This window comes from Phoenix dactylifera, chromosome 14 (genome assembly GCF_051530095.1).
Source record: "Phoenix dactylifera cultivar Ajwa chromosome 14, Ajwa_hap1_PhDact_Kaust_v1.1, whole genome shotgun sequence".
In the NCBI taxonomy this organism is placed as follows: domain Eukaryota; kingdom Viridiplantae; phylum Streptophyta; class Magnoliopsida; order Arecales; family Arecaceae; genus Phoenix; species Phoenix dactylifera.
Window position 1 is genome coordinate 2,251,750 of NC_143203.1, and position 72,089 is coordinate 2,323,838.

General features: G+C 41.8%; 1 protein-coding gene and 1 non-coding gene across 3 annotated transcripts; both read left to right on the plus strand.

The window, feature by feature from the left end:
• The first annotated feature begins 3,862 nt into the window (after window positions 1-3,862).
• On the plus strand, window positions 3,863-3,968 carry LOC149751292 (small nucleolar RNA R71). The gene has a single exon (XR_016398389.1). It is a non-coding gene; the product is annotated as a small nucleolar RNA R71 (small nucleolar RNA).
• A 29,495-nt stretch (window positions 3,969-33,463) lies between these two features.
• Window positions 33,464-51,896, plus strand: LOC103696640 (Cysteine proteinases superfamily protein). 2 transcript variants are annotated; one of them, XM_089927143.1, is made up of 11 exons: window positions 33,464-33,728; window positions 34,686-34,919; window positions 35,811-35,864; window positions 36,019-36,099; window positions 36,226-36,386; window positions 36,598-36,672; window positions 36,779-36,904; window positions 37,057-37,275; window positions 51,103-51,216; window positions 51,295-51,330; window positions 51,425-51,896. In XM_089927143.1, exons 5-11 carry the CDS (start codon window positions 36,348-36,350, stop codon window positions 51,557-51,559), a joined length of 744 nt encoding a protein of 247 aa, XP_089783269.1. In that variant the 5' UTR covers window positions 33,464-33,728; window positions 34,686-34,919; window positions 35,811-35,864; window positions 36,019-36,099; window positions 36,226-36,347; the 3' UTR covers window positions 51,560-51,896. The 2 variants fall into 2 exon arrangements, with proteins under 2 accessions (XP_089783269.1, XP_089783268.1); XM_089927142.1 differs by having other exon boundaries at window positions 33,608-33,728; window positions 35,808-35,864.
• The last annotated feature ends 20,193 nt before the right edge of the window (window positions 51,897-72,089 follow it).

A 72,089-nucleotide genomic window follows, 5' to 3' on the forward strand; every position in this document is an offset into this window, starting at 1 on the left:
TTATTTATTTTTTCTCTAACATTGTTCACATGAACAGTGTTTTTACGGAACACTGTTCATATGAACAGTGTTCTCGGCATTTTAATTAAGTTTTTTTTTAACACTGTTCATATGAATAGTGTTTTAACGTGACACTGTTTATATGAACAGTGAATCGTGAATTTTTAGTTATTATTATTATTATAAATTTTATATGAAGACAGGTAACGAATTGGTTGGAAATTGGCTTTGGGTTTGCGGTGGGTCATGATCATTGAGTTGCTTGAACTTGTTCTCGAGCCCAATGTCTTCCAAATTTAATTATTGCTAAACTGCTTCAGATCGAACTCGACCAGTCAAGACTAGAAACAATACCATGACTTAATAAAAAGGGTTAATCAAACATTTTCCTTAGCAAATTATAACTTTTGATCGAGCCAGGACCAAAACCTATTTAATTATAACCTTAACTTCATCAGGTTACCAAACAGAATCAACACAATCTCCTCCTTATATTTTTTTTTGTAGTTTTCATAAAAAATCGTAACCAAAAACATATTTCGAATTTATTTCAATGATTATTCAATTTTCTGGTAAAATATGTATTTATTAGTTTAAGAATATTGATAAGTGCTATGGAAAGATAACTAATTTATGAATTATTAAGCACTTATCACACCCCCAAACCTATATTTTGCTAGTCCTCGAGCAAAATAAAATAAAAAAAAGCTCTAACTCACTTTCGCAGGCATTGCGATTGCATTTACCATATGCAACAAGGCTTTAAACCCCTAGGTTACCCTAGTGGACGAGCTATAATCTCGTGAGGGTTTCCAGTGAAGATACCCACAAACTTCAATATTAAAATAAATCATTTATGATTAATTTGTTGTTGTCGTTTGTTTTATTTTTTTTAATTTTTATTTTTTTATATTTTTTTTTTTAAATTCGATTGATCTATGAAGTGAAAATCGAATTCCAAATGCACACTAGCTAAGAATTTCAAAAAACTCTCTCTTTTTATTAAAATATAATTTAAGATACATAAATGATGAAAATTTCAAAGCACACACGGTTTTATTTACTAAGTCAGCCCAAATTCTAGGTTAGTATGCTATCTAAGTTAAAGTTATTAAGTTTCCATTTAGGGAGTTGTAAGACTCATTTATACTGGAGTGCTCGATGAAATTTGGACCATACACAAGCTAAGGGTTCGGATCTCCAAAATATTGCTAATACTAGTAGTTTCCAAGGATTGGTCGAAAGGACCTGCTCACTGATTCAAAATCATCTTATCTGCAGGATTTCAAGAGTTGTGGATGTTTACTTTAGTACCTCACGGGCTTTATCTGTAATATTCCAGTTTACTCGAATTTTTACAACGACGGCTTTCACACTATTGTCTTTTTCAAGGTCAATACAGAGTTTTTTTTTTCTAACATCATAAAAGATATATAAATTGTGCACTTTTACTCTTGTGGTGATTTCTCCGTGTAACGAGCAATCAGTCGACAACTCTCACACCAGTTGGCACAAGGTGTCAGGCATCAAGACTCCCCTACGGACTTATGCTCGGAGTTCTCATCACAAGCCCACTTGACCTTTGACAATAGGTAGCCCTTTTCAATGTTCCTGACTAAATCCATTATTATTGATGATATATATATATATATTTGAATTAGATAAGAATGATTCATTAGGGTCCAAGGTTGCTACTATACTATCAACATATTGTCGAGCCTAGACCTTAGAAGGGTCGACCAGTGTGTAGTGAAATTCCAAAGTATTAATTAGCTTATAACTTCCTAAGAGAGACTTAATAAAAAGAACTTAAATTTATATTACTTCCGACTAGTCATTGGGCTTTTTAGATTTTATATACCTTGTGTATTTATCATTCTCGCATTCATGTATAGAAATTAGATTTTTAAAAACAAAAATTTTTTTATTTAAAATTTTATTATTTTATGAACATAATTTTTTTTTTTTGAATGAAAATCAAGAAATGAAAATCAAGATGAATACCCCCAAACCTAAACCTAATATTGTCCTCAATGTTAAAAAAGAAATCTAAGAGAATTGGGTTGCCTTCCAACAAGCGCTAAGTTTATTGTCTTCAGCTAGACACAGTGAGGTAGTTTTTGCATCTCCTTCTATGAGTTCATCTATTTTGTCTATCATAAAACACTCAACTTTCTCCGTGGGTTGGTCGTCCGCATTGAACACATTTAATTTTACCTTCATGTTCCCAAATGATATGTTCATTACCCCCGTTCTACAATTGATGGATGCATTGGCTGTTGCTAAAAAGGGGCGCCCAAGGATCATTGGGATTTGTTTCTTAGGATTAGGCTCATGTTCCATATCAAGGACGATGAAATCTACTGGAAAATAGAATTTGTCAACCTTGACAAGAACATCTTCAATTATCCCACGTGGTGTTTTTACAGATCGATCAGCCAATTGAAGGGATACCGAGGTTGGTTTTAATTCTCCTAACCCAAGTTTCTCATAAACTGAATAAGATAAAAGGTTGACACTTGCCCCTAGATCTAAGAGTGCTCGATCAATGAAATTATTTCCTAAGACACAGGAGATGGTGGGAGCACCAGGATCTTTGAATTTTGGAGGGGTGTTGTGTTGGAGAATAGAACTCACTTGCTCAGTTAGGAAAACCTTTCTAGGCACATATGTCCTAGATTTTCGCTTTTGGGTGCACAGGTCTTTAAGAAATTTAGCATAGGAGGGAACTTGTCTAATAGCATCAAGAAGCGAAAGGTTGATCTTCACTTGTTTGAAAACCTCCATCATCTCCTCTAGTGAAGTTTCCTTTTTGCCAAAGGGAGAGGGTGAATTAAGAGCTTCAGGAAATGGAGCCTTTGGGATGTGAGTTTTGGCAGAAGGTGGACTAGCTGAAGAAGAAGAAGAAGGTTTTAGATTTTCATTTGACATATTTCTATCCTCTTCTTCATCTTCCTTATTGTTATCTTCCCCAATCTTATTGTCTACTACACGTCCACTCCTTAGGGTAGTCAAAGCATTGGCTTGTTCATGATGAATTGCATTTAGTTGATTTTCTTGAGCCATGTATTGTCCCCTAGGATTACTTAATGGTTGGCTTAGAAGCTTTCCTTCCTCTCGCTTGTTCAGTGCATTAGCTAGTTGCCCCATCTGGGATTCTAGCTTGGCGATTGATTGCGTGTGAGAGTGCACCAATTGTGTAATGGTTTCCAAACCTTGAAGGGCGTTCAACACTTTCTCCTCAAAGGCTGTGTTTCTTTGGGGTGGAGGAGGAGTGTGTTGAAATTGAGTCGATGGACGGTAGGGATGAATATTTTGTGGAGTTTGAAAATTTTGGAAATAGGGTTGGGCAGTATTCGAAGCTTGCTGCTTCCAAGAAAAGTTTGGATGATTCCGCCATCCCGGATTATATGTATTGGAAAATGGGTCACTACCCGGTCTGGGTTGTGTTTGAGCAGCATTGATGTGTTCTTGCACGAGTTCGGAGAATTGGGGCGCTGAGGGGCACTCATGAATAGGGTGGGATGGGCTAGAACAGATAGTACATACTTGTGCTTGGGAATGGCTAATGAAATGCCCTCCTGTCATCAGTTGGTCAATCTTATGGGATAATGTATCTACCTTACTAGACAGGTCCATAGAATGACTTATTTCACAAATGGTTCCTTTTCTTTGTGAACTCGGAGGTGCTTGTCGAGAACAGGAGGCATGGTGGAGGGAGTTTTCATTAAGATTTTCAAATAATTGCCATGCTTCATGCTCATTTTGAAGCATAAAAGTCCCCCCGCATGCAGCATCGATCATCTGACGGTTTCGTTCAGTCAATCCGTCATAAAAATATTGCACTAGTTGCCACTTAGGTATTTGATGATGAGGGCATTTACGGATTAGGTTCCTAAATCTCTCCCAAGTTTCATGAAATTCTTCTCCCTCAGTTTGGGAGAAGCTTGTAATGGCACGTCTAAACTGGTTCGTTCTTCCTATGGAAAAGTATTTTTTAAGAAATTCTTGTTGCATTTGATCCCAAGAACGAATCGAGTTAGCTTCTAAAGAATTCAGCCATTGTTTGGCTCTATCTTTAAGGGAGAAAGGGAATAATCTAAGTTTTAGAGCATCGTCAGTAAAGTTCTGAATCTTGACAGTGGTGCAAATCTCAAGGAATTCATCTAGGTGTTTATATGGTTCTTCGTTGGTGAGCCCATAAAAAGATGGGAGCATTTGGATCACACTAGACTTTATTTCATATTGTACAGCTGCTACCTCAGGTAATCGAATGCAAGATGGGGAAGTGTAAATAGTGGGAGTAAAGTACTCCCTCAGGAGTTTGGGTTGTTCTTCAGCCATCTTAAAAGGTGGGGATGATTCTAATGTTCTGATCTTAGCTCGAATGTTCCTAAGGGTTCGTTCTATTTCAGAGTCAAAAGGTAATAGGTCAAGTACTCTAGAACGACTCCCTTGCATACACTAGTACTCGATCAGTCAAGCATGCAATAAAAGAGAAAAGCATATCAATCCTAGTCTTTGTCCTAAAACCACTTGACAGCTCCTAACTGGTTTGAAGAGGGCACCTAAGCCTCCAATCCGGTCTAATGAACCGAGTTGACCAGGTAAGCTCCCAGGTAAGTGGAGGGGTCACGATGCGTTCGCAAAGGTCCCACTTAAAACCCACTTGCCTCGAACAGATGAACTGTCTCCCTTATAGGGACAAAGCTTGCCTAGACATCAACTAAGCCACAGAGCGAAATTGGTGCAACTTTCGGTGATCTTCGTCCTATTGAGCTCGAATGTCCCTAGGGGCCAATGTCTAATTGATTTTAATTAAAGTGACACTATGTGAGATTGAGTTCACCTAAATTGGGCAAGAGTCCGGTGATGAAATCTGGCTCTTATCTTGTTGGGGTGATTGCCCTTACTAAGTGCAGATTAGTTGGTGTATGTGTATCAGGCATACATTCACACTTCTGCTAAAGTTAAAAGCAAACAATCACCACAAAATTTCAAGCTAATAATTAATTTAAATAAGAAAGGTTTAGAGGTTACCAAAGGAGATTTTTCCAGCAATTTAAAATTTTTTTAAGCAAACCTCTAAAGCATTCCTTTTTGATAGCCCAGATCTCCTCTTCGATTCCTGATCAAATAAGACCAAAAAAAAATTAAAAAAAAAATTAGTAGAAGAGAAAAAGGAGATTAAAAAAGTAACAATAATAGAAAATATTTTTTTTATTTTATTTTAGATATATATATATATATTTGAAAGTTTTTTTTATTAATTAAATTTTTTTTTAATGATAGGAAAAATAACTATGCTAGCAATCCCCGGCAACGGCGCCAAAAATTGATCGGTTATTTCAATTTCAAAAATAAACCACGCAATAGCACGTATCCCATAGGATAGTGATTACGGGTGTCGGTCCACAGGGATTGGAGACAAGTTATTTTTTCCTAATTGAATAGTTACTTCAAAGGATATAAGCTAGAGTAAATGATAAAAACTAAGAATTAATATGGATGTAATAGTATGAATTATCTATGGAGGGAGGTGTTTAGGGCTAGAATCCACCGATAGATTTATATTCGTGACACTTTCAATGATTGAGTTGTATTTAAGACTTGATTGTTTCCGACTACAAGCCAAAGCAATCATAAAAGAAAATTATAACTAATTCCCAGCATGAATCATCTAAGTCTAGCACAAACCATCTACTCTAACGATAAGCATGACCTGTCTAACCTAGCATGATGCATCTGATCATTAAATCATTAAACATGAAATCGATGTCACATGAATATCTCCTCCAAACCACAGGTGTTGGATTCGATGAAATAGATCAATCTATATAAAATATTTTATGCAAAATAAATGATTCACATAAATTGGATAAATCATAAAGATCAATTGATAAATTCTTCATCATGCAACACTCTTACAATACAAACTCAAATCAATAAAAATGAAACGAATACTCCTCTATGGCTTCATCAAACCCCTAAACCGAGGTTTAGCTGCTCATGATGCTCGGCGACTTTGATCGGCTTGCTGAGATGCTCCACGCCATCCGTCTCAAGTGCTTCCTTCTTTTTCTCCTTTTTTTTCTTTCTCTAACTCATCCGCACACAGCATCCCCCTCTTTTTTTTATTCTTCTCGGCACCATAACAGAGCATGCTCTGTTCCTTGGTTCTTCTCACCCTCCTCCCTCTTCCCTGTTCGCTGAGTAATCTCCTCTTTTATAGCCGTCCGGCGCATGCGGAGAGAGGGAAGAAGGAATCACGGCGGCTGATTCCGGGGCATGGTGCCGGGATGCAGATCGCGGGAGAGGAGGAAGAGGGGCCGCGGGATCTGGTCGGTGATGGCGGAGAGAGGTGCCGACTGATGAAGTGGCGGAGGATCTGATCGCTCCGGATGCGCCACGGGCGGAAGACTGGGCGACGATGCTGGGATTTCGACGCGGCTGGTTCGCTGATCTTGGAGGAGAAGACGCCGCACGCGGTGATGGCGAAGGGGCCGGATCTCCGCTGCTGGGAAGAGTCGACCGCACGGGCATGGTGGGCACGCGGCTGATTGCGGCCGACTGGAATCACGGACGACTGGTCGCCGGCGGATTTGGTCGCGGGATCGTCGGGAGGACGCTGCGGACGGTGGGTGGTCGCGGGATCAACGGGGAGACGCCGGGATTTCGACGCGGCTTGATGGCGGAGTTGGATCTCGGCTGCGGGCTGCGTCACAGGCGAAAGACGAGGCGGAGATGCTGGTCACGGGATCGTCGCCGCGGACGGTGGGCGGCCGCGTGAGGTGCTCTTCGGGGGAAGAAGATGAACAGTAGCCAAGCCATTTATTTATTTTTTTTTATTGTTATTTATTTATTTATTTATTTATTTATTATGTATTATTTATTTTTTTCTCTAACACTGTTCACATGAACAGTGTTTTTACGGAACACTGTTCATATGAACAGTGTTCTCGGCATTTTAATTTATTTTTTTTTTAACACTGTTCATATGAATAGTGTTTTAACGGGACACTATTTATATGAACAGTGAATCGTGAATTTTTAGTTATTATTATTATTATAAATTTTATATGAAGACAGGTAACGAATTGGTTGGAAATTGGCTTTGGGTTTGCGGTGGGTCATGATCGTTGAGTTGCTTGAACTTGTTCTCGAGCCCAATGTCTTCCAAATTTAATTATTGCTAAACTGCTTCAGATCGAACTCGACCAGTCAAGACTAGAAACAATACCATGACTTAATAAAAAGGGTTAATCAAACATTTTCCTTAGCAAATTATAACTTTTGATCGAGCCAGGACCAAAACCTATTTAATTATAACCTTAACTTCATCAGGTTACCAAACAGAATCAACACAATCTCCTCCTTATATATTTTTTTCTGCAGTTTTCATAAAAAATCGTAACCAAAAACATATTTCAAATTTATTTCAATGATTATTCAATTTTCTAGTAAAATATGTATTTATTAGTTTAAGAACATTGATAAGTGCTATGGAAAGATAACTAATTTATGAATTATTAAGCACTTACCACCCGACGGTTCCGAGTCGACTCCAAGGAGTAACAGACAGAAAGACAGAGAAGTGTTTTCTAGATCATGTTACCGAGTCGACTCCAGAAGGATGCGAGTCGACTCCAACGTTTGGCGAGTCGACTCCTAATCATGCCAAGAGTCGACTCTCAGAGGAAAGTGGACTGAAAGGCAGAAAACCAAACTCAGTGACCTTGTGAACAAGTCGACTCCGAAAATTCGAGAGTCGACCCCAACAAAGTGTGAGTCGACTCCGAAGCAGCTCAAATCAACAGACAGAGGATCGGTTTTTCGGGCTCTAAGAGCCGAGTCGACTCCAAGAGGATCCTAGTCGACTCGAGAGAGAAATGCAGAAAAATAGATCTCTGAAATTCTGAGAATGAGCCATCTCCAAAATGTCGAGTCATCTTCAAATCTTGGCGAGTCGACTCGAAGATTGGACCGAGTCGACTCCAGGTTGGGACGACACTTTAATTCAAATCCTGAACAGTGGGCGAGTCGTCTCCAGTAAAGTATGAGTCGACTCCAGCAACAACCGAGTCGACTCCAGATCGAGCGAGTCGACTCCAACCCCAACGGATACATTGTCAGGAGGTGCAGACTGTGCAGAACGGCCACAAATCAGTGTCTAACGGCTATTTTTCAAAAGGGACTGTTTAAATAGCTAGAATAAACATTAGTAGACAACAAGAGAGTTACTCCATCTGTGCATTAAGTATTTTCCAACTACCAAGAGTCCATTGAGAGAAAAGACAAGCAAAAGAAGGAAGAAACACATTCAATACATTTCATGAAGTCTTTCCTTCGCATTCAAGGCTCTTCTTCTGACATCAGATCTTCAGTGCACTCAAAGAGGAGACTCAGAGTTCAAGAAGCCCTTTCTTCCTCTTCTGAAATCTGTTTGAGGGCTTCTAACTTTACTCTGTTCATATTGATTCATATTTGCTTGTTAAGAAGCTGTCCTTGTATCTTTTTCCAAACTGTTTTCTTACTTGATTCAATCAGGAGATTGAATCAAGGGTTGTAAGGTTTGTTGGTGAGCCGAAGTTACTATTAGAAAACCCCGATCATGCCGCTGAAATTTAAAAAAATTCAGATGCAGCGGAAGAGGCATGCGCGGGATCAACCGTTCATCGCATGAACGTTGTTCAAAAACTGTTCGTAGATAAATAAGGATTAAAAACTTTTTAAAACATTAGAAGATCAGATCTTCACCTTGTGCGGGTAGATGATCACCGCAAATTGAAGTTCGTGGTTTAGGATGAAGGTTCACTTGAAGCCGTTCAAGTGCCCGGCCTCTACGGGTATCCACACGAAGCAGAAACCGATCAAAGCTTCCTTGTCTCCCCGGGGTGCTAGCTCCCTTGCAGAGACAACTTTGAATGGCTGATTTCCTCCCTTTCAATCAACCCTTGAATGCTAGAGGGAGGAGGAAGAAGATGAAAGAGGAGAAGAAGAGGAACGAAGCCCCGCAGCCTTCTTTTTCTCCCTTGCGTTGGAACCAAGATGGAGAGGGAAGAAGGCCGCCACCACACTTCTTTTGATCCTTTCTTGCTTGCGGCTGAAAAGAGAGGAGAGGAGGGTGGAGTTCATGGCTGAAAAGGAGAAGCCTTCATTCCATCAGGGCGCCTCTTCTTTACCCCCTTTTAAAGCATCTAGGGCTCCTACAAATTAGGAGCCCTTGATGTTATGCCATGTGGGGCGCCTCCCTCTCTCCTTGCCGCACCAAAGGAATCAAGGAGGAGGGGTGTGATCCCCTCCTTCTTGTGATGCCCTAATCCTCATCTAATGAGGATTGGGTGGCCCTAATGTGGTTTAGCCCTAATCCAATTAGGCTTAGCCCAAGGATGAACCAATTTGGATCCAATCTAGGTAAGTCCTAATCCAATTAGAACTTAAATCAATTTTGACTCAATTGAACTCTTCAATCCTAATCCAATTAGGAGTCTTATTGATTCATTAGATTAATAATTAATTGTGACTTAAGAAACCCTAATCCAAATTAGGACATATTTAATTTTAGTCCTAATCCAATTAGGACTCTTATTTGAATTCGAAGTCCTAATCCAATTAGGTCTTCTAGAAATCCTATTCCAAGTAGGAATCCAATTTTAATTCAAAACTCCTAATCTAATTAGGATTGTAGGAATCCTATTTCAAGTAGGAATCCCAGTCCTACTCCAACTAGGATTCCCAGTCCTAATCCAATTAGGACTCTAGGAATCCTACTCGAAGTAGGACTCTTGTTTCAAGTCCAATTAATTAATTCCCTTTGTTCCTTCTTCAACTGAATATCAATCGAATTGATTACTTGTGATTCCTAATCACGATTCAACCATCGGATCGGTCAATACTTCTAATGTGTGTGACCCCATAGGTTCTACTCTGACTGATAGTGAGATATATTATGATCTCTATCACAATATCATTGAAAACTCCTTTCAATGGATTGGAACGATTCCAACTCTACTCATTAGGGTTTATTGATCATCGAGATAATCCCTGTGAGTCCCACCATCCACCAGTGACACCTAGCAGCATGTAGTGGCTACCCAGTAGAATAGAATGATGAACCTCTAGGTGCAGTTATCATATGATACAGTCCTACTATCGTGGATCCCTACAAGACGGAGGTCATGGATAACTCGTCAAACCCCTTCGTCTGTCATATGTCAAGATTTATTCGACTCGAGTTCGATAGTGGAAAACTCTTTCTCCACTTTATATTACTGCCCTGTGTTAGAAAGCCCGCACACGCCGCTGATATTTCAAAAATTTTTCAGATGGCAGCGGAATCGGCATGCACGGGTTCGACGTTCATCGCATGAACGTTGTTTCATGAACCGTTCGTAGTTAGATAAGAATTAAAACTTTTTAAACCTTTAGGAAGATCAGATCTTCACCTTGTGTGGGTAGATGATCACCGCAAACTGAAGTTCGTGGTCTAGGATGAAGGTTCGCTTGAAGCCGTTCAAGTGTCCGGCCTCTACGGGTATCCACACGAAGCAGTGATCCGATCAAAGCTCTCTTGTCTTCCCGGGGTGCTAGCTCCCTTGCAAAGACTTCTTTTGATGGCTGATTTCCTCTCTTTCAATCAACCCTTGATTGTGCTTGAGAGGAGGAAGAAGAAGGATGAAGAAGAGGAAGAAGAAGAATCCCCACGCAGCCTTCTTTTCTTCCTGCGTTGGAACCAAGGAGGAGGGAAGAAGATGGCCGCCAAGCTTCTTCTTTTCACCTTGCTTTCGGCTGATCCAAGAGGAGAGGAGAAGGAGGCCACGACTTGGAGGGGAGAAGGCTTCAATCTACTTAGGGCGCCGGCCCCCATACCCCTTTTTATAGCCATCTAGGGCTCCTACAATCTAGGAGCCCTAGACTTATTTCCTAAGAGGGGGCGCCGTCTCTTCTCCCTTCTCCACGTGGAAAGGGGAGGGGCTTATGCCCCTCCTCATGGTAAACCCTAATCCACATTAGGTAGGGATTGGAATGCCCAAATGTGGTCAAGCCCTAATCCAATTAGGCTTAGCCCAAGGGTGAACCAATTTGGATCCAATCTAGGTAAGTCCTAATCCAATTAGAACTTAAATCAATTTTGACTCAATTGAACTCTTCAATCCTAATCCAATTAGGAGTCTTATTGATTCATTAGATTAATAATTAATTGTGACTTAAGAAACCCTAATCCAAATTAGGACATATTTAATTTTAGTCCTAATCCAATTAGGACTCTATTTGAATCCGAAGTCCTAATCCGATTAGGACTCTAGGAATCCTACTCCAAGTAGGAATCCAATTTTGATTCAAAACTCCTAATCTCATTAGGATTGCAGGAATCCTATTCCAAGTAGGAATCCCAGTCCTACTCCAACTAGGATTTCCAGTCCTAATCCAATTAGGACTTTAGGAATCCTACTCGAAGTAGGACTCTTGTTTCAAGTCCAATTAATTAATTCCCTTTCCTTCTTCAACTTCTTATCAATCGAATTGATTACTCGTGATTCATAATCACTTTTCAGCCATCGGATCGGTCAATACTTCTAGTGTGTGTGACCCCATAGGTTCTATTCTGACTGGTAGTGAGATATATTATGATCTCTATCACTATATCATTGAAAACTCCTTTCAATGGGTTGGAACGATTCCAACTCAACTCATTAGGGTTTATCGATCATCGAGATAATCCCTGTGAGTCCCACCATCCACCAGTGACACCTAGCAGCATGTAGTGGCTACCCAGCAGAATGGAATGATGAACCTCTAGGTGCAGTTAACGTGTGATACAGTCCTACTATCGTGGATCCCTACAGGACGGAGGTCATGGACAACTCGTCAAACCCCATCGTCTGTCATATGTGAAGATTTATTCGACTTAAGTTCGAGAGTGGAAAACTCTTTCTCCACTTTATATTACTGCCCTGGCCAAGGTCTTAGAACTCAGTCTAACAAATCACATAGGATCACTCCTCTTCTATCAAGGTCGATAGATTCCTTGTAGGTGCATACCCTACTCCTACAGTGAACCTACTGCAGCCAATCTACACTGCATGGACCCATATGGCTAGAGACCATGTATGTGTGCAGTCAAACTACAATAACCTCACTGTGAGTAGCCGAAGCACCGCAGGTCAAAGGACCAGTCACACTACTGCAACATCAAGCAAGTCACTGACGAGTGGATAGACATCCAAGTGACTTCTTGTCTTGGTCACGCTCAGTACCCTTGTTCTCTAACAAGCACCTGCACTATCACTTCAGTGTCCCTACACTGTGGACTCAAGTCTCGTCCATCCAGAAGAAAAGTGATCTGTGCACTGATCGGATCGATCACCGTCCTCGTGATGATCCATTGATCAGGAGCATTTAGAAATTAATCACCAATGATACATGGCTCAAATTCTCAACTCTTGAGAATATGTATCATCATCTTATTAATTTCTTGGACGATTCATAGACACATAAATAATATGAATGAAAAGATGCCTTTTATTTATTCAATAATAAATAGTCAAGTACAAAATTATGTCCCTAGAATTAACAATGTGTCAGCCAGATTGGCTTCTAGGGCATACATCTAACACCCTGGCCAAGGTCTTAGAACTCAGTCTAACAAATCACATAGGATCACTCCTCTTCTATCAAGGTCGATAGATTCCATGTAAGTGCATACCCTACTCCTACAGTGAACTTACTGCAGCCAATCTACACTACAAGGACCCATATGACTAGAGACCATGTATACGTGTAGTCAAACTACAATAACCTCACTGTGAGTAGCTGAAGCACCACAGGTCAAAGGACCAGTCATACTACTGCAACATCAAGCAAGTCACTGACGAGTGGATAGACATCCAAGTGACTTCTTGTCTTGGTCACGCTCAGTACCCTTGTTCTCTAACAAGCACCTGCACTATCACTTCAGTGTCCCTACAATGTGGACTCAAGTCTCGTCCATCCAGAAGAAAAGTGATCTGTGCACTGATCGGATCGATCACCGTCCTCGTGATGATCCATTGATCAGGAGCATTTAGAAATTAATCACCAATGATACATGACTCAAATTCTCAACTCTTGAGAATATGTATCATCATCTTATTAATTTCTTGGACGATTCATAGACACATAAATAATATGAATGAAAAGATGCCTTTTATTTATTCAATAATAAATAGTCAAGTACAAAATTATGTTCCTAGAATTAACAATGTGTCAGCCATATTGGCTTCTAGGGCATACATCTAACAATCTCCCACTTGCACTAAAGCCAATTGGTCATATATCTTAGGCCCATCTTCTCAAGGTGGGCTTCAGTCTTCTGCTGACTCAGCTGCTTAGTGAACGGGTCTGCCACGTTATCCGTGGAGTCTACTCTCTGCACCTCTACATATTTCTTCTCAACATAGTCGCGTATGAGATGGAAGCACCGCTCTATGTGCTTGGACTTCTGATGAGACCTTGGTTCCTTAGCAAGAGCTATGGCGCCATTATTATCGCAGTAGAGTGTTATGGCATCTGATGTCATCACGTCCAACTCTGCAATGAATTTCTTGAACCAGAAGCCTTCCTTAGCAGCTTCAGAGGCGGCGATGTATTCAGCTTCCATAGTAGAATCAGCAATGATCGGTTGTTTAGAACTCTTCCAATTCACCGTACCACCATTGCACAAGAACACATATCCAGATGTTGACTTCCTATCATCGACATCAATCATGAAGTCTGAATCGGTGTACCCTTCTACCTTTAACTCTGATGATCCTCCAAAAACCAAGAATAAATCTTTAGTTCTTCTCAAGTACTTAAGAATATTCTTCACAGCTGTCCAGTATTCTTCACCTGGATTCGACTGATATCTGCTTGTGACACTCACAGCAAGGGCTATATCAGGTCGTGTACATAGCATGGCATACATGAGGCTCCCTATTGCCGATGCATAGGGTATCTTGCTCATGCGTTGAATCTCTTCAGATGTGTTGGGGCACATCTTCTTAGAGAGATGAATTCCATGCCTTAGGGGTAAGAGACCCCTCTTGGAGTTTTCCATGCTGAACCTCTTCAGCACCTCCTCTATGTACATCTTCTGTGAAAGGCCAAGCATCCTTTTAGATCTATCTCTATAGACCTTTATTCCCAAAATATAGGATGCTTCCCCAAGGTCTTTCGTGGAGAATTCTTTTGATAACCAGACCTTGACCGAGGTTAGCATGGGAATATCATTTCCTATCAGTAGGATGTCGTCCACGTACAGTACGACAAATACGACAGCGCTCCCACTAACCTTTTTGTAAACACACGGTTCCTCTTCATTTTTGATGAAATCAAACGTTTTGATTGTGTCATCGAAACGAGTGTTCCAACTCCGAGATGCTTGCTTTAGTCCATAGATGGACCTTTGCAGCTTGCAGACCTTGTGATCTCCATCACTGGAAGTGAAACCCAAAGGTTGTTCCATATAGATATCTTCATCAAGATATCCATTCAGGAAAGCAGTTTTCACATCCATCTGCCAGATTTCATAATCATGAAATGCTGCAATGGCAAGCAATGTTCGGATGGATTTTAGCATGGCTACAGGTGAAAAGGTCTCCTGATAGTCAATGCCTTCGCGCTGACTATACCCTTTCACCACAAGCCTTGCCTTATAGGTCTCTACCTCTCCATCCGAACCTATCTTCCTTTTGTAGATCCATTTGCATCCAATAGGTACAATACCTTCTGGTGGATCTACTAAGGTCCAGACTTGGTTGGAATGCATGGAGTCTAACTCTGACTTCATAGCTTCCAACCATTTCTCGGAATCGATATCAGATATCGCCTCGTCGTAGGTTTTGGGATCCTGCGTGTGATCCCTATCTCCCACTAGGAACATTTCCTCGGTATCCTCTTCTAGTATACCTAAGTATCTATCGGGAGGATGGGAGATCCTACTAGATCTGCGAGGTGGTTGAGGGACATCGTGTACTGGCTCTGTATGAATGGGTTCAATAGGATCCATGACTCGTTGCTTTTCAGAGACTTTCTCTTCAAGCTCAATTTTCCTCCCACTACCTCTATCAAGGATAAACTGGTTTTCCAAGAAGATGGCGTGACGGCTCACAAACACATTGTGATCCTCTGAAACGTAAAAATTGTATTCTAATGACTCTTTAGGATATCCTATAAAACGAGCACTTATGGTCCTAGCCTCTAACTTGTCTGCCTGTAGTCTCTTGACGTGGGCCGGACATCCCCAAATCTTGAGATGACCAAGACTTGGTTTCTTACCATGCCATATCTCATACGGTGTGGTAGGAACGGATTTAGAGGGAACTCTATTCAGTAGATATACTGCGGTAAGTAAGGCATCTCCCCAAAGAAACATAGGTAAATCAGTGAAGCTCATCATGGACCTGACCATATCCAATAGGGTCTGATTCCTCCTCTCTGACACCCCGTTGAGTTGAGGTGTACCCGGAGGTGTCCACTGTGAGACTATGCCGTTTTTCTTGAGATAGTCCCGGAATTTTCCACTAAGGTATTCTCCTCCTCGATCTGATTGAAGAGCCTTAAGAGGTTTTTCAGTTTGTTTTTCTACTTCATTCTTGAACTCTTTGAACTTTTCAAAAAATTCAGACTTGTGTCTTATAAGATACACATACCCATACCGTGAATAATCATCGGTAAAGGTAATGAAGTACGAATAACGTCCCCTGGCTAGCACATCGAATGGGCCACATACATCTGTATGTACTAGGGTAAGTATTTCAGTGGTCCTCTTCCCATGTCCTACAAAGGGCAATCTAGCCATTTTTTCTTGAAGACAGGACTCGCAAACTGGATATGACTCGGAAGTCAATGAGCCGAGAAGCCCATCTTTATCCATTTTGTTCATCCTATCCTCTCCAATATGGCCAAGTCTGAGGTGCCACAAATATTTTTGGTTTATCCCATCCCTGGATCTCTTGGATCCTTTGGCACTCACTTCTTGCTCGGTAACATTCACAGATACATCCATATGTAAATGATAGAGACTGTCAATCATAAAACCACGTGCAACTATTTTATTTCTGAAATAAATAGAACAGCAGTCTTTGTCAAAAGTAAAAACATGACCTTCCTGTGCTAGACATGAAACAGAAATCAAATTTCTGCTAGCAGCAGGTACATAATAGCAGTCTCTAAGCAATAAACTAAAACCAGACGGTAGTCGCAGATGGTAGGTGCCCACAGCCACAGCAGCAACTTTTGCCCCGTTGCCAACCCGAAGGGTTACCGCACCTTCCGCCAGCCTTCTACTTTCCTTTAGACCCTGCATGGTAGTGCACAAATGAGCACTAGAACCAGAATCTATAACCCAACTAGAAGTAGAAGAAACCGTTAGATTAGTTTCAATTATGAGCAAGTCTATACCTTCTGAAGGTGTGTCACCTTTCTTGTTCTTCAGGCTCTCGAGGTATGAAGGACAGTTTCTCTTCCAGTGGCCGTCGACATTGCAGTGGAAACATTTTCCTTTGTCGTTAGCCTTTTTCTTTTGAACTTCCTTCTTTGGCTTCTTGTCTTTCTTCTGCTTCTTAGCAGGCTTCTTTTTCTTCCAAGTAGACTTTCTCTTGGAACCAGAAGTCAACTCAGCAGCAAGGACATTGCCCCTTGAACCTTTCAAGGCTCCCTCAGCAGTTACCAACATGTTTATCAGTTCAGTCTTAGTGTATTCAATCTTATTCATGTGGTAGTTTACTATAAACTGACCAAATGAATCAGAAAGTGACCGTAGGATCAAATCCACTTGCAATTCCTTGTGCATGTTCATTCCGAGCTTCTCAAGCTCCTCTAGGTCCTTGATCATAGTCAGACCGTGATCATGGACAGACTGCCCTTCGCGCATCTTTGTCTTGAAGAGCCTCTTGGATACTTCAAAACGAGCTGTGCGACTCTGCTCACCATACAACTCTTGCAGGTGTGCCAGTATGTCCCTAGCAGTCTTCATATTTTCATGCTGGCATTGGAGTTCATTTGACATGGATGCCATCATATAGCATTTAACTCTAATGTCATCATCCATCCACTTTTGATGCATCTGTCGCTGAACATCAGTAGGACGTGTTGCTAGTGTGGGGCTATCTGAATCGAGTATGTAGCCTATTTTCTTACAGTCCAAAATAATTTTGAGGTTTCTAAGCCAGTCTTTGTAATTGGTTCCGGTTAGTCGGTTGGTCTCAAGAATATGGGTCAAAGGGTTTGAAGCTGACATTGTATCTGCAGAGAGTAAAGATTCTAGTTAGACTTTTGTACTTGATCATTAATCTGTTCTAAGGTCTTTTAGAACAAACGTACCTCCCACTATTTTCTCGAATCCCTTACACTCCCCTGGTAAGTAAACGAAAATCCTACGCGACTAGGGTTTCTAGTAGGTACTACGGTTTCACCAATTTACATGCCACCTCACCTAACAGTTATTGGTGACACATAGATTGATGAATGTACAACTCTTGTATAATGCTTCTCAAGCATGTTGCAGTGCAACTTGGTCTCTAAGCCATAAAAACCTCACCTAACAGTTATTGGTCCCATTTCTTAGTTAAGTCAGACCCACCGTATAACCGTAGGAATAAAGTCGTTATTGGGTCCTCACCTAACAGTTATTGGTGCCCAACCCCACCTTTACCCTACAACATCTCATGTCTATAGAGAGGTCCAGCCCCCCGATGCAACTTGACCATTGTATCCAGCCGAGACAAATCAACATCAGAAAGGCCTTAGCAGCTCTACTACAGTGGAAGACCTATTGACTTAATATTGGTTAATCAGGTCTTAGTGTTTGCAACTTGAGCTCTTCATAAGAGGTAATCGAACAATTGGCCAGGTAAGCAGGTGGGAGGCTCCCCTTACTCAGAGAGTAAGGTCCTAATTAAGTAACCACCTTTCATGCTTTCCTAGACACCAATTAGATCAATTAATCTAATATGACTTGCTCATGTTGGTTCACTCTCGACTTGATTGAGGAGGTTTTAATTAAGGTCTCAATTGGGTTTGCTACATCACATGTAATCCTATCTACCCGACTCTCATTCACATCACATGCAAACGGCACATTGCTGGCAGTTATAATCGCAGCAATAATTAAAGCTAAACTTTAAATAGGTGATGATCATGGATTCTAGTTAGGTCGTATTACAAGCACATGCACATCAATCGATCAACTGGTCTTCAACTCTTGAATTGGTTCCAAGCCTCCTTGATTCGATCCTTGATCAACTCTTGATCCAATCGCCATCAACCGCTTAGATCACCTGTTCATCTCATGCCTTGTCTTCAACTTGATCGTTGACGTACATCACATCACAGAAATACAACCAGATGTAAAATAAAAATAATAATAAATTACATCTCTTTTTAGGAGGCACGCAGGCCCCTCAAAACATCAAATAAGATGCATGCAAGCATCTAAAAAATTACATGACATCACAGATCACATCGCAGGTCATTACATTTGATACCAAAAGGGTTTGAATCCTATGATCATCACCACATGCAGCAATTATAATTTTCAGATCTGAAAACTAACTGATTATCTCATGACATAGGTTGCTGATCATGCTAATCATGATTCTAAACTTTGTAATCTCATTAACAATGCAATTAGAATCATCATCTTATCACATAAAAATCAGCATGCAAAAATCAGCACCCTAGAAAAAATCTGCATGCAGAAAATTTTCAGCATGCATAATCTTTCAATTTTCAGATCTAATAAGCCTACTAATAATTAATTCTTACCTTAATCTACGAAGCCTAGGCTCTGATACCACTGTTAGAAAACTCCGATCATGCCGCTGAAATTTAAAAAAATTCAGATGCAGCGGAAGAGGCATGCGCGGGATCAACCGTTCATCGCATGAACGTTGTTCAAAAACCGTTCGTAGATAGATAAGGATTAAAAACTTTTTAAAACATTAGAAGATCAGATCTTCACCTTGTGCGGGTAGATGATCACCGCAAACTGAAGTTCGTGGTTTAGGATGAAGGTTCGCTTGAAGCCGTTCAAGTGTCCGGCCTCTACGGGTATCCACACGAAGCAGAAACCGATCAAAGCTTCCTTGTCTCCCCGGAGTGCTAGCTCCCTTGCAGAGACAACTTTGGATGGCTGATTTCCTCCCTTTCAATCAACCCTTGAATGCTAGAGGGAGGAGGAAGAAGATGAAAGAGGAGAAGAAGAGGAACGAAGCCCCGCAGCCTTCTTTTTCTCCCTTGCGTTGGAACCAAGATGGAGAGGGAAGAAGGCCGCCACCACACTTCTTTTGATCCTTTCTTGCTTGCGGCTGAAAAGAGAGGAGAGGAGGGTGGAGTTCACGGCTGAAAAGGAGAAGCCTTCATTCCATCAGGGCGCCTCCTCTTTACCCCCTTTTAAAGCATCTAGGGCTCCTACAAATTAGGAGCCCTTGATGTTATGCCATGTGGGGGCCTCCCTCTCTCCTTGCCGCACCAAAGGAATCAAGGAGGAGGGGTGTGATCCCCTCCTTCTTGTGATGCCCTAATCCTCATCTAATGAGGATTGGGTGGCCCTAATGTGGTTTAGCCCTAATCCAATTAGGCTTAGCCCAAGGGTGAACCAATTTGGATCCAATCTAGGTAAGTCCTAATCCAATTAGAACTTAAATCAATTTTGACTCAATTGAACTCTTCAATCCTAATCCAATTAGGAGTCTTATTGATTCATTAGATTAATAATTAATTGTGACTTAAGAAACCCTAATCCAAATTAGGACATATTTAATTTTAGTCCTAATCCAATTAGGACTCTTATTTGAATTCGAAGTCCTAATCCAATTAGGTCTTCTAGGAATCCTATTCCAAGTAGGAATCCAATTTTAATTCAAAACTCCTAATCTAATTAGAATTGTAGGAATCCTATTTCAAGTAGGAATCCCAGTCCTACTCCAACTAGGATTTTCAGTCCTAATCCAATTAGGACTCTAGGAATCCTACTCGAAGTAGGACTCTTGTTTCAAGTCCAATTAATTAATTCCCTTTGTTCCTTCTTCAACTGAATATCAATCGAATTGATTACTTGTGATTCCTAATCACGATTCAACCATCGGATCGGTCAATACTTCTAATGTGTGTGACCCCATAGGTTCTACTCTGACTGGTAGTGAGATATATTATGATCTCTATCACAATATCATTGAAAACTCCTTTCAATGGATTGGAACGATTCCAACTCTACTCATTAGGGTTTATCGATCATCGAGATAATCCCTGTGAGTCCCACCATCCACCAGTGACACCTAGCAGCATGTAGTGGCTACCCAGTAGAATAGAATGATGAACCTCTAGGTGTAGTTATCATATGATACAGTCCTACTATCGTGGATCCCTACAAGACGGAGGTCATGGATAACTCGTCAAACCCCTTCGTCTGTCATATGTCAAGATTTATTCGACTCGAGTTCGATAGTGGAAAACTCTTTCTCCACTTTATATTACTGCCCTGGCCAAGGTCTTAGAACTCAGTCTAACAAATCACATAGGATCACTCCTCTTCTATCAAGGTCGATAGATTCCATGTAAGTGCATACCCTACTCCTACAGTGAACTTACTGCAGCCAATCTACACTACAAGGACCCATATGACTAGAGACCATGTATACGTGTAGTCAAACTACAATAACCTCACTGTGAGTAGCTGAAGCACCGCAGGTCAAAGGACCAGTCATACTACTGCAACATCAAGCAAGTCACTGACGAGTGGATAGACATCCAAGTGACTTCTTGTCTTGGTCACGCTCAGTACCCTTGTTCTCTAACAAGCACCTGCACTATCACTTCAGTGTCCCTACAATGTGGACTCAAGTCTCGTCCATCCAGAAGGAAAGTGATCTGTGCACTGATCGGATCGATCACCGTCCTCGTGATGATCCATTGATCAGGAGCATTTAGAAATTAATCACCAATGATACATGACTCAAATTCTCAACTCTTGAGAATATGTATCATCATCTTATTAATTTCTTGGACGATTCATAGACACATAAATAATATGAATGAAAAGATGCCTTTTATTTATTCAATAATAAATAGTCAAGTACAAAATTATGTCCCTAGAATTAACAATGTGTCAGCCATATTGGCTTCTAGGGCATACATCTAACAGTTAAAACCAACGGTGTAAGGGTTTGGTTGTGATCTCGGAAAAACAATCGGGTGGTTCTAGTCGGTGAGCCTGTGGAAACCGACCGAGTTCGTTATGATCTCGCGAAAACAACAAGTTGGGTTGTGAACTTATAAAACAACCGGCTGTAATCCAAGGAATTATAGTGAACTCCCAAGTGAAGCTTGGAAAGTGGACGTAGGAGCAAGGGTTGGTTTCGAACCACTATAAAATCTTCTTGTGTTTGCATTGGCTATTTGTCGCTTCCAATCTCCTCATCAAGAAGCTTAATTAACTTGCTTGCATTAGATTTAATTATTTACTAATCAAGTTTTTAATTGGTCGAGAATTAATCCAAACCCAATTCACCTCCCCTCTTGGGTTGTCTCTTTGGGCAACAACAAAAGCAACTAATAATGCAATAAAGTAGAAATGACGCAAACTCGAGTGGGCTCAATCTCGGGGGTCCAATTCAAACTGATGTTAATCTCTGGTGCGACGTGAGCTGGTAGCTCTGATGGCTCCATCATCTAAATGAAGGGCTCTGATGTCCCCATCAGGCTTCTACCAAATAGTTTAAGATGTATGAGACACGTTAAATAGGCTTCTTACACTGTAACTATGTATTAGAACCCACCATATCTTCTATAAGCCAACCTAGCTCCACCATCTGATGAATGCATTGTTTTCCTTCCAATAAAAAAAAAAACTAAGACATGGAATATACGAAAAAGGCTTGGAAAAGAGGAGGAACATGAAGTAGAATATGAAATGTATGGCAAATCTAAGCTGTCCAATGGCTGGCATACTTGAAGATCCGAGGGTGATGAAAGAATGGATGGTCTGGATCTGATAATAGGGTGTTTCAACAGCAACCAAAGCTTCAATTTTCAGTTCTTCATTCCTTTTCTCTCTAATTTCTAGCTAAAACCCTATATAGAAAAAAATATTCTTTTTTGAACTGAGAAATAAAACTTAGATCTTTATAACTAATTAAAAAAACACATTTCTCCATTTTAAACTATATTTTTTTCTTTTATTTTTTCTCTCTAAGTTATCAGAAAAAGTAAAAATTTTTCAACAATTTCTTACCTAAAAGGTTTGAGAAAAGCTCTAGTAGGGTTCGATCACCTTAAGAAAGGAACACTTTCTCTATCTACGATTGAGTCTTCTATCTTATAATGCAATGAAGCAGAAGCTATCTTGTAATACCCCAGGAAAAAAAAAAGAGGGGTGGACGGGCCGGCCCGAAAAGACCGGGCCCATCCACCATATACGATCGTGGGAGGAGAAACACACAAAAAAAAGGGGGAGAGGGGGTGACGGCGGCGTGAGGTCGATCGCCGGAGGAGACCCAACACCGACGCCGGGATCCGGCCGGCCGCGGAGGAAGACCACTTCCCTTTATCGAAGATTCCGACGGGTGAAGAAGCTTGGATCCGAGGAAGTTGCTCACGGGTTCTTCCACCCATCTCGCCGAAAAGGTCGCCGGAGCCCGTCGGGCTAAGGTAAGCATAGCTCGTCCCTTGTACTTCCTCTGCTAGGGGTTGGGCGGTGTTGGATGGGGATTTTGGCCGACGGATCGTCGGGGAAGAGTCCGAAACAGGGTACCCCTGTTTCGGCTCCTCTCCTCCGGATCCTGCCACCGCCGGCCGCCGGGATTGGCTGAGATCCATGGCATATGAGGGTTGTATCGGGACAGTGGGTTGGTCGAGAGGGATTTCTAGGGTTTTAGAGGGGATGGGAAGAGGTGGACCGAGATCACCTTCCTCGTGATCCCATCTCCTTTCCTTTCCCTCGTTGGTTGGCCGCCGGCCGACCATCGTCTCCGGTGGTGCCACAGTTGAGGGCCGTCACAGGCCGGCCGTCGTCGCCAAGGATGGGCACCCTGGTGCCTGTGCCATCCTAATTCGAGAAGAGAGGGAGATGGATCGGCTTCCCTCATTTTGAGAAGGAGGAAGAGTTTTCTCTCTCCTCTCTTCTCTCTCCTAGGTTCTCTCTACTTGGATTATTTCTCTCACCATTTTCTCTCTCTAGATTGGAGTTTTCTCTCTCTAGTTTGATACGAGGAGACCATTGTTTGTAAGGATTGCTGGATAGTCGTAGGTCAATGGAGGGTTTTGGGTTGTCAGATACTCCGGATAATTTTTTTAATATTGTCTTGGTTCTGTAGGAGAACAATCTGTTGGACGGAAGGACGCTGAGCAGGGTTCTGCATATCTGGATTTATAGATCGCCGTGAGGATGGATGATTAGTCTGTCTGAGTTAACAAAGGTAAGAATCCTTGTACGCCAATCCTACATGATATACATATTTTTTGCACTATATATATTTGATATGCTATAATCCAGACAAAGCAAAATAGTTTTATATTTAATTATATTTTGATCGTGTTGGCTTGTGGTTGGTAGTGTGATGGATGCATGTATGTGTATAACTTATACCTGCATAATTGAATTTATGGATATGGTGGTATGGACTAACCATGTTATAGTGATTGCCCTATCACGGGCCGGAAAACGTGACCTTGGTTAGTCTAGGCTGGATATAAGATGGAAAAAGGAATTGATGTGTGTGTGTGAATTGATTAAATGAACAGGGACTTTGGGCTTATCTCGTTATTATTGATTGCCCCGTCACAGGCTGGAAATATGATACTATCGATTGCCCCGTCACAGGCTGGAAATGTGACACTATCGATTGCCCCATCACAGGCCGGAAATGTGATACTATCGATTGCCCCGTCACGGGCCGGAAACGTGACGGGATGTAGTCCAAAGTCGGAAAGATAATTGATCCGGATCAAGTTAATATAGAATGGAAAAAAAAGCATTGAAAATATTAATGAAGATTTATGAGCTATCGTATGCTATATCATTCTTGCGTGGTTGGACTTTCATTGATATTTGACGTACAAACTTATATTGATTATTTGAGCCTTTTGATAGCCGGTTTATGATTTCATGAAATGTGCATCGATTTGTCGTGGCTTTCAAATTCATATTATTATTGTGTTGGTATGGATGTGTAGGGATTCTTACTGGGTTGTAAAGCTCACCCCCTTTTCTTCTTTTTCTTTACCAGAGTTGCAGGATGCATAGTTTTGGATGGGATGGGCGCAGAGTGCGAGCACCAGAGTCATTAGTTAGTTAGTTGTTTATCCTTCTTTGATGTCGATGAACATTTGAAGAGCTCGTAATTGAACTAATTTGTTTATTTGGACATGTCGGATTTGTCTATTTGAATTATAAATTTCTTGTGGATTTATTGGAATTTTTGTTAATCATAGGCCTTGCATGATCTTTAGGGCACTGCTCTAGGGCTCATGCGGCCGGTCGCGTACTGGACGCAGGTGCTGGGTTCGGGGCGTGACATATCTAATTTGAATGAAGTTGAGGAAATCATGCTTGTGTGAAGCTCTCGATTGAACAGGTGGTGGGTGCAATATTGCTACCTCCGATCATCGTTGTAAGAGGTCGAGTGATCCTCTGTAAGGGTGCCTAGCCATGCTGCACCCCAAGGGGATAAGGAACATCCACCATTGTCAATGGGAAAGCCGACATGTTCGTGTAAAAAGCTCTCCAAGGATATTACTTGACCTCCAGCTATGGCCCTTAAGTTATACTTCTATATTTAGAGGCCACCGCATGTACAACTTTCTCTTTTCCTGTATAGGTCTGGATTTTAGGAGCACATGTCTCATGTGTTTCCTCTTGTAATATTGCCCGACCTCCAGCTATGGTCCTTGAGTCATACTTCAATATTTAGAGGCCACCGTGTGTATAGCTTTTTCTTTCCTTGTACAGGTCTTGATTTTAGAAGCATATATCCAATGTATTTCCTCTTGTAACTATATATGTACACCTTGTGCACCTAGTATCAATTAGAGCAACTTTCTCTCCATTCAAACGTGTTTTCTATTTCTTATCATGGTATCAGAGCAATCTTTTTCCTCTATACCTAGTGTTTCACAGCTTGGGCTTCACCATGGCCGATGTTCCTCCTTCAGAGTTGAAAACTCCAAATTCGACTGATATGTCGCGATCTATTAGCGACGTTCTTCTCCTACTTTATTCATTCAGCAGATCGTCGAAGTGCAGCCCTTGTTTCCTCCTTGTTGACTGGCGACAACTATTTGCATGGCGGCGGGCCATGAAAATGGCACTCAATGCCAAAAACAAGTTCAAATTTGTAGATGGAACACTCAAAAAACTTGCGGGTGATGCAGCAACAATTCAACTATGGAAAAGATGCAATGACATGGTCCTCTCTTGGCTCCTCAATAGTATTAACAAATCTCTCACTCATAGTTTAATTTATTATAGTAGTCCACATGAAGTCTGGACTGACCTTGTAGTCCGTTTTTCACAAAGCAACAATCCACGGATATTTCATCTCAAGCGGGACATGGCAACCTTGCGCTAAGAGAGCATGCCAATCTTCAATATTACAACAATATTAAGGCACTTTGGGATGAAATAAACGCCTTGCAATCTGTCCCTGAGTGTACATGTGGTGCAATAAAAGAACTTGCTAAGATGCAGGCTATAGAAAGAGTTTTTCAATTCCTCATGGGACTGAACGATTTATATGCAACAATTTGAAGTCAGATTTTGGCCATGGAACCGCTCCCTTCTGTGAGCAAAGTGTACTCCATTGTCCACTAGGAAGAGACCCAACAACTTTTACATCTTCCATTGCCCACTCCTGATATTGCCACCATGAGTGTCAATCGTTCTGTTCCAACAAATTCTGGTGACACAAAGGGCCAAGGCAAGGGACATGCCAAATGCGACAATTGTGGAAAAACTGGACACTGGAAGAAAAGTTGCTACAAGATCATTGGCTACCTGCCACACTAGAACCAAAATCGCTCTACTTAGCGGATGGTACTAAGCAAGTAGCCGACTGCCCATCAAGCATCTGGTAGTTCCACGAGTTCTCAACCACCTAGTGAAATTCCTGGTCTCACCGAGGAGCAATATCACCAATTAATGGACCTTCTCATGCCTTCTGCAGCCAACTTTGCTGTAATACTTCTGCTTCCATATCTAATTCAAGTTAGCTTTCTTCGTCTCTTGATTGGGTTGTAGACAGCGGAGCTTCGGACCACATGTCTCACCAATCTTCATCTTTTACAAAACCTTCAATTGTTAGTCGCCCAAGTCCAGTAAGACTTCCTACAGGTGATGTTGTTCCCGTTTCTCATGTCGGCACTTTTCAACTCTCTCCCACATTGACACTTCAAGATGTTCTTTTTATTCCCAATTTTGGATTTAATCTTGTGGAGTGATTGATTATACCACTATTTGATTTTGATGAGCTCAAAGCATTTGAGTATATTTCATGTTGTACTAATGAATTCAATCCAGTGTTTCAGGCGAATATATGTGAATTTATCTTTAAGAGCATCGAGCCTTGGTTCAAAGTAATTTGGCTAAGTGTTGAACTCAATTGAGCCAAAGTCTGAAGCTTGAGTCGACTCCGGAAGATTGCGAGTCGACTCTAAGTGTTTCAGAGGTTCTGGCACAAGCTCGAGTCGACTCCGGTACACTACGAGTCGACTCTGACTGAGAACAGACAGAAAGACAGAAAGATGAATTTCAGACCCTGTCATCGAGTCAACTCCGAAGATTTCGAGTCGACTCTGATGCTTGCCGAGTCGACTTCCGACGGTTCCGAGTCGACTCCAAAGGGTAACAGACAGAAAGACAGAACGATGGTTTTTAGACCCTATTACCGAGTCGACTCTAGAAGGCTTCGAGTGGACTCCGATGCTTGACGAGTCGACTCTCTACAAATCCGAGTCGACTCCAAGGAGTAACAGACAGAAAGAGAGAGAGGTGTTTTCTAGACCTTGTTACCGAGTCGACTCCAGAAGGATGCAAGTAGACTCCAACGTTTGGCGAGTCGATTTCTAATCATGCCAAGAGTCGACTCTCAGAGGAAAGTGGACTGAAAGGCAGAAAACCAAACTCAGTGACCCTGTGAACGAGTCGACTCCGAGAATTCGAGAGTCGACCCCAAGTCAGCCGAGTCGACCCCAACAAAGTGCGAGTCGACTCCGAGGCAGCTCAGATCAACAGACAGAGGATCGATTTTTCAGGCTCTGAGAGCCGAGTCGACTCCAAGAGGATCTGAGTCGACTCGAGAGAGAAATGCAGAAAAATAGATCTCTGGAATCCTGAGAACGAGCCGTCTCCAAAATGCCAAGTCATCTCCAGATCTTGGCGAGTCGACTCCAGGTTGGGACGGCACTTTAATTCAAATCCTGAACAGTGGGCGAGTCATCTCCAGTAAAGCATGAGTTGACTCCAGATCAAGCGAGTCGACTCCAACCCCAACGGATACATTGTTGGAGGTGCAGACTGTGCAGAACGGCTACAAATCAGTGTCTAACGGCTATTTTTCAAAAGGGACTGGTTAAATAGTCAAAGTAAAAGTAGTAGACAATAAGAGAGTTACTCCATCTGTGCATTAAGTCGTTTCCAACTACCAAGAGTCCATTGAGAGAAAAGACAAGCAAAAGAAGGAAGAAACGCATTCAATTCATTCCTAGAAGTTTTTCCTTCGCATTCAAGGCTCTTCTTCAGACATCAAATCTTCAGTGCACTCAAAGAGGAGACTCAGAGTTCGAGAAGCCCTTTCTTTCTCTTCTGAAATCTGTTTGAGGGCTTCTAACTTTACTCTATTCATATTGATTCATATTTGCTTTTTAAGAAGCTTTTCTTGTATCTTTTCCCAAACTATTTTTCTCACTTGATTCAATCGGGGGATTGAATCAAGGGTTGTAAGGTTTGTTGGTGAGCCAAAGTTAAAACCAACGGTGTAAGGGTTTGATTGTGATCCCCGAAAAACAATCGGGTGGTTCTAGTCGGTGAGCCTGTGAAAACTGACCGAGTTCGTTGTGATCTTGCGAAAACAACAAGTTGGGTTGTGAACTTGTAAAACAACCGGCTGTAATCCAAGGGATTATAGTGAACTCCCAAGTGAAGCTTGGGGAGTGGACGTAGGAGCAAGGGTTGTCTCCGAACCACTATAAAATTTTCTTGTGTTTGCATTGGCTATTTGTCTCTTCCAATCTCCTCATCAAGTATCTTAATTAACCTGCTTGCATTAGGTTTAATTATTTACTAATCAAGCTTTAATTTGTCAATAATTAATCCAAACCCAATTCACCCTCCCTCTTGGGTTGTCTTCTTGGGCAACAAATCTTCTGTCTATCAGTAAAATCACAAAATCACTCAATTGTGTCGCTATTTTTTTCTCTACCTTTTGTATCTTCCAGGACCTAACCATGAGGAAGCTGATTGGAGTGGGTGAAGAACGCGACAGACTCTATTACTACAAACCTAGTTCTTTCACCAAAACACCACCTACTGCTGCCCTCTATGCAACCTGTGGTTCTTCTCCTTCTATTTGGCACCAAAGATTAGGTCACCCATCTTCTTCCTGTTTGCCAAAATTTTTGTCTAATTTGAATAACGTGGAACATTGTGATGTATGTGCATGAGCCAAACATACAAGGCTCCCTTTCTCATTAGTTACTAATGCAAGCACATCTATTTTTAATCTCATATTTTGTGATATTTGGGACGGTTATCATACCCCCTCCATCAATGGTGCACATTATTTTTTGACTATTGTCGATGAGTTTTCATGAGTCACATGGGTGTATTTAATGAGATTAAAATCTAAAACTGTGCAATGTCTTCGAAATTTTTTTGCCATGGTTCAAACTCAATTTTAGTGTCAAATTAAACACATTATAACCGACAATGGCCAAGAATTTCTCTCACATAACGCTCAAACATTTTTTTAATAAAAGTAGCATCATTCATGAGACAACTTGTGTTGAGACACCCCAACAAAATAGAGTGGCTGTACGCAAGCATCGTCACCTTCTTAACATAGCTCGATGCTTGCATTTTCAAGCCAACCTTCCACTTTCTTTTTGGGGTGAATGTGTGCTCACTGCCACCTATTTAATTAATTGGATTCCCTCGCCCAGTCTTGATTATATGACTTCATATGAACGACTTTTTAATGTTGCACCAACATATGATCATTTATGCATTTTCGGGTGTCTTTGCTATGCCCAAACGCTGAATGCGCATAGGGCCAAATTTTCTCCATGAGTTTCACCATGCATATTTCTTGGCTATTTCCTAGGACAAAAAGGCTATCGGGTGTTTAATCTTGAAACAAAAAAATTGTTTGTATTACGGGATGTCACTTTTGTGGAACATGTTTTTTCTTTTCATGAACTTCAAACATTGACTTCTACACCTGTTGTTCTTCCCCAGCCTTTATTGGAAGTCATTGTACCTACAGCTCCTCACACAAATATCCCACCCAAGACACCTGAGCAATTACCTCTTGTAGACAATGTTACTCCCATACCAATTGACACAGCACCCCCCTCTCCTAGTGCATCACCCGAAGTCACACCTCCAGCCCCAACTCGACCTCGATAGCATATCCAACGCCCATCTCACCTTCGAGATTTTATTTGCCCCACTCTTCCTCATGAGCCTAAAGTTCCTTCCTCTCCTCCTCAACACCCTCCAGATACGGCCCATCCTCTTGCTAACTTTATGTATTATACTCATTTTTCTCCTCGTCATGTTGCTTTTCTTTCAGCTGTCACTAAGCATGTTAACCCTGTTAGCTATTCTCAAGCTATTTCTCATTTCCATTGGTGTGACGCTATGGCTTCCAAACTCCAAGCTTTGGAGGCCAATCATACTTGGACCCTTCAACATCTTCCCTCCGGTAAGAAAGCAATTGGTTGCAAGTAGATATATAAAACCAAATTTTGTGTAGATGGTTCTATTGAGCGGCATAAAGCTCGCTTGGTAGCCAAGAGATACTCGCAGGTTGAAGGCCTAGACTATCATGATAGATTTGCACCGGTTGCCAAACTAGTAAATGTTCATTGTATTTTAGCCATCATTGCTGCCCGTCATAGGTTTCTTCATCAGTTGGATGTCAACAATGCCTTCCTCCATGGTGACCTTGACAAAGAAGCAAGCCTCATGGTTATCGTCGTAAGGGGGAGACTCATGTTTGTCGCTTACACAAGTCTCTCTATAGTTTGAAGCAAGCCTCTCATCAGTAGTATTCCAAGCTTTCCACTACCCTTCTTGCTGTTGGCTTTACTCAATCTTAGGCTGATCAATCTCTTTTTACCAAGGTTCAAGGTAAACCATTCACTGCTTTGCTTGTATATGTTGATGATATTTTGTTGACAGGGAATGATCTTGATACTCTCCGCAACATTAAGGCCTTCTTAGCTGATTCCTTTAAGATCAAAGACCTTGGTGATCTTAAGTATTTTCTTGGTTTAGTGGTGGCACATTCTCCGGATGGCATCTTTCTCCACCAAAGAAAATATCATCTTGATATTCTCTCAGATTCGGTTCACTTGGGTTCTCGACCCACTCATTTTCCTATGGAGCAAAATTTGAAGCTTTCTCCTGATGATGGTGAATTACTTTCTGATCCAAGTATTTATCGTCGCCTTGCTGGCCACCTTATCTATCTCACCATCACTTGGTCCGATATTGTGTTCTCCGTCAATTTACTTAGCCAATTTATGTAGGACCCTCGACAACCTCACTATAATCCAACTCTTTGGGTGCTTCGCTACCTTAAGACCTCTCCAGGTCATGGTTTGTTCTTTTCTACTCAATGCAGCTTCCAAGTCTCCATCTACTGTGATTCCGGTTGGGCTAGTTGCCTTCTCACACGCTGCTCTACCACTAGGTTCTTTATCATTCTTGGTGATAGTCCTATCTCCTAGCGCACTAAGAAGCAGCCTATTGTATCATGCTCTTCCGCTGAAGCCGAGTATCGCATCATGGCCTCCACCACATGTGAACTTGTTTGGCTCAAGCTTCTTCTTCATGATTTAGCCATCCCACATCCTCAACTGATGCTTCCATATTGTGGCAATCAGGCGGCCCTCTACATTGCACGCAATCCAATTTTTCACGAACAAACAAAACATATTAAGATTGACTGCCACTTGGTCCGTGAGAAACTCCATGCACGTCTCATCTCTCCTACATATGTCTCAGCCTCAAATCAATTAACAGACATCTTTACCAAAGCTCTTGGTCGTGACACTTTTCATCATTTTGTATACAAGTTGGGCATTACAAACCTCCATGCACCAACTTGAGGTACCTGACCTCCAGCTATGGCTCTCGAGTCATACTTCCATATTTAGAGGCCACTGTGGGTACAACTTTTCCTTTCCTTGTACAGGTCTTAATTTTAGGAGCACATGTCTCATGTGTTTCCTCTTGTAATATTGTCCGACCTCCAGCTATGGCCCTTGAGTCATACTTTCATATTTAGAGGCCACCGCATGTACAACTTTTTCTTTCCTTGTACAGGCCTTGATTTTAGAAGCACATGTCTAATGTGTTTTCTCTTGTTATTATATATATACACCTTGTGCACCTAGTATCAATTAGAGCAATTTTCTCTCCAATGAAATGTGTGTTTTCCATTTCTTGTCAAAGGAGGTCACCATCAATCCCTATGACAAGTTTAGAAAATAACAGAATAGGAGATCACTGCACTTCAAAATTATTTCTCTAAGGTGGTTGTGCTATTGGAGGGGGAGAGAAGGGAAGCACATTGATGCAGGAGCATGAGCCCAAGCTTGGAGCGTGCGTGAAGATTGAGTCTCCTCCTTGGATGAGCACCAAAGCACATTAGGTTTCAAGAGTTCCAGCAACCATAATGCAACGTGTGCACGAGTCAAGTGACAACGAGTCCATGAGTTGAGCCATAGGGATCTTGAAAAATATAGCTGGTCCGGTAGCGGTGTCTGATTGTTTAGATGAGTTAGATCTAGAAAACTCAATCGGTGGATCTTGAAGCAAGAATCTGATTGAAGCCAAGATAGTATGATAGGAGTCGTTCATAATGGATTTCCAGGGATACTCGATGAAGGCTGGGGTGAAGGTCGACATGACGGGCAGTCGCAACAATGCCGATTCAGAAGTCTTTAGAGTGGTCAAATTGGGGTCCACAAAAAAAGAGTCTAGGACCCTCCATTGGGTCCACCAAGGGATATAAGGAGAGCAAGAGAGGAAGAGAATAGAGAGAAAGTGAAAGAGGAGAGAGAGAAAGAGAGAGAAAAATAAAATAGAGGAGGTGGTTTTTGGATGCTTGAACTAGGGGTGGAGGAAGGTGGTATGGCAGCAATGGTCACTGGTCAGAGTTCGAGGGGCACACGGTGGCAGGCATCAGTGGTAGCTAGTGGTAAAGAGAAGCCCGCTCGTTGACGATCAAGGGCTTCGGCATCAACAGTGAAGAAGAAGAAAGAAACCTCTATCATGGAATAGAGGGCCAAGAAATCGAAATAGGGGAATGGTTGATAGGAGAAATCCAGTGTTCTTTTTGCCAAAATTAGGCTAGCTACAACAGCCTTATACACAAATAGGTAGTAAAGAGGGGGTATTAATGTGTGATGTCTTCCACTGCCTTTCTTTCAGTGTGATTTGGCGGCGATTTTGGCAAAACAGGGCAGTGGGGACAATGATGAAAAGTCCCAAGAGATCGGAGAGGAAGAGAGATAGATGGAGGTTGTGGTGGCTCACCAGGGATGGGGAGAATCCTATAGAGGCACAGGCTAGGGTTTTCTAGCCTCTGATAAATTTGAGGAGCTAGAGAAGGTCTCCTTGTCGGACACAAATAAGGGGTTGCCCTCCTTTGGATGGGCCGTTTCGGCTCGCTAGGCCAGGCCAAGCCAACGAGCCACGCCTCTCAAATTTTTAATATCATGGATTATTAAGAAATAGAATGGCATACAAAACGGTGCATCACGTGCGTGTCATTGGTCTGCTCCACCGGAGCAATTGCCGGCGTTTGTAATTTCCCAGAAGGAGCTCCACTTGACTAACGTCCACCAACACCACCCCACCCACCACGTGTTTTCTGATTATGTCACGGTGCCCAATTTGATGGTGCACCGTATCGCCAGGAGCTATACATGGTTGGGCGCAAGCATGGCACTCGTGCTCGTCCTGGGGGATGGATAAGCCTTAAAACGATAGCAGATGGACGGGCGAGACGAAGCCTCGAGTACAGCATGTCCCATAGGGTCAATCAATCACCATCAAGGCATGAATGAGGAAGCATATGCAGTCGTCCGGTGGCGTCCCTTACCCATCAAGGCATCTGCACCATTAGGCCACTTGTTAAGTCCGTAGTCCATCGCTTGGCAGCGAATCAGCCAACCAACACCCAGCCAAATAGATGCGCGCGGCGCCTCCCGTCTCCCCGGCCAGCAAACATCCCCAACCCCTCCCACCTTCTGGAATCTTGGATTCCTTGTGTGGTATTCGTCCGTCTCACGTCAGCCGCCCCCACCACGCGAAAGAAAGATTCATCTTCCTTCTCACGAATCCACCGTTGGATCGCCCACTGATCGCTTTCGGAACAGTGCAGCGGATGAATGACGGAGTTCGTATCACTTTGAGAGCTGTGCGGTGGGTAATCCGACGGTAGGCTGCGTGCGGAGGAAGGTGAAATCCCTCTCTCCTGCTCGTTCGGCGTGGCATGCGGGTATCTCAGTTTGGTGAGATGTGCGGTGATATTGTGGAGACCACTGAGCATGTTCTTCTGTAGTGCCCTAGGGCTCGAGAGATATGGCAGAGATCTTCGGTTCACTTGCTTGATGCGGTGGTCTCGGCGCAGGATCTGTTGTGGGTATTGAGAGATTCCATGTGTAGGCCCAGGTTGGCAGCGGAGGGGATATTAAGGGCGTACCTGTCCTATCACATTTGGTTGAATAGGAACGCAGGCATATTTGAGGGGAGGCGGGCGCTTCCGAGGATGGTGGAGGACAGAGCGGCGCGACATGCGAGGGAGATTATGGCGGCTGCCACTAAGTGTTCTTCTGGGATGGCTAGGGACACCTGGGGTACTTCTCACGCTGCTTCAGCGCCCCATTTCGTTCTTGTCTCTTGGGTACCCCCACCCCTTGGCTTTCTCAAAGTAAACTTCGACGGCAGCAGGTCACTAGATGGTTTGACTGGAGGGGTCGGTTTTGTGATCAGGGATCACTATGGTAGGTTGTTGGCCGCAGAAGGGCGTCGTATACCTAGGCTTACAGTTGTTGGAGCGGAGCTGTGGGCTGCTTGGGAGGGTTTATCCTATGCCAGGCAGGTCTTTGACGCCGAGCGAGTGTACCTTGAGGGAGATTCTGCGGTGGTGATCGACTGGATTCGGGGGGTGGATAGGTACGGTGATGGTCACCCCCTTATTCGGGAGACTCGGAGGATGGCTCAGCTGATGATCGGATTCCAGGTTGGTCATGTATTTAGAGAGGCGAACAGAGCCGCTGACTGGGTCGCCTCTTTTGTGGCCCGGCATTCCGGGGATGTTTTGTGGACGTCTGCTCAAGACGCTCTCTCCCTTTTGTTGTACGTGGTGGGTTGTGTTCATGTTAGATCTATATGAATGAGTAGCCGGATTTTAACCAAAAAAAAAAAAAAAAAAAAGAAAAAGATAACAACCCTGGCCCTTTCCGACCACCTTAATATCTTCTCCTCCAGTCGTCTTTCCCCTTCTTCCCCGCCCTCCTCACGGAAGACACCACTTTGTCCTCGTAGTCCGGAGAGGAAGAAGAGAGGAATGGCCACGTCCAGCTCCGCCTCCCCTCCGTCTCGATTCCCAGGAGCAGCTCAGCTGCTGCTGCTAATCTTGGCTGCCACGGCACTCCTCCACCCCCAGCAGGTCCATCCCGTCACCTCTACTCCTCTGCCTCCCCTTAATTCCTCCTCTCCATCTCCCAGATCTTTGTCTACTTCTGACCAACTAAACACCACCAGCTTCCTATCCGTTGTCCTTCTTGTGTTTTCTGCTCAGATCTAGCCTAACCTAGCCCTCGGTACCTTAGCTCCGCTGGGTCATATCTAGCTAACTTCCACTGCATGGATGGATAGAGTCCTCCCGAACTCAACAAACAACCCATGCCATCGTTCCTTTTTTCTTTTCGAATTTTTGCTTGGCAAATCAGAAAAAGTGAAAAACCTCGCTATCTCAAATCTATTTTATCTCCATTTCCGGTTCTAGTCTGCAAATAATATTGGAGAGTGCCAGAATTCACTTGATCCATGCTACCCTCCATGGCTTTGCAGACTTCCATGGATTTCCTCGAACCAATATGTCCCGAAATCTAGTTTTCTTTTTTTAGGGAAGATAGAACTACCGAGTGTGTATGTCTGCACTTTGGATGCAATGAACGGTGGCAGTCTTCATGCTTCCATGTAAAAAAATAGATAATTACATGCATATGAAGACACTCGGATGTGTATTATCCTGCAGCAGCTGATGTCCCGGAAATTGTGTGCTTGAACTTGGTGTCGGTCTCACAAGATGTGGATACTGAAATAGTTGATTTTTTTCCGATTATTACCTCTATTTACTATAGATTTATTTCAAGTCAAATCACCTGCAAAGTACCTCTGTGCTATTCTTTACTGATTTCTGTAAGCATAATGTGTCACTCCCATTTCCGCGGCCCACTGTCAGGCTTGCAGCTGCGAGCTTCACCTCTGGCTGTGCTTCTATATCTGATTTCTCTCTTTCTTAACTTTAGACTTACTCGGTTATCCATTTCAGCAGGTCATCGCGGCGAAACGAATGCCGAAACTCAGGACCGGGTCGATGATTCTTCAGGTTTGTTTCTTTTCTATGTTCTGCTCCGATCTTGAACAATCATGTGCTTGCTTTGATGTTCTGCCTTTCCTCTTCTCTTTATTTGTTTTTATTTTGTTGACTCTGCTGTTCATTATTTTTTCAAGAAATCTATCTTGTTCATTACATTTGTCAGAATTCAATCATCGAAAAGATCAATGCAAATCCTAATGCTGGATGGAAAGCTTCCATGAATTCGCGTTTTGTCAACTATACAGTAAGGCCTTAAATGCCCAAATTTGATCATGTCATATATTTGATTCAGCGTATGGAAATTTCAAATGTTGTCGTATGCTGCTAATTGCGGACCTTTCCTTTTTTGTTTTCTGTTTTGCCTGCATAGATTGACCAGTTTAAGCATCTCCTTGGAGTAAAACCAATGCCTTGCAACACCTTGGAAGATATTCCAGTAATGACTCATCAAAAATCTCTAAACCTACCAAAGCAATTTGATGCAAGAACGGCATGGCCTCAATGCAGCACTATTGGAAGAATTCTTGGTCAGTTAGCCCCACTTTTGTTGTTTATAGTTGCATGCTTCTTCATGGGGAGACTGACTTATTTTCCCAAAACTGTTCAATTATATGTTCTGGCTCAATTACAAATTCTGGTTAAAAGATCAGGTGAGTTGATTCCCTTTTCTCCATTCATTACCATCTAGTTCTGTAGCGAGCAAGGTGGACTGAAATTTTTCGGTTCTTGATGAGATGAGCAGGGTCACTGTGGTTCATGCTGGGCTTTTGGTGCCGTGGAATCATTGTCAGATCGCTTCTGCATTCATTTTGGCATGGTAAACCCAAATAAAAATTTCAGAAAATTGCCTCTATAGTTTTCCGACATGAAAGAAGGCCTAGACATTTTTCTCATTTAGCTAAACAATTGTTTAACCATTGCAGAACATTTCCCTATCTGTTAATGACCTCTTGGCATGTTGTGGTTTTATGTGTGGGGATGGTTGTGATGGAGGGTATCCCATATATGCCTGGCGGTACTTTATCCAGAGTGGTGTTGTTACAGAAGAGGTAGTGAATTATATTATAGATCTCTCTAAATTGTTCCCATCTCCCTTAATCTCACCTTGTTCCACCCATGCAGTCTTGAAAAGCTTTCATGATGAGTTATCCTATGTATGTATTATAGATATTAATTAGCTTAGCAATGTTCTGTTTTGCAGTGTGACCCATACTTCGATGATATCGGATGTGTTCATCCAGGCTGCGAACCTCTTTATCCAACACCAAAGTGCGAAAAGAAATGCCAAGTTAAGAACCTCCTCTGGGACGAGTCCAAGCATTTCAGTGTCAACGCGTATAGAATAAACTCCAATCCACAAGATATCATGGCAGAGGTCTACAAAAACGGTCCTGTAGAAGTTGCTTTCACAGTTTATGAGGTTTGTAGAATCAAAGAAATCCTTAGATCTTTGACAAGTGTTCTGATGCTATTTCCACATTTTTATTACTATTTTTGCTGGATAAGGAATCTTATTAGTAATTGGACATTATGTATTCAACCTTCACATGCCATCTTCCTTCATTGGTCAAAACATATGAAACATAAGGGTGTCCAGGAAGATTCTTTTAAGTTGTTTAATCCTTCACCAAAGTTACTTCTGTTGCCGCTAGGAATCAATCTAAGTAAGGTGGTAGGCTGGCTGTATCACTAGAGGGCTCGACAATCGACTGTTCAAACTATAAAAGTTGGTAGAAGGTCGCGATGTGCCTCTGAGATGGCCGAATGGTGGTCGATGTTGTCGTATGGCGGCGATTCCAATGCCGGTTGTTCCCCAGATAGTGCTGGAAAGACGAGACCATGCTCGGACTGTCGCTTAGCGAAAGACAAAGAAGTCCTCATGCTAGAGAATGTTCGGTGGATACCTTCGATGTCTAAGTTAGGTTGTTCGAAAGCAATGGAGGTGTTGTAAGAGTGACAGAGCGACAACACAAAGGTGTTTGAAGGCTCGAAAGCACTTATCTGGAGGGTCCCCCAGGGTTTGTTTTGATGGGGAAAAGATTGGACACTCGTCCTCGGATCAGACCGACCTCCTTGACCTCGGTATAAACCGAGATAAACAACTTCGTGTTGGGAACCCGCCCATGCCGCAGAAAATTCAAAAAAAAAATAGATGGCAGCGGAATCGGCATAAGCGGGATCGACGTTCATCGCATGAACGTGTTTCAAGAAACCGTTCATAGATAGATAAGAATTAAAAACTTTTAAAACCTTTAAGAAGATCAGATCTTCACCTTGTGCGGGTAGATGATCACCGCAAACTGATGATCGTGGTTTTGGATGAAGGTTCGCTTGAAGCCGTTCAAGTGCCCGGCCTCTACGGGTATCCACACGAAGCAGGAACCGATCCAAGCTTTCTATCTCCCCGGGGTGCTAGCTCCCTTGCAGAGATAACTTTGATGGCTGATCTCCTCCCTTTTGATCAACCCTTGATTGTGCTTGGGAGGAGGAAGAAGAAGGATGAAGATGGATGAAGATCCAATGCTTGCTTGCAGCCTTTTACCTTGCTCACGTTGGAAACCAAGAGAGGGAAGAAAGGATGCTGCCAAGCCTCTTCTTTTCTTTCACCTTGCTTGCGGTTGAAACAAGGAGGGGAGAGGGGTGGCCACGGCTTGGAGGAAGAGAGCTTCAATTATACCCTAGGTGCCGCCCACAAGTCCTTTTAAAGGCATGAAGGGCTCCTACAAATTAGGAGCCCTTGATCACCTTCCAAGAGGGGCGCCGGCCCCTCTTGTGTTGCTGCCCCAAGCAAACAAAAGGAGGGGCGTGTGCCCCTCCTTCATGGTTGCCCTAATCCTCATTAAGGAAGGATTGGCATGCCCTAATGTGGTTAAGTCCTAATCCAATTAGGCTTAGTCCAAGGGTGAACCAATTTGGGTTTAATCTAGGTAAGTCCTAATCCAATTAGGATTTAATGAACCATGACTCAATTGAACCCTTCAATCCTAATCTAATTAGGAGTCATCTTGATTCATTGGATTAATAATTAATTGTGACTTAAGAAATCCTAATCCAAATTAGGACTTATTTAATTTTAGTCCTAATCCAATTAGGACTCTTATTTGAATCCGAAGTCCTAATTCTAGGAATCCTATTCTAAGTAGGAATCCAAATTGAATTCAAAAATCCTAATCTAATTAGGATTGTAGGAATCCTACTCCAAGTAGGAATTCCAGTCCTACTCCAAGTAGGACTCCCAGTCCTAATCCAATTAGGACTCCAGGAATTCTACTCCAAGTAGGATTCGTGTTTTAAGTCTAATTAATCAATTTTCATTCCTTTTTCAACTTCTTATCAATCAAATTGATTACTCGTGATTCATAATCACTTTCAACCATCGGATCGGTCAATACTTCTAGTGTGTGGGACCCCATAGGTTCTATTCTGACTGGTAGTGAGATATATTGTGATCTTTATCTCAATATCATTGAAAAACTCCTTTCAATGGGTTGGAACGATTCCAACTCAATTCATTAGGGTTTATCGATCATCGAGACAATCCCTATGAGTCCCACCATCCACTAGTGACACCTAGCAGCATGTAGTGGCTACCCAGCAGAATAGAATGGTGAACCTCTAGGTGCAGTTATTGTGTGATACAGTCCTTCTATCGTGGATCCCTACAAGACGGAGGTCATGGATAACTCGTCAAACCCCTTCGTCTGTCATATGTCAAGATTTATTCGACTTAAGTTCGAGAGCGGAGAACTCTTTCTCCACTGTGCAATCTGTCCCGGCCGAGGTCTTACGAACTCAGTCTTATAAATCACATAAGATCTCTCCTTATCTATCAAGGTCGATAGATTCCTTATAGGTGCATACCCTACTCCTACAGTGAACCTACTGCAGCCAATCTACACTGCATGGACCCATATAGCTAGAGACCATGTATGTGTGCAGTCAAATTACAATAACCTCACTGTGAGTAGCCGAAGCATCGCAGGTCAAAGGACCAGTCACACTACTGCAACATCAAGCAAGTCACTGACGAGTGGATAGACATCCAAGTGACTTCTTGTATTGGTCACGCTCAGTACCCTTGTTCTCTAACAAGCACCTGCACTATTACTTCAGTGTCCCTACACCGTGGACTCGAGTCTCGTCCATCCATAGGGAAAGTAATGTATGCACTGATCTCATCGGATCGATCACCGTCCTCGTGATGATCCATCGATCAGGAGCGTTTAGAAATTAATCACTAATGATACATGGCTTAAATTCTCAACTCTTGAGAATATGCATCATCTTATTAATTCCTTGGACGATTCATAGACACATTAATAATATGAATGAAAAAGATGCCTTTCATTTATTCAATAATAATAAAGTCAAGTACAAATTATGTCCTAGAATTAATAATGTGTCAGCCAAAATTGGCTTCTAGGGTATACATCTAACACTTCGATGAAATCCAAGGAGCGAAGCTACACATGCCAATAAAGATCGACAGTTATGACAACACTCCTGTCAGCGCACGATTAGCATGGCCATATGCTGCTTATGCAAAAGGTTTTCCACATCGTGAATGTACAACTGGCTATTACCTAGCCAATAACACAAGTTGCGTCAAGTCAGGTAACCATATGGTTGACTACTCTATATAAAGAGGTAGTTTGGGGGCCTTCACGTAAGCTCATTCATTTAGAGAACTCCATTATGTATAGATTTCTTTCTTCCACACTGCTGCCTCACTATTCTAACTTAGGCATCGGAGGGTCTTCGCTGAAAACCTTTCGGCATAAGGACCTGTCACAGGTCGCCCTAGAGGAAACCAACTCTTTCGTACCTCGCCCAACCCATTTAGTTCGATTCACACCGACCTCAAAGTCATCCGACCTGCACTTCGACCGCGGTCCAAAATTTTGTGGCAACAAATTGGTGCTAGAGGAGGGGCTCAACTATACCGATACCAATCGAAGGGAGAAATCGACAATATGAAGTTGCAAAAGACTCACGACGTGTCTCACGCCTCGCAACGCTGTGCTTCGGCCTTGCGAGAATCATTGCAGAGCACAGAACACGCTCTGACGGTACAATCCGCTATGCTTGTGAACAATGAGTACTTCAATTTGCTCGTACAATAGGTGCAGGCTTTGACTGCGACGGTTCAAAACTTGCAACAAATAGCAGCATGGCCGGAACCAATCTGATTGGAATCAGTTCAACCCAGCCACCATTCTCACCGACCAACGTGGGTTGCCTGATCAACCACCACTCCCGATGCCAAAGCCCGCAGTGGTCTCGCTAGAGTCAGCTTACCTGACGAAGAAGTCCGGGTCGGGATGGAAAATAGTGTACTCCAAGCCCTTAATTCGACAAGGATTCTTCTCCAAGTCTCCCGTCTCCTCGTCGTGCAAAGTCTTTGCCTCAGCGGGATACCAACCTCAATAGAAAAATCAAGGAGATGAGCTGACAAATTTAGGCCCTAAGGGAATGGGCTTTGAGGGTGATAAACAACCTCAACTTCTGTACGGAACTCCTTTTTTCCAGCAGATCATGGAGAAACCGATCCGACTTCGGTTCAAGATGTCCCAAGTGGAGCTGTATGACAGCACCTCGGATATTCTAGATATTTGGAGAGCTTCAATGCTCTCATGATGTTGTATGGAGCACCGACGTGTTTTATAAAGCTTTTCTTGCAATTTTCCGCAAAGCGGCTCGATTTTGGTTTTCGGGGCTTCGGCCCAGATCTATCCACTTCTTCGAGCAGCTCAAATGTCTCTTCATGGTGCACTTCATCTCCAGCTAAAGGCAGCATCATGGTTCCGATGCATTGCTCGACATCAAGCAGAGGAAGAGAATTTCTCAGAGATTATGTCAATTGCTTCAATGCGGTGATATTAAAAGTCCGCGACCTGGATCAGTCGGTTGCGATGTCAGCTATAAAAGGTAGTTTACGGCCGTCACATTTTCTCTTCGCCTTGGAGAAGCGATTCCTTGTCGACTTCGCCAAAATGTTGGGTCGAGCAGAAAAATGTCAACACGGAGGAAGCCATGTGATGTATCACAACTGTCGGAGAAGAGGAGGAAGAATAAGAGAGGGAGAAGGAAGAAGAGGTTACAGCGACGCAGGAAGAAGAGAAGGGGAAGAGGAAGAAGAAGAAGAACAAGAAGGAGGCTAGGGTTTTTTCATTCAATCATCAATTGCCTCATACATGAGAGGGGTGGTTTTTATATAGACCTTACATCTTGACCAAATCAAGTAATCAATTGATCAAATCAATCAATTGACACCGATTAAATTTGGACTCTTACATCAACTAATCCCTTACCAAAATTGGTCCACTAAATTAATCCAATTACATAAACCCAATTGACTAGTCTAATAACAAAACAACTGACCAAATCGACTTGACTAAGACAAAAGCAAATAATGCAATAAAAGAAAATGACTCGGACTCAAATGGACCCAATCCGAGTTTGACTCAATCCGGAGGCTCAAGATCATCTGAATGAAGGGCTCTGATGTTTCCATCAACTCCTCTCAGATGAGAAAAACTCGACCCTGTCGAGTACATGTCTGGCCGGCTGTCGTACTGCTCCAGAAGATCGGGGTCAAGGCGCTGCAACTGGGCTCTGGAAATCCACGTCACGTCAGACTTTGGTCGACCTTTCCACCGAACACGGTAACGTTGGTAACCATCGTTCCTGGTTGAAATAACCTGCTCATCCAATATATGTTCTATTTGTTCTCTGCGTGCATGAAATTTGGGAGGTGGTGGCTTAACAGCAGGTAATAGTTCAGGGTGTTCAACATGGGCAGGTATATTAATAAAGGGGTCAGAAGGCATGAATATTATCTTTTTGTATGAGACTAAATCTTCAATATTAAATGTCGCACTAATCCCAGTCATCAGGAAGATCCACAACATATGTATTCGAACTGATTTTCTTTAAGACTTTGAACGGTTCCGCACTACAAGGTTGCAATTTCTTGAACGTTTCCGAAGAAAGTCGTTCAAGCCTAATTCTTATCATGATGTAACCTCTTTCACTTAACTCTTTATAACGTCTGTGTAAATCAGCAAAGGATTTATATTTTAAGTTATTAAAGTGACTACAATTGCTGATTTCTTGGTGCAATGAATGTGGATGTGATGCAAGTAATTGTGCAGACTCAAAAACTCTATACTGATGAGACATGAAAAATAGGTCTATGGATTGCCTAGGTTTGTAATCATGTACCACTTTAAATGGACTCATGCCTATGGACTTGTTAACCGAACTATTATATGCAAACTCAACTGTCGGTAACATTAAATTTCAGGTCCTAGCATATGCATTTGGTTGGAGCCTATGATGTGGAAGGTTGGGCAGAGATGCTCTGGAAACTAGATCAATTGCGCGTTGGATATCACGCATTGGAGAAAGTGCATCCGGAAGATCATCAGGGACTACATCATGAAACTTCTCTAGAAGGAAAACTACTACAGGGGAATGTTCAAGGTTGGACTCCGCATGGGTATCTTGAGCTACAAGTGCCAACTCTGGTGACTGGCTCTCAATATCTTTCACTATCTCTTCCATAGTAGTGATGTGAAGTGGCTTAGTTGTACTTAGATCAATAGTCTCTCTTTGAGAATCATTTTGGACAAACTCTAATTCTGTGGGTTCGTCTTCAAAGTCTTCTTCATAGTCTTCTATATTTGGTTCATAGACTTCTTCAACATATTCGACCTCTTGGCTTCTAACTTCTGGTTCAGTAATCAGGTAGGTCTTAATGGAACATTGGGATGCTATGTGGCCGAATTGTTGACACCTAGAGCATTGGGTTTGGTGTCTAGAAAAATGGGGAAGGATTACAGATGGTGCGACCAAACCGATTTTAGGTTGGGCTGCAATAGAGGTTGGCGGTTTAGGGGTTCTAGAATTTCGCATGAGCTCACGGATCTCTTGTTTGAATTCCTCGTGACTAGCCCGCATGGCATCGAGCTGTTCTATGAGAGATCTATAAACGTCGGAATTCATGGTAGCTACAAAGATTTTAGGTTGATTAAAATAGTACTCCCTATCACTACGGGTTGGTATGCAATGACGACACTAGGTGATAATGTGAAATGTAGTGTCACTACTGAGACCTTAATAAATATGATGTGAAATGCTGGACAACCTACTAATGCAATCTATTATGATTTCAGAGATCAGCACGTTTTCACAAGAATAACTTAAAGTTTAAATATTGCTGATTTTTTACTTTGGTTATTCAGAATTAAGGATTAAGATTATTCAATTTAAGAAATTAGATTGCAATTAAGTAGTACAGTTGTTCTAATCCTAAATCAATCTGATCGAAGAATGTTGAGAAACATCCAATTGTTAGGGTGTGCTAATTTAATATCTAAATTTTAAAAGGCGAATAGGATGGGTTTGAAAGTAGGGGTTCTATGTTCTGAATTTTGACAACAAAAGTAAGTTTCAAGAATATGGCTATCATGCAAGAGAACTAGAACATAATTAAATGAACAAGCCCAAGAAAATGAAAATCTGTCACCTGTCGTGAAGCAGACGACCAGAGTACGGCACAGCAAGTAGGCTCGGCAAATGACTTCAATCGGACCTGATTACAGCAACTTGGCAGGGAGACAATCAGCGGCACGGGACCTGACTGATCTGTGGGCCTGCAGCTATGGGCCTGTGAAATAATGGGCTGATGGACCTTGAGAGAAGGGCTGGAGGAATTGGGCCGAAGGCCTTGGTGGACTGCGGCTTAGACAGGGGGCTGATGGGACTCGGGTGAGGTGTTTGGTGGGGTGTTGGGCTTGAGTGAGTTGCAGTGGCCGAAGAAAAAAGGGCTGAGGGGAAAGAGGGGAGGCGGAAAGGTGATGGGGGTTCGGGATGGGGACGGTCGGCGGCGGAGCAAAGGCAGGGGATGGATCTCGGCACCGAGAAGGAAGCACAGGGTGGGGCGGCTTTGTGGTCCGGTGGTGGCGTGCTCAGAGGACACGAAGAAGCGCTGCAGGTGGTCTGCTCGGGGAAGGCGGCGTTCGAAGGGAATGCTCGGCGGAGGGCTCGGAGGAGGCGGTGCCCGGCAGAGGCAGCGCTAAAGCGGTGGAGCGGCGCTGCGGTCGGCCGCGGCTTGGCGGCGCACGGCTTGGTAGCGCTGCGGCGATGGAGGGGCGGCGGGGACGGCTGGCCGGTGCGGCGGCGCTGCTCGTCGGGTGGGCGACGATTGGGCAGCTGCGACACGGTGATGACGCGGCTCGGCAACGGCGGTGGCGCAGTTCACGGTGCAGGCAGAGGTTGAAGATGAACAGTTACTAAGGTAAGCCTTTTTTTTTCTTTTCTTTTTTTTGTCTTCTTTTATTTTTCTTTATTTTTCTTTTTTTTTCGTGTGCAAGGCACATGCTACTCTTTTTTTTTTCTTTTTTTTTGTTGGTTGGAGCCGGACTCGGGCTAGTGGGTAACGGGCTAATGGGCTTGGCTCTTACCCATTAACGCCGGTCTTCTTCAACCTTCCGACGGATTCGGGAGGGTGTGCCGCTCTCCGCGACGGCGCTTGCGGGCAGAGTAGAGATCCCGGCCGTGGCTTTGCGGCGACGAGGGTGGCCGACCTCGGGCAGGCGGTCACGGGCACGGACGGCAACCAGTCATGGGCACGGGCGGTGATCTCCTCTGAATATCAAGCACGTTGGAGCTTTCGGCGGTTGCGGCGATGGCTCGGGTGCAGTCGACGGCGGTGTGGCGTGCGGCGGAGGGAGTCGTCGTATGGGAGCCGATTAGCCGAACCTTTCTGGGTTCGTGACAGAGAGAAGCGGCGGCGGGATGTGGTGGAGGAGGACCTCGGAGGAGGTGCTCGGAGGTCGAGGGCGCAAGACGGCGGCGTGAGGAGGCAGGGGTGGGTGAGAGCACAGCGACCGAGAAGGGCAAATCACGAAGGGGCTGTTCCTTTTTTTTTGTGTCTTGGTGTTCCTTCCTGTGAGGTCTAAAACCAACGGCACAAGGAGGCACGGGAAGGGGTCTCTTTCCGACCCACGGCAGCCCAGAAAAGAGAAAAGGTTTTGGCAACAGAGGAAAAACCGGAAGCTCTGATACCAAGCTGATGTAGCACAATTGTCGGGGAAGAGGAGGAAGAATAAGAGAGGGAGAAGGAAGAAGAGGTTATAGAGACGCAGGAAGAAGAGAAGGGGAGGAGGAAGAAGAAGAACAAGGAGGCTAGGGTTTTTTCTTTCAATCATCAATTGCCTCATACATGAGGGGTGGTCTTTATATAGACCTTACATCTTGATCAAATCAAGTAATCAATTGATCAAATCAATCAATTGACACCGATTTAATTTGGACCCTTACATCAACTAATCCTTTACCAAAATTGGTCCACTAAATTAACCCAATTACAGAAACCCAATTGACTAGTCTAATAACAAAACAATGGACCAAATTAACTTGATTAAGACAAAAGTAAATAATGCAATAAAAAAAAATGACTCGGACTCAAATAGACTCAATCCGAGTCTGACTCAATCGAGGGGCTCATGATCATTTGGATGAAGGGTTCTGATGTCCCCATCACCATGACCTCCCATCGTGAGTCCGCTGGCGGAGGATCTCCCTGAGGAGGCAAAAGAGGATGCTAAGAGTGAGGTGCATCTAGGAGTACTTCACCTCGGTGCGCAAAGAGCTCATGACGCCCCAAGAGCCTTCCTTGGAAATTTGAAAGGTACACTTCACTCACTGCGCCAAGGACTCAGCTCTTTATGGAGATCGAAGGCCGAGGTTACCTGCGCCTTTTGCATCGAATGAAGGCCCCGGCAAGCGAGAAAGATAAGAAGTACTGATGTTTCTATCAAAATCATGGGCATGACATGGACGAGTGCATCCAACTCAAGGACGAGATCGAGGCACTCATCCGATGTGGACGACTGGACTGGTATGTTCATGCTCGACGTGACCGAGGACCTACTTCAGCTTCTGATCTGCCATCCCCAGAACCGATTGATAATCGCCTGACAACAGAGGTTATCAACACAATCGTTGGCAGTCCCAAACACCTCGAATCACCGAGCTCCACAGGAGGCCGAGGCTACTTCGAAGAGGCAGCGCATGGGAGACGTCATCTCGTTCTCTAACGCCGGCCTAGGAGGAGTGCAGATTTCTCATGATGATGCTATAGTCATTTCTCTTACAATTGCAAAATATGATGTAAAGAGAATTTTTGTTGATAATAGAAGTTTGGCCGACGTGTTGTTTTACTATGCTTTCCAACGAATGAAGTTACCTGCTAAATCACTCCAAAACGTCAATACATCCCTCGTCGGCTTCTCAGGAGATTTTGTCTCTGTGGAAGGCGTGATTAATCTGCTTGTCACCGCGGGACAAGAGCCTTGAAGCAACAAATTGAGGCTGGACTTTCTGGTGGTTCAGGTCCCCTTAGCCTACAATGCGATCTTGGGCTGACCTAGTCTTAATGCCTTTCGAGCTACAGTGTCTATCTACCACTTGCTCGTACGATTTCTGACAAGAAGCGGAGTCGGAGAAATTCGAGGTAACCAAATGTTAGCTTGCCAATGCTACATGGCCACCCTTAAAGAGAAAAATTCGGTAGAAACTTTACCGATTGAAGGGCTAGACACAAGAGACAAACTCAAAAAGCAGCGAGGAGAATTGGTCGAAGAATTGGTGCAAGTCCCCTTAATAGAAGATGAACCTGATCGAACTGTGCAGATCGGCTCGAGCCTAGATGAAGAAAATTGGGCCAAAGTGATCAATTTTCTCTATGCCGACGCTGATGTCTTCACGTGGTCGGCCACTGACATACCGGATATAAGCTCCGAGGTGATAGTTCACAAGCTCAGTATAGACCCGGCTCATTATAGAAAGACAAGTCATAAACCAAGAAGTTAACAAGCTCTTGGAGGCCAGCTTTGTTTGCGAGGTGAATTATTCCGACTAGCTTGCCAATGTTGTACTTGTAAAGAAAGCTAATAAAAAATGGTGGGTTTGTATTGATTACATCGACCTGAATAAGGCTTGCCCATAAGACAGCTTCCCACTCTCAAGGATTGATCAACTCGTGGATGCAATCTTAGGACATCAGCTGCTGACCTTCATGGATGCATTCTCCGGATATAACTAGATTCAAATGGTGCCTGAAGACGAAAAAAAAGGTCTTCCTCACTAACAAGGGCCTCTATTGTTATAAGGTAATGTCTTTCGGCTTAAAAATTACAGGAGCAAACTTATCAACGGCTCATCCACAAGATTTTCAAAGAGCAGATCGGCCGCAATATGGAGGTATACGTGGATGACATGCTCGTGAAAAGCTGAGTAGCAGAGCAACACAACCGACCTGGAGGAAGCATTCATGACCCTCAGAAGATACCAGATGAAGCTCAATCCAATGAAGTGCACTTTCAGAGTCATCTCGAAAAAATTCTTGGGATTCATGGTGACATAATGAGGCATCGAGGCGAATCTGGAGGAAATCTATGTAGGTTGACAGAGCGCTTCCTCCCATTTTTCAAGGCTTTGAAGAATCTAAAGGATTTTTAGTGGACCAAGGAGTGTTAATTGGCTTTTGACCAACTAAAGGAGTATCTCAGCTCCTCGCGTAAGATCTCCTTACAAAACCACAAGTAAGAGAAATACTTTATTTATATTAGTCGTTTCTTTTCTTGCTGTGAGCTCGGTTCTAGTATGGGAAGAAGAAAAATGTCAGAAACTGACATACTATATAAGTCGGATTCTGTGAGATGCCGAGACAAGATATTCTAAGTTGGAGAAGATTGTTTATTCCCTCATCATTTCAACTCTAAAGCTCCGGCCATATTTTCAAGCTCATTCAATCACAATCCTAACCGACCAACCAATTAAGCAGATTTTGCAGAAGCTTAAAAATGCAGGCCGATTAGCGAAGTGGACGGTTAAGCTTGCAGATTTTGACCTTGAATGTCGACCTTGGCCATGAATCAAGAAACAGGTGTTGGTGGACTTCTTGGTGGAATGCACCATCCCTAATGAAGACCCTATCGAGCTCCCCAAGAAAAAGAAGACCTTTGAGCAGCCGTGGATCTTATACGTAGATGGATCATCAGGCTCGGGGGGTAGTGGTGCTGGACTCAACTTACCAGCCCAAGAGGAGTGATCACAGAGTATGCGCTATGGTTTTAATTTTCGGACTCCAATAATGAAGCTGAATATGAAGCACTTATTACTAGGCTCAAGCTTTCTAAGGAGCTCGGTATTCAACAGTTGAAGTCTTAAGTGACTCACAATTAGTCCTTAGCCAAGTGTGAGGAGAATTTGAGGCTCGAGGGCCATCGATAATCAAATATCTACAAAGGTAAAGAACAATACTTAAGCCTTTTGTGATTTTGACATACAATTGATTCCTCGGACGGAAAATGCAAGGGCCGATCTGCTGTCAAAATTGGCCACCTTAGAGACTGTCGACCTGACTAAAGCCACATACCTCGAAGTCCTAGAGATGCCGAGCATCGATGAGCTTGAGCTCATGATAAACACTACTATCGAGCCAAGCTGGATAGATCCTCTTGTTGACTTCTTTTGGGATGAAAAATTGCCTACGGGCTAGAGCTCGCCGAAAAAAGCACCAAGTCTCCCATTATGTTCGTCTTGACGACAAATTATATCAGATATCGTTTTCACTGCTGCTCCTCAAGTGCTTCCATCCGACTAAGGCAAATTACACACTACGGGAGGTACATGAAGAAATCTATAGCAATCACTTGGAGGGTAGATCTTTGGCCTACAAGATCTTGTGACAAGCATACTACTGGCCGACCTTGCAAAAAGATGCGACCGACTTTGTCAAGAGATGTGACCGATGCAACATCATGCAAGCATCCAATGGAGACCAGCGGTGCCACTGACTCCGATCAACGTCCCTTGGCCATTTGCACAATAGGGAATCGACATCCTCGGACCTTTTCTAGTGGCAACTGGGTAGCGCAAGTTCCTCATTGTGGTTGTGGATTACTTCATTAAATGGGCGGAAGCCGAGCTAGTAACTCGAATTACCGAGGTAAAAATCTAAGATTTTGTTTGGAAGGCTATAATTTGCATGTTCGAGCTTCTTTGGGTAATCATCACAGATAATGGATATCAATTCGACAATGCCCGATTCAAAGAATTCTGTGTTGAACTCGGAATCAATTACCGATTCACTTCGGCAGCACACCTCAGACTAATGGAGAGGCCACGGTGACCAACTGAACAATCTTGCAGGGGCTGAAGGCAAGATTGGACCGAGCAAAAAGATTGTGGGCCGAAGAGCTCTACAACGTCTTGTGGGCGTATCGAATAACGTATCGAGTTCCCATTAGGGAGACACTCTTCAACCTTGCTTTTGGAACAGAAGCAGTGATTCAGCTGGAGATCGGACAATCGTCACTTCGGGTGGAAAATTTCGACGACCACACGAACTCAAATAAGCTCCGAGCCAACCTTGATCTACTAGAAGAAATCAGAGAACGAGCTCAAATCTGCATGGCGACATACCAATAAAGAGCAGCTCAGTACTATAATTCAAGGGGGAAGGGTAAGCTCTTCCGACCAGACGACCTCGTCTTGAGAAAGACCGAAGTGTCACAATTAGGAGAATCTGGAAAGCTAAGCCCAAATTGGGAAGGCCCATACCGAATAGCCGAAGCAATACGACCAGGAGCGTATAAGCTAAAGCATCTTGACAACACTTTGATTCCACGGACTCAGGACTCTAAGAACCTTCGTATATAGTACCAGTAAGGTTCATTGTATCCCGAGCTTATTTCTAATAAAGATCTTATTGTTATATCCTAGAGCATCCTCTGGAATTGGTTTGTATAGGCGAGGGTCGGTGTTCGTTGTCGAAAGATTCGGACATACGGATCGGCTGTCTTTGGTAATGCATTGCATGTCTTGAATGCCACACGAGCTTTTCACTCGCACATCACGCTCTATACATCTTGCCCATATGGTTAAGGAAACTGCTTGCGATTGTGGCCGAGGTGTCACCAGCTGGGGAGAGATTTTAAAATTTGAAGGACTCTCCGTGCATCTCTAGGCTAGTCACAAGGCGGGCTTTGACTAGTTGATTGGGGGGCTTCATGGCAAACTCTGATTGGTCGGTCTGCCACTTTGGCTATGGTCGGGTCTGAGGCATATCGACTTCTTTTTCTCCTAAATCCTTTTCTCTTGTAGTTTATTAAATTATCCCATATCTATGATATTATTCTTTGTCTTACTTCTTCAAATTCTTTCCTCTTTGCAGGATTTTGCTCACTATAAATCAGGAGTCTACAAACACATTACAGGTGATGTAATGGGTGGCCATGCCGTGAAGTTAATAGGATGGGGGACTAGTGATGATGGTGAAGATTATTGGGTCTGTTACTTAACCTTCAACTATTGAAATGTAATCATATTTTTGTTCCTGACTCATCTGTTCTTTTTTGTTCTGCAGCTTCTTGCAAATCAGTGGAATAGTGGCTGGGGTGATGTATGCTATTGAACAGATTCTCAAACATTAAAATGATATACATGAAGAGTTACTTATTTGAGGTGTTAAGAATTGTCTGTTTGGTTCCATGCAGGATGGTTACTTCAAAATCGTAAGGAGCAGGAACGAATGTGGAATTGAGGAGGACGTAGTTGCTGGTTTGCCTTCATCCAAAAACTTATTCCGAAACTATGCTGGCAGTGATATAATTGGTGATGCTGCTATCTGAATTTCCATCATCGTATATACACAACCAATTAGTATATCATCAAGATGTCAAAACTCACAAACTGGGGTACTACTAGATTTGTCCCTGTTCTTGTTTTCCTGTTTTAAGAATGGATGATGATGTTACTAAATAATGTACATCATTCTACTATCACACCCATTTATCTGGAAAGCATGTCAAAGCTATAGATTGCTTTTGATTCTTGCCTACATCAGAATGTAATATGGAAACATTAAATCTATAACTTAAGCTGCTTAAGGATTGTGGAAATTGACTTATGTAATAGAACACATTGTCAATAACCCTACTATTATAGTGGGAAGAAGTTCCTTTGAGAGATTTTTTCCCCCTTTTTTTGTGACAGTAGTGAGTATGCAGAACGTGCTTGTCAGGAATAAAATTTGATCTGAACTGAGCACAGAATAATAGTTGAGGTTGGTTTATCTTAATGAGAATCAAGGTTAAGAGGGATTTAGAAATACCTCATATGCCATAATGCCATATATTATTCTATCAATACACACAACAAATACCGCTCTAAACTTTTGCATTCTTAAGTTATTTTCTTTCAAGGATGTAATCCATATTAACGATAAACTTGTAGTGGAATATTTGTTTAAAGTAATTTTGACCTTGTTCATAATGTTCCAGCGTCTCAGTTGTTAGGGAGAGTTCTCCCTTTGTTATCTGTTTCATTAGCTTCATGAAACAGGTGGCGTTTACCCTCACTTTTTCTTTAAAGAAAAAAAAGACCTTACAAATAATGTTCTTCTCACAAATTTTGAAGATCATGATACAGCAACAGCTGAGAAATATTCAGTTCTTCAGTCATCAGTGGAACATCCTTCCAAAAAAATTATCAATTTGAAGCCATGTGAAATATTGGAATATCCTTTCATTGACGAGGATATGTGGCTATGAATTTGAAACGATCTGATCATTTAATTAGTTCTGCAGTCTATTTGGAGTTTGTGGAAATTTTAACACACTACTTGTTTAGTTTATTTCACAGTTCATTAGTCCATCTTATAATTTTAACAATCTAAAGCTTCCAGGATTACAGGGATGTCCCTTTTTTAAGAATGTCTATCTTTGAAATAGAAATGATGGAATTGTTAGTCAGTTTTCATCTGACAGTTTACTCGTGAAGATAATAACAATTAATTGTTCTATAAGAATTGAGAAATTGCCTGTTACTGAGATCTGATTTGGCAATAAATTTTCCTATGCATTGGCTTTCTCCGGATTGCTTTTTCTAGATATCAAATACATTATGACAGTACCGTAAGCGAAGTATTATGTTGAGGTTGATGAGGATATTCCTATGCAGATATGTTAGCCTTTTGCATGTGATTTATTTATTTTTATTGTGTGGTGTGTGTGTGTGTGTGTTTAATAATCTGAAAACTGGTTCAGATTGAAGTCATGAAAACCTGTTCATCAATTGGCACCCTCTGAAAATAACATTCAGATATTCACTAACTCTAGGTCTTTCCAGATCCAATCCTTGATGAAACTGAAGTTGGAGAGGATCCAAACTCTACAAAATGATCCTCATCTACTTCATCCTTCATCATTTTGCCAAAAAATCTTTCCACAGTTGACAGTACAAGGCTAGACTAATAGATTAGTCAGAAGGATTGATAAAATTTTCCATGAGACGTCCTAGATCTTTGTTGAATTTGCGTGAAACATTATAGATCAGTTCCAATTGGTAGCAACTTATAGCTATTTCGATGAATTAAGGATGTTGTTGTAGCCATTGAATTGTTATATTCTAACCATCTGGGAGATGTATGCAGTTTGGGAACGGTTTAGGCATCAATTGAGAACCGACATATTATGTAAAGATTTCATAAAATCACTGCCAAAGTTTTGTTTCCACCATATCATTTAAGACTCTTGGAGTAGCTCTTCTCCGTTCCACACATCATCCATAAAGTGCATGTAACTTATATTATCTTCTTGTTTTAGTCTGTCACGTGATCTTAGGAGAAAGGACTACGCGTGTGTGATCTCTCTGAAGGTGCAAATTAAGATGCCGCTGTTTTCTATGTTCATTGGATTCTTTACCACCATCCACTAGAAAAAGTTATCCACTATTAATGTAGCTGAGCAAACATAAATACAAACCCGTGCAGCTCATCATCGAAATTGTGAAAACCATTAGACCTTCTACTCTGCTGCATGATATTTAGTTTGTTCAGTTTTCTTGTCATTCTCTTGTTAGGACCTTTCTGCCACTGATTCCTTCTTTGCGTGTGTAGATAAAATTAATTGTCCCCTTTGTTCTTCAACCAATGAACAACGCGAAAGAAACAGAGCATCTCATTCGCTTAGAACCAGTGTAATAGAGTTGGTCACAATTGTTGCCGTCCAAAACTCCACTTGGAAGACCGATGGGCTGCCCTTGATCTGCTCGAAGTGGAAGAATCCGATCTGACCTGTGAACAAAGAAAACCTTAGAGGTTGCCAGGAATAATCTGGCGGAAGATCCTCCATTACTTGAGCAACCAGGGCTTTGGTGGAACAGCACAGAAAAGGAAACCTAAAAGTACAAGCTTTGGATGAGAAAACTGTTGATCTGGCAAGATGTTTTGTAAAATATTTAAATCACATAAATAGAAAATCTAACAAGTATAATAAAATAGTGGTAAGAAAATATCTGGCCTGTGAAGTGTGAGAGGTACGCCAAGAGACGCACTGTCCTAAAGCCGTTGTTGCCTCCCACGTGCAGGTATTGGTGGTTAGCGACGGCTCCAAGATACAACCCAAACGGCTCACAGCGGGTCTAATCTACAGCGCACGTCTGTGTTAGGCAGATTACCTAGTCTATATCTGTTGCCCAAAATATAAAATAATATAGATAATTGTAAAAGAGAGAATGGTGGTAGAGAGAGACAATGAGAGCAAGAAGAAGACTTTTGTATTATATTTTTAGGTCCAAGGAATGGCTCATATATATTGGCCTTTGTAATCCAACCATAACGGTTGAATACTTATGGCCTTATTAAGGCCATAATGAGAGATAATGGGAAGTTTTGAAACTTCCAAATAGAATTTGAAATACTTAAAGGTTACAACTACTCTTTTAAAAATTTCGGGGTTACAAATCCTTTTTATTTACACCTCTTTAAAACATTTAAAACTCATTCAAATTCCAATAGTCCCCCACAAGTTTCAAAACTTTATAAAATCATACACACACACACACACACACACATATATATATATAGAAATTTGGGCAATTTTATACTATGCAATGGGTGCAGGTGTCTTCCGGACTTGAACCTACATTTAGTGTTGATAGTTCTAAACTGAAGGATCATAGTGAACTAAGTCTTGAACTAGATCCTTTGGACCAGATTTTAACATGCCACACACATAGTATTGATATAGACTTGGTGCGGGTTAGCGCTATTTATGGCCATGCGCTGAATCTTGATTCTCATGAGAGTTATTAGAGAACAACCCAATTCTCACAGTCGTGGCCTCACAACAACTCTCATTTAGGTGAGTCCTCCAAGAATACATATGACCTGTATCCTGTAGGAGTATGCCTGCCTTGGGCTCATTCAGGGTAACACCCTTCCTTAACGTCACATATCAAAGTACTATTATCATAGGGATGAGCAGGAGACTCTCTCCTTAAAAGTAGTGCTGAAATGAGTCACGCAATATGGATTGTTTCTACTACCCATTGAACCTTCTGAAAGTTATTCCTAGGTTCTTCGGTGTTTAGCATGCTGATTTTTTTTTTTTTTGAAAACCATGGCTGAACCTGATTGGGTTGCCTACGTACCCCTTCACAAGGGGAATCAAGCCACACGTAGTTCTTTTAAAATTTCAAAAATACAACGGAAAAATGAATCAAACAATTTAATTCATGCATGCTTACAAGATCAAATCTAGAAATCAGCACATTAAGAACACATAGGATTATGTCGGAATCGTTTAAACAATTATGCTAAAACTTTTATGCATGATTAACTATCAGATCTGAAACTTAAGAACTCTATTCCAATTAATCTCCGAATATCCATCGAATGGATTCAGGAGATATCTCCGTGAGGAGCCCCAAAAAAGAGGGTAAAACCTCGGGGAATCGGACCTAGACCTTGACACCATAATAAATGATTAATGCTAGATTAATACCTTTTATGATGGATGAAAGTTGTGAATCTGATTCTTGACTTCGCAGCCACGCACACGAATGGCCTCTACGAGAAGTACACGCGAAGTCCTGAAGGATCTTCTTCCGCAACAGTGCTAGCAGTTGCAGAACACTTGAAAGCTGAAATCTGCCCGTCGTGATTCAATCAACTCTTGATCAATCGTCTTGAAGCAGATGGAGATGAGGTTTGTAAGGAAAGTAGAGGACTCAGATCTGATCTTGAATCTTCTAGATATTCACCCTGAAAACCCTATCTAAAATGGAGAAGAAGAGGAAGAGAAGGCGGGTGAGGAAGAAGGCTGCAATGGATGTGTTTTTGGTGCCCATGTTTGACCCCTTTTAATGGCCTCCGAATTTTCATTCAAAATTCGAAATTTATTTTCAGAAAACCTCTTTTAGTTGGCACATGCAAAGGAATAGGAACAACCCAAATCAGATCTCAACCAAATCTGATTTAAATTCAAATTTTAAACACATGTGCAAGAGGGAAGGAATTTGAAATCCATGCGGCAAGGTAAAACACTTCATAATTTCGAAATCACCTCTTGAAATTCGAATTTAATCCATTCAAAAACTCATACGCCACCTTGGCTGATGGTTTGAGTGATTAAAATCATTTAACACATTGCTTAATGTTTGAATTTAAATTCAAATAACAAACAATGTCGCCATGTGTCAAGCAATGGGTCCATGTGCCATGCAATAATTTTGGTTTATTTAAAATTCATGAAATCCAATTCCATGTCACCAATAATTGCCACATCATCTGAGCCTAATCCCCTTGGGTTGCACCTAATCAAATTTGGTCAAACCCGAATTAAAACAAAGCAATTTGGTTGAACCCAATCTAATCAGGTCAGACCCTGATTGAGCTCAAATTGAATCCAATTCAATTTTGGCTCATGCAAACTCAATCAAATTGAATTAATTACTTTGTGTTGGACCTAATCCAATTAGGTCAATCCCCAATTAAGAACAAATTAATTTAAAATTAATTTGATCAGCTTAAGTCCTTTTTGGTTCTAACCTAATCCAATCAGGTCAAAATCCTGATTGAGCCCAAACTCGAATCCAATTCAATTTGGCTCATCCTTAGCACAATTACTCAATCAAATTGAGTTTATTAGTAATTTAATTACTAATTAATCCTTCAATAATTACTTTAATTATTTTATAAGATAATTTGCCAATCAAATTGACCAAATTATCCCTGAATGATTCTTAATCATTCATCAGCTTTCTTGATCAATCAGGAATCTTCTATGCGTGTGACCTCATAGGTTCGAACCTAAGCCGGTAGTATAGGAACAATTTCCTACACTAATTGATGTGACCATCTAGCAATGGTACCCAACGTCCGGATAGGCCGAATATATGCGAAGCAAATATTCTGGAACCCTGAACTATGGTTACTGTATAATTCAATCCCTTTGACTCCTAATGCCAGGATGACTTAGAGCTCACTGTCAACCCTATAATTAGTACATCCATTATGTGATTAACTTTAGATATCCCGTGACTTCTCACTGGGATTACCCTGGCCAAGGTTTTGCTAAATTAATCACAAGACATTATCTTTAGTTTTCAGGAGGGGTCAATTCCATCTTGACTCACAACTGACTACGCAAGTACTTGACTGCACCCAGTGACCTTCCGTCACTGAATTAGAAATTTAGATAGTCCGGTACCAAAGTACAGTGAGTTGCTTGCTAGTCACAGGTTGCGGTCTCAGGTCAGAGGGCCAAACTTATACCCATATCCACTCGGAACATCTCTCGACAGTAGAGCGTTCCAGAATCGGTCACGTTCAATGAAATGTACTCCTACACTTCACCTGTGTGGCATACCAGTGTCTCCACACTCCTTGGTTAAGAGGACAACCAACGTATATGTCACACAACGACCTAATCTCGATAATGCTGTCGTCCTAGTAACAACATATTATTTGGTCGCGAACAAGTTTAAGGACTCAAAGATAAATCCTCCTTTATCATAACATAAGTCCTAAGAACTTCATCATATAAGAGTTCATTTGAAGATGAAATGATGAATAATGCCAAATAACACTTTATTAATTTGTCAATTCATTTACAAAATTCAATCATCAATATGCTGACGATTGACATTTAGGATACAAATCCCAACACCTTCTTCATAAGATCTCCAATCACAAAGGTTGGGTTACCTCCCTAGGTGACTTCTTTATGGGCTTAAGCCCATCCCCCTCGACAAGTCAATGACAGCTCTCTTAGAAAGAGCTTTGGTTAGCTGATCAGCTATATTTTTCTCAGACTTTACAAATTCCAAAGATACAATATTCTTATTCAATAGGCTTTTAACTGATTTATACCTCACTTGCAAATGTCTATTAGTATGTGCCCGCCCGCCTTACTAACTCTATTACTGCCTTACTATCACATTGTATGAAAATGGCAGGCATGGGTTTATTGACTAAAGGCATGTCAAGCATCAAGTTCTTAATCCACTCAGCCTCAGAGCAAGTTGTATCTAAAGCTATAAGTTCTGGCTTCATAGTACTCCGAGAGATAATAGTTTGTTTTTTAGATCCCCAAGATATTGCTGCTCCACCCAAAAGAAATACATACCCTGAAGTGGACTTCACGTCCATATTGTCTGTTATCCAATTCGAATCACTATACCCTTCAACTACATTTGAAAATCCCTTATAACACAATGAGTATTCCATGGTTCCTCTAAGATATTTAAAGACTCTCTCTAAAGCAACCCAATGATCTTTGCTAGGATTATGAGTATATCTACTAAGTCTCCCAACAGCATATGCTATATCAGGCCTAGTTTTATTTGCTATGTATAACAATGATCCAATCATTTGTGAGTACTTCAGTTGAGATACTGGTTCACCATTATTTTTCTTCAAATGCACATTTAGATCATATGGTATTGATATAGATTTACAATCAAAATAATTAAACTTTTTTAACATCCTTTCTATTGTACTGGTTTGATTAAGAGTAATTCCATCAGGTGTTCTTTCCAACTTCATTCCTAAAATTACATAGGCTTCTCCTAAATCCTTCATGTCAAACTTTCTAGATAGATAAGACTTAACATCATTTACTATCTCCAAATTTGTCCCAAATATTAATATATCATCAACATAAAGACATAAGATCATATGTTCTCCATTACTCTCTTTGCAGTACACACACTTATCATATTCATTAATCTTAAAGTCATATTCTAAGATCACTTTATCAAACTTCTCATGCCATTGTTTAGGAGCTTGTTTTAAACCATACAAGGATTTAACTAACTTACAGACCTTATGTTCTTGACCTTTAACTACAATACCTTCAAGTTGCTCCATATATATCTCTTCATTTATGTCTCCATTTAGAAAGGCAGTCTTAACATTCATTTGATGAATCACTAGATTATGCACTCATGCTAAGGCAACTAAAATTCTAATCGTAGTTATCCTAGATACAGGTGAATATGTATCAAAGTAATCTATTCCTTTTTTTTTGTGTAAAACCTTTAGCCACTAGTCTAGTTTTGTACTTGTCTATGGTTCCATCGGGTTTTAACTTCTTCTTGAACACCCATTTACACCCAATAGCTTTATTTCCAGGAGATAAATTAGTTAACTCCCAAGTATTATTTTGAATAATAGACTCTATCTCACTTTGTATAGCTTCCTTCCAAAATGGAGCATCTAAAGAAGACATAGCTTCCTTATAGGTAGTAGGATCTCCTTTTGTTAAAAAGGTATAAAATTCGTCTCCAAAATTTTTCTCTATTCTAGACCTTTTACTCCTTTTTAATTCTAATTGTGTTTCTGGTTCCTTAGATGCACTTGTACTAGTGAAAGGTTTATCATTAGTAGATGATTTATCTATTACTTGTTGTGAAATTTTATTTTTATAAAAAAATATTGTTGGGATTTGTATCCTAAATGTCAATCGTCAGCATATTGATGATTGAATTTTGTAAATGAATTGACAAATTAATAAAGTGTTATTTGGCATTATTCATCATTTCATCTTCAAATGAACTCTTATATGATGAAGTCCTTAGGACTTATGTTCTGATAGAGAAGGATTTATCTTTGAGTCCTTAAACTTATTCGCGACCAAATGATATGTTGTTACTAGGACGACAACATTATCGAGATTAGGTCGTTGTGTGACATATACGTTGGTTGTCCTCTTAACCAAGGAGTGTGGAGACACTGGTATGCCACACAGGTGAAGTGTAGGAGTACATTTCACTGAACGTGACCAATTCCGGAACGCTCTACTGTCGAGAGATGTTCCGAGTGGATATGGGTATAAGTTTGGCCCTCTGACCTGAGACCGCAACCTATGACTAGCAAGCAACTCATTGTACTTTGGTACCGGACTACCTGAATTTCTAATTCAGTGACGGAAGGTCACTGGGTGCAGTCAAGTACTTGCGTAGTCAGTTGTGAGTCAAGATGGAATTGATCCCTGAAAATAGAAGATAATGTCTTGTGATTAATTTAGCAAAACCTTGGCCAGGGTAATCCCAGTGAGGAGTCACGGGATATCTAAAGTTAATCACATAATGGATGTACTAATTATAGGGTTGACAGTGAGCTCTAAGTCATCATGGCATTAGGAGTCAAAGGGATTGAATTATACAGTAACCATAGTTCAGGATTTCAGAATATTTGCTTCTCCATATATTCAACCTATCCGGACGTCGGGTACCATTACTAGATGGTCACATCGATTAGTGTAGGAAATTGTTCCTATACTACCGGCTTAGGTTTGAACCTATGAGGTCACACGCATAGAAGATTCCTGATTGATCAAGAAAGCTGATGAATGATTAAGAATCATTCTGGGGTAATTTGGTCAATTTGATTGGCAAATTATCTTATAAAATAATTAAAGTAATTATTGAAGGATTAATTAGTAATTAAATTACTAATAAACTCAATTTGATTGAGTAATTGTGCTAAGGATGAGCCAAATTGAATTGGATTCAAGTTTGGGCTCAATCAGGATTTTGACCTGATTGGATTAGGTCAGAACCAAAAAGGACTTAAGCTGATCAAATTAATATTAAATTAATTTGTTCTTAATTTGGGATTGACTTATTTGGATTAGGTCCAACACAAAGTAATTAATTCAATTTGATTGAGTTTGGATGAGCCAAAAATTGAATTGGATTCAATTTGAGCTCAATCAGGGTCTGACCTGATTAGATTGGGTTCAACCAAATTGCTTTGTTTTAATCCGGGTTTGACCAAATTTGATTAGGTGCAACCCAAGAGGATTAGGCTCAGATGATGTGGCAATTAGTGGTGACATAGAATTGGATTTCATGAATTTTAAATAAACCAAAATTATTGCATGGCGCATGGACCCATTGCTTGACACATGGCGACATTGTTTGTTGTTTGAATTTGAATTCAAACATTAAGCAATATATTAAATGATTTCATACATTAAATAACTTCCCTAGCTGGCATGTGAACCTCTGAATCATTTAAATTTGAAATTCAAATGAAATATATGCGACAAGAGGTAGGAAAATTCTGCTGCATGGATTTCAAATTCCTCCCCTCTTGCACATGTGTTTAAAATTTGAATTTAAATCAGATTTGGTTGAGATCTGATTTGGGTTGTTTCTATTTCTTTGCATGTGCCAACTAAAGGAGGTTTTCTGAAAATAAATTTCGAATTTTGAATGAAAATTCGGAGGCCATTAAAAGGGGTCAAACATGGGCACCAAAAACACATCCATTGCAGCCTTCTTCCTCACCCGCCTCCTCCTCCTCTTCTTCTCCATTTTAGATAGGGTTTTCAGGGTGAATATCTAGAAGATTCAAGATCAGATCTGAGTCCTCTACTTTCCTTACAAACCTCATCTCTATCCGCTTCAAGACGATTGATCAAGAGTTGATTGAATCCCGGCGGGCAGATTTCAGCTTTCAAGTGTTCTGCAGCTACTAGCACTGTTGCGGAAGAAGATCCTTCAGGACTTCGCATGTACTTCTCGTAGAGGCCATTCGTGTGCGTGGCTGCGAAGTCAATAATCAGATTCACAACTTTCATCCATCATAAAAGGTATTAATCTAGCATTAATCATTTATTATGGTGTCAAGGTTTAGGTCCGATTCTCCGAGGTTTTACCCTCTTTTGGGGCTCCTCACGGAGATATCTTCAGAATCCATTCGATGGATATTCGGAGATTAATTGGAATATCTGAACTTGCATCACCTAGTATGAAAAGCTTTTCCGAGTAAATCCTTCTAAGGACCCATTTATCTACGACACTGATGGATTAGGATTTATTATCGCTGGAGTTGTTCCCCGCCAGGTCTAGGGCCCTAGACTAGCCGAGAAAGTCTTACTAGTATTAGTCTCAGGATTTCCCGACTGGATATCTGAAAATCATTTCCTCCTACATTCATTTAACCAAACATATACTCGTGAATCAAAAGGTTTTCAGATCCAGAATTGATGCAAACAAGAAGGCAGATATATATTGGTTCAGGTAAGACCCGGCATTACCGTAGAGATAAACTGAACAAATCTCACCCACGAAAGATGAACCAAAGGGGTAGCGCCCACGCGATCGACCGATGCTGGCTCCATACGGATACAAAACTACCATTTGGAAACAAGAAATTCTTTGATTTTTTTATGCTTTTGCCATTGGGATCAGGGGATGGGATGGTTTCCCCTCCCCCGAACCCCCTCCCCTTCCTTAGGTTAGGGAACCCGAACCTCGTAAACTCAGGTTCGGGAACTTTCGGGATATCAGGGGATGGGAAGGTTTTTCCTCCCCCGAACCCCCTCCCCTTCCCATCTTTTATAGGATATTCTTACCCCCCTTCGGCCTACGGCCTCGTCCCCCTCAGGGGAAATATTCCTATACTCTGAAATCCGGTTTTCCGGAATTTCAGCTTTACGGAAAAGAAGGAGAGGATAAAGAAAGGGATTTAGGTTCGACAAAGAGCCGGATACCGTTTCTGGCAAAGGCATTTGAAAGGATAAGAAGTTTCCAAACGATATCCGGTGGTGAAGCGGAGAGAGAAAGCCCTCGTCCCTCTGTTAGGTAAGTCGGGGGTATAGATTCTCCACTTCTTATTCATAAGTTTTAAGACAGGAAAATAAAGTTTCTAAAAAATCTCTTAAGTTTCAGATCTGATAGTTAATCATGCATAAAAGTTTTAGCATAATTGTTTAAACGATTCCGGTATAATCCTATGTGTTCTTAATGTGCTGATTTCTAGATTTGATCTTGTAAGCATGCATGAATTAAATTGTTTGATTCATTTTTCCGCTGTATTTTTGAAACTTTAAAAGAACTACGTGTGGCTTGATTTTCCTTGTGAAGGGGTACGTAGGCAACCCGATCAGGTTCAGCCATGGTTTTCAAAAAAATAAATAAATTCAATATGCTAAACATCGAAGAACCTAGGAATAACTTTCAGTGGTATCAGAGCCAGGTTTATGTTTAAACTTTTATGTTTTAATTCTTGCAATTAAATCTGAAATCATTAACATGTTTAGATTAGATCTAAAGTGCTTTTTTATGATTGATTTAATTGCTGATTATGCATGATTAAGTAGATCTGAAATTTTGGATGCATATGATGCATGTTTGTGTTAGGATTAGTAACATGAATAAATCTGAAATCATAATATTGTTTAGATTAGATCTAAATAAAGTTTATGATTCATATGATCTCTGATTTTAATGAACAAATCAGATCTGAAAATAAAAGTGATAAAACAAATACATAAGATGTATGTTGTTTGTATTAATTCATGTTGTTATGTATATGTGATGCATGAACATAAAACATAATGAATTAAACATGAATTAAATCTGATTACATGTGATTAATTACAAAAACTCAGATCTGAAAATGTGTTTTAAGAACTGAAAGATTGTAATTAATGTTGGATTGCCCTGCAGCGGCGCGACGATCGCGGCGGAATCCGCATGCCGAGCCCGGTGCATCGCATACGCCGGAACAGGATCGGGTGGATTTCAAAAATTTTCTGAATCAGAACGATTCAGAACCCTTTTGAATTCAGATGGGGACTAAACTAAGATCTAATAATTAATTATGAATTGTTAAACTACCAGCAAATCAGAAATATAAATGTTCAAATGAAGATCTCATCTTCACCTTTGTGCGGGTAGAAGAACACCGCAACCGATGATCGTGGTTTGGTTCCTTTGTAGCCGCACAAACGTCCGGCCTCTACAAGTATCCACACGAGGTTGCTGAAGATCAGAGATAGGGCTTTACCGGGGTGCTAGCTCCTTGCAAAAGCCTCTCTTGGATGTCGAAGAAGAAGGAAGAAGAAATCATAAGGATCCCACCTTGTGCAGCCTTCAAAGAAAGAAGAAAACCCTTCACTGTTTTTATTCTTTTCTCCCCTTTTCTTTGCTGATTTAAAATCCCCAAAAATTAGCCTTGCTGCCCCACGCCTGGGAGAAGAATTCTCACGGATGCTTGGGGTGTGGGGCTTCATTAATAGGGCTCCAATCACCTAGGCGCCAGGATTCCTAGTCCTTCTAGGTTTCCTGGTGCCCTTCCCTTTATGGCGGGCCCCTTGATTCTTTCCCAGCAAAGAAGGAGAGGGGGCCACGCCCCTCCTTGTCCTCTTGGCTGCCCCCTCTTGCCTATTTTGACCCCTCAAAATAAGGCATCAAGAGGGAGGCTCCAATAATAGGAAAAAGGCTAAATTTGGCAGGGTTTTTTAGGACTCGATCTAGCCAACTTTTGACTAGGATTTGAGTCAAATTTCTTTGGGTCAGACCCAACATAATTTGACTCAATTAATCAGCAATAATAGACTTAATTATAATCTAATTATAATTATTTAATTCTTTTATTTAACTCACTAACTCTTAGTGGGTTATTTCGAACATCAATCTTATTGACAATTGACATTGTGATTCTAAATCACAATTCGACAATCCTAATAATCAGAACCTCTAATGTGTCTGACCTCATAGGTTCTAATCTGACTGGTAATGAGACATATTGAGATCTCCATCTCAATATCACTGAAACACCTTTCAGTGGACTGAAACACTTTCAGTTCTACTCGTCAGGGTTTACCGATCATCAGGTAAATTCCCGTGAGTCCCAACATCCACAAGTGACACCTAGCAGTATGTAGTGGCAACCCAGTAGAATAGAATAATGAACCTCTTAGGTGCAGTTATCGTGGGATACAATCCTACTATCGTGGATCCCTACAGGACGGAGGTCATGGACAACTCGTCAAACCCCATCGTCTGTCATATGTGAAGATTTATTCGACTTAAGTTCGAGAGTGGAAAACTCTTTCTCCACTATGCATACTGCCCCGACCGAGGTCTTACGAACTCAGTCTTATAAATCACATAGGATCTCTCCTTATCTATCAAGATCGATAGATTCCTTATAGGTGCATACCCTACTCCTACAGTGAACCTACTGCAGCCAATCTACACTGCATGGACCCATATGGCTAGAGACCATGTATGTGTGCAGTCAAACTACGATAACCTCACTGTGAGTAGCCGAAGCACCACAGGTCAAAGGACCAGTTACACTACTGCAACATCAAGCAAGTCACTGACGCGTGGATAGACATCCAAGTGACTTCTTGTATTGGTCACGCTCAGTACCCTTGTTCTCTAACAAGCACCTGCACTATTACTTCAGTGTCCCTACACCGTGGACTCGAGTCTCGTCCATCCACAGAAAAAGTAATGTGTGCACTGATCTCATCGGATCGATCACCGTCCTCGTGATGATCCATTGATCAGGAGCGCTTAGAAATTAATCACTAATGATACATGGCTCAAATTCTCAACTCTTGAGAATATGCATCATCATCTTATTAATTCCTTGGACGATTCATAGACAAAATAACAATATGAATGAAAAAGATGCCTTTCATTTATTCAATAATAATAAAGTCAAGTACAAATTATATCCTAGAATTAATAATGTGTCAGCCAAAATTGGCTTCTAGGGCATACATCTAACAATCTCCCACTTGCACTAAAGCCAATCAGTCATATATCTTAGTCCCATCTTCTCAAGGTGGGCTTCAGTCTTTTGTTGACTTAGCTGCTTAATGAATGGGTCTGCCACGTTGTCCGCGGAGTCTACTCTCTGCACCTCGACATACTTCTTCTCAACATAGTCGCGTATGAGGTGGAAGCGCCGCTCTATATGCTTGGACTTCTGATGAGATCTTGGCTCCTTAGCTAGAGCTATGGCGCCATTATTATCGCAGTAGAGTGTTATGGCATCTGATGTCATCACGTCTAATTCTGCAATAAATTTTTTGAACCAGAAGCCTTCCTTAGCAGCTTCAGAGGCGGCGATGTATTCAGCTTCCATAGTAGAGTCAGCAATGATCGGTTGTTTAGAACTCTTCCAATTCACCGTACCACCATTGCACAAGAACACATATCCAGATGTTGACTTTCTATCATCGACATCAGTCATGAAGTCTGAATCTGTGTACCCTTCTACTTTTAACTCTGATGATCCTCCAAAGACCAAGAATAAATCTTTAGTTCTTCTCAAGTACTTAAGAATATTCTTCACAGCTGTCCAGTGTTCTTCATCTGGATTCGACTGATATCTGCTTGTGACACTCACAGCAAGGGCTATATCAGGTCGTGTACATAGCATGTCATACATGAGGCTCCCTATTGCCGATGCATAAGGAATCTTGCTCATGCATTGAATCTCTTCAGATGTGTTGGGGCACATCTTCTTGGAGAGATGAATTCCATGCCTAAGGGGTAAGAGACCCCTTTTGGAGTTTTCCATGCTGAACCTCTTCAGCACTTCCTCTATATACATTTTCTGTGATAGGCCAAGCATCCTTTTAGATCTATCTCTATAGACCTTTATTCCCAAAATATAGGATGCTTCCCTAAGGTCTTTCATGGAGAACTCTTTTGACAACCAGACCTTAACCGAGGTTAGCATGGGAATATCATTCCCTATCAGAAGGATGTCGTCCACGTACAGTACGAGAAATACGACAGCGCTCCCACTAAACTTTTTGTAAACACACGGTTCCTCTTCATTTTTGATGAAATCAAACGTTTTGATTGCATCATCGAAACGAGTGTTCCAACTCCGAGATGCTTGCTTTAGTCCATAAATGGACCTTTGCAGCTTGCAGACCTTGTGATCTCCATCACTGGAAGTGAAACCCAGAGGCTGTTCCATATACATATCTTCTTCAAGATATCCATTTAGGAAAGCAGTTTTCACATCCATCTGCCAGATTTCATAATCATGAAATGCTGCAATGGCAAGCAATGTTCGGATGGATTTCAGCATGGCTACAGGTGAAAAGGTCTCCTGATAGTCAATGCCTTCGCGTTGACTATACCCTTTCGCCACCAGCCTTGCGTTATAGGTCTCTACCTTTCCATCCGAACGTATCTTCCTTTTGTAGATCCATTTGCATCCAATAGGTACAATACCTTCTGGTGGATCTACTAAGGTCCAGACTTGGTTGGAATGCATGGAGTCTAATTCTGACTTCATAGCTTCCAACCATTTCTCAGAATCGATATCAGATATCGCCTCGTTGTAGGTTTTGGGATCCTGTATGTGATCCCTATCTCCCACTAGGAACATTTCCTCGGTATCCTCTTCTAGTACACCTAAGTATCTATCGGGAGGATGGGAGACCCTACTAGATCTGCGAGGTGGTTGAGGGACATCGTGTACTGGCTCTGTATTAATGGGTTCGATAGGATCCATGACTCGTTGCTTTTCAGAGACTTTCTCTTCAAGCTCAATTTTCCTCCCACTGCCTCTATCAAGGATAAACTGGTTTTCCAAGAAGATGGCATGACGGCTCACAAACACATTGTGCTCCTCTGAGTTGTAAAAATTGTATCCTAATGACTCTTTAGGATATCCTATAAAACGAGCACTTATGGTCCTAGCCTCTAGTTTGTCCGCCTATAGTCTTTTGACGTGGGCTGGACATCCCCAAATCTTGAGATGACCAAGACTTGGTTTCTTACCATGCCATATCTCATACGGTGTGGTAGGAACGGATTTAGAGGGAACTCTATTAAGTAGATATACTGCGGTAAGTAAGGCATCTCCCCAAAGAAACATCAGTAAATCAGTGAAGCTCATCATGGACCGGACCATATCCAATAGAGTCCGATTTCTCCTCTCTGACACCCCGTTGAGTTGAGGTGTACCCGGAGGAGTCCATTGTGAGACTATGCCATTGTCTTTGAGATAGTCCCGAAATTCTCCACTAAGGTATTCTCCTCCTCGATCTGATCGAAGAGCCTTAAGGGGTTTTCCAGTTTGTTTTTCTACTTCATTTCTGAACTCCTTGAACTTTTCGAAAGATTCAGATTTGTGTCTCATAAGATACACATACCCATACCGTGAATAATCATCGATAAAGGTAATGAAGTACGAATAACGTCCCCTGGCTTGCACATCGAATGGGCCACACACATCTGTGTGTATTAGGGTAAGTATTTCAGTGGTCCTCTCCCCATGTCCTACAAAGGGCAATCTGGCCATTTTTCCTTGAAGACAGGACTCGCAAACTGGATATGACTCGGAAGTCAATGAGCCGAGAAGCCCATCTTTATCCATTTTGTTCATTCTGTCCTCTCCAATATGGCCAAGCCTGAGGTGCCACAAATATTTTTGGTTTATCTCATCCCTGAATTTTTTTGGATCCTTTGGCACTCACTTCTTGCTCAGACACATTTACAGATACATCCATATGCAAATGATAGAGACTGTCAATCATAAAACCACGTGCGACTATTTTATTTCTGAAATAAATAGAACAGCAGTCTTTGTCAAATGTAAAAATATGACCTTCCTGTGCTAGACATGAAATAGAAATCAAATTTCTGCTTGCAACGGGTACATAATAGCAGTCTCTAAGTAATAAACTAAAACCAGACGGTAGTCGCAGAGGGTAGGTGCCTACAGCCACAGCAGCAACTTTTGCCCCGTTGCCAACCCGAAGGGTTACCGCACCTTCCGCCAGCCTTCTACTTTCCTTTAGACCCTGCATGGTAGTGCACAGATGAGCACTAGAACCAGAATCTATAACCCAACTAGAAGTAGAAGAAACCGTTGGATTAGTTTCAATTATGAGCAAGTCTATACCTTCTGAAGGTGTGTCACCTTTCTTGTTCTTCAGGCTCTCGAGGTATGAAGGACAATTCCTCTTCCAGTGGCCGTCGACATTGCAGTGGAAACATTTTCCTTTGTCATTGGCCCTTTTCTTTTGAACTTCCTTCTTTGGCTTCTTGTCTTTCTTCTGCTTCTTCTCAGGCTTCTTTTTCTTCCAAGTAGACTTTCTCTTGGAACCAGAAGTCAGCTCAGCAGCAAGGACATTGCCCCTTGAACCTTTCAAGGCTCCCTCAGCAGTTACCAACATATTTATTAGTTCAGTCTTAGTGCATTCAATCTTATTCATGTGGTAGTTTACTATAAACTGTCCAAATGAATCAAGAAGGGATTGAAGGATTAGATCTACTTGCAATTCCTTGTGCATGTTCATACCGAGCTTTTCAAGCTCCTCAAGGTCCTTGATCATAGTCAGACCGTGATCATGGACGGACTGCCCCTCGCGCATCTTTGTTTTGAAGAGCCTCTTGGACACTTCAAAACGAGCTGTGCGACTCTGCTCACCATACAACTCTTGCAGGTGTGCCAGTATGTCCCTAGCAGTCTTCATATTCTCATGCTGGCATTGGAGTTCATTGGATATGGATGCCATCATATAGCACTTGACTCTAATGTCATCATCCATCCACTTTTGATGCATCTCATGCTGAACATCGGTAGCACGTGTTGGTAGTGTGGGGATATCTGAATCGAGTATGTAGCCTATTTTCTCACAGTTCAAAACAATTTTGAGGTTTCTTAGCCAGTCTTTATAATTGGTACCGGTCAATCGGTTGGTCTCAAGAATACGGGTCAAAGGGTTTGAGGCTGACATTATGATCTGCAGAGAGTAAAGATTCTAGTTAAACTTTTGTACTTGATCCTAATCTGTTCTAAGGTCTTTTAGAACAAATGTAACTCACACTATTTTCTCGAATTCCTCACACTCCCCTGGTAGGAAAATGGAAATCCTACACGACTAGGGTTTCTAGTGGGTACTTTGGTCCCACCGATTTACATGCCACCTCACCTAACAGTTATTGGTGACACATAGATTGATGAATGTACAACTCTTGTACAATGCTTCTCAAGCATGTTGCAGTGCTTCTTGGTCTCTAAGCCATGAAGACCTCACCTAACAGTTATTGGTCCCATTTCTTAGTTAAGTCAGACCCACCGTATAACCGTAAGAATAAAGTCGTCATTGGGCCCTCACCTAACAGTTATTGGTGCCCAACCCCACCTTTACCCTACAACATCTCATGTCTATAGAGAGGTCCAGCCCTCCGATGCAATTTGACCACTGTATCCAGCCGAGACAAATCAACATCAGAAAGACCTTAGCAGCTCTACTACAGTGGAAGACCTATTGACTTAATATTGGTTAATCAGGTCTTAGTGTTTGCAACTTGAGCTCTTCATAAGAGGTAATCGAACAATTGTCCAGGTAAGCAGGTGGGAGGCTCCCCTTACTCAGAGAGTAAGGTCCTAATTAAGTAACCACCTTTTATGCTTTTCTAGACACCAATTAGATCAATTAATCTAATATGACTTGCTCATGTCGGTTCACTCTCGACTTGATTGAGGAGGTTTTAGTTTAGGTCTCATTGGGTTTGCTACATCACATGTAAACCTATCTACCCGACTCTCATTCACATCACATGCAAACGGCACATTGCAGGCAGTTATAATCGCAGCATTAAGTAAAACTAAACTTTAAATAGGTGATGATCATGGATTCTAATTAGGTCATATTACAAGAACATGCACGTCAATCGATCAACTGGTCTTCAACTCTTGAATTGGTTCCAAGCCTCCTTGATTCGATCCTTGATCAACTCTTGATCCAATCGCCATCAACCGTTTAGATCGCCGTCCATCTCATGCACTGTCTTCGATTTGATCGTTGACGTACATCACATCACAGAAATACAACCAGATAAAAATAAAAATAATAATAATTACATCCCCTTTTAGGAGGCACGCAGACCTCTCAAAATATCAAATAAGATGCATGCAAGCATCTGAAAAATTACATGACATCACAGATCACATCGCAGGTCATTACATTTAATACCAAAAGGGTTTGAATCCTATGATCATCACCGCATGTATCTTATGCATGATTTTATCTAATCTGATTTTAATTTTATTATGCAACCATCTGAGATTCAGATCATGCAATACCTTAATTTTAAACATCATAATCACATCATAATTTTAAAATTAACATTGCATGATCTATCTAACAAAATCAGCATGCTGAAAATTTCAGCATCACGAAATTTCAGCACGCAGAATTTTTCAGCATGCATAATAATTAAAAAAAATCAGAACTAATTCATAATCAATTAACTATTATCCTAATTGGATCCCCAAAACCTTGGCTCTGATACCACTGTTGGATTGCCCTGCAGCGGCGCGACGATCGCGGCGGAATCCGCATGCCGAGCCCGGTGCATCGCATACGCCGGAACAGGATCGGGTGAATTTCAAAAATTTTCTGAATCAGAACGATTCAGAACCCTTTTGAATTCAGATGGGGACTAAACTAAGATCTAATAATTAATTATGAATTGTTAAACTACCAGCAAATCAGAAATATAAATGTTCAAATGAAGATCTCATCTTCACCTTTGTGCGGGTAGAAGAACACCGCAACCGATGATCGTGGTTTGGTTCCTTTGTAGCCGCACAAACGTCCGGCCTCTACAAGTATCCACACGAGGTTGCTGAAGATCAGAGATAGGGCTTTACCGGGGTGCTAGCTCCTTGCAAAAGCCTCTCTTGGATGTCGAAGAAGAAGGAAGAAGAAATCACAAGGATCCCACCTTGTGCAGCCTTCAAAGAAAGAAGAAAACCCTTCACTGTTTTTATTCTTTTCTCCCCTTTTCTTTGCTGATTTAAAATCCCCAAAAATTAGCCTTGCTGCCCCACGCCTGGGAGAAGAATTCTCACGGATGCTTGGGGTGTGGGGCTTCATTAATAGGGCTCCAATCACCTAGGCGCCAGGATTCCTAGTCCTTCTAGGTTTCCTGGTGCCCTTCCCTTTATGGCGGGCCCCTTGATTCTTTCCCAGCAAAGAAGGAGAGGGGGCCACGCCCCTCCTTGTCCTCTTGGCTGCCCCCTCTTGCCTATTTTGACCCCTCAAAATAAGGCATCAAGAGGGAGGCTCCAATAATAGGAAAAAG

Bases quoted from the DNA above. Each gene is read 5' to 3' on its own strand.
- LOC103696640 (XM_089927143.1), top strand. From the start codon at position 36,348: ATGGCCTCAATGCAGCACTATTGGAAGAATTCTTGGTCA. The intron at 36,387-36,597 runs GTTAGCCCCACT...TGAGATGAGCAG, and splicing joins ATTGGAAGAATTCTTGGTCA to GGTCACTGTGGTTCATGCTG. The intron at 51,331-51,424 runs GTATGCTATTGA...GGTTCCATGCAG, and splicing joins GGAATAGTGGCTGGGGTGAT to GATGGTTACTTCAAAATCGT.